Here is a 72,089-nt window from a genome sequence, read left to right as displayed (position 1 = left end):
GAGAAACAAGTTTCTTCATTCCGTCATTGAAAAACTCTTCCGACTTTTCTCGAATCCAGGACTTGACGGCTGCCTTTACCTCATCGTCCGAGGTGTAATGATTGCCCTTGAGGTGTCCCTTGAGTTGAGGAAAAAAATTGGAGTAATATGGAGGGTGTGGAATCGGTTCAAATTTCAGGTTTCGCAGAGCCTCTTCAGTTGCGCGCGAGGCGTGTGGACGAGCGTTGTCATGTTGCAAGATTATTGGCGCCAGGCTGCTTTTAACTTGACAAACGTCTTCCTTGGATATTCCAATATGGTTTGCGAAACGCTTTTAAGTGATTCACCGGTCATTCCGAATCAAATCTTCGACGAGTTTCCGATGTTTATCGTTTATGGCAGTGGTCGGACGTCCGCTGCGTGTTTCATCAACAATTATGGCTTTCCAGGCTCGCAACCACGAAATTTTACTACCCATCGATTTATAGTAGACCTAACAGCAGCATCGCCACCATAAACAGCCTTTAAACGACAATCAATCTTAGGTGAAGTTACTTTTTCAGCAGTTAAAAATTCGATAACAGCACGCTGTTTAACTCGCGTTGACATAGCACTAGAACACGTCTCCATACTTCCGCTTCTCGAAATACACTGGATGAATAAAACGACCTCAAACCTCCGGATTCATGTTAAGGGGGAATGTTTATTCCACATGCCACCAGGTGTACTTCTGAGGGTCATTTTGTTTGTGGTCTACAAGCATGTGTGCATCAGTTATCAGCCTACCCTCTTATCATGGAAAATATGGAATGCGGGTAAAAGGAAAGGAACTGACCCCTATCCAGGCATCATGTGAACTTCATGTACCTAGCACGAAGTTTGGCTTGGGCTCTATCCTAACCAATTCCGTTCTTCATCGACTACTGTCCCGTGGCAATAAATACATTTGAAAAACTTACTTGAAATATATGGAGACAGATGTGATTTAACGAAACTTAGTTGCAAACGCAGAGTATACTGAAGGCCGACGCAGTTAAGAAATGTGACCTTGGGCGTTTGATCATTCATTTCAACTCATGAAAAAATCCTCCTCTATCCAAAAAGAGAAAAAGTAATTCTTCACAGCCTTCATATAGAAATGCAGTCTTCCTAATTTCCTTTTTTCCATAATTTCAACGGGAGCGATGTTTTATAGAAATTTTAAACGAAGCTACAGTGCGCCACAAAACTAACTGAAGGTCTTTTGTAATATTTTAATTAGCCTGTGAAAATACGCAGATTGAACCATATATGAGTTAATCTGAGTTTTCATAATTATCGATTGTAATAATTTTTTTTATATGTCATATTTACTGTTAATGGGTGCATTTTAATTGGCACCAGTATGTTATTTGAGTAAATCAATAATAAATAAAGGACTTCATTTGCCAATCCAAGGGTCGCGGGTTCGATTTCCGCCTCGGTGGGTTTCTTCGACCTAGGGCTTTGGTCTTTGTAATCATCTCCATTGTTGTCACTGTTAATAGTCCGATGTAATGGCCAAAAAGTGCTGTTTTCGGACTAAGGCTAATTAAATAAGCGAAAGTTGAACAATAGACTACAGTCAACGGGAAAGTCGTCGTGCCGTCCGATCAACCAAGGCAATATTGCAGTAAAAATTTTGATAAAATCACTGTTCTTAACTGTGAGACCAAATGAGAGAATTCTCGCCACCGCTGAAAGCAATGTTTTCCTAAGGTCATTGAAATTCTATGTGTTTCAAAAGAAAAATCGTTTTTATCAAGTTTTTCACTGCATCGTGATGAAGTTTGTTTAGTTAGTTTCCCATAAAAAGCCTCACCACAAGTGAAAACAAATGAAAGACCTTATTGATCACGTTCTTGACTTAGTTTTTCTGCGTCGAACATCATTACATTAAAAGTGAATATCTTTCCAATGATTGGCACAGACTGAATGTAATGTTTTCTCTTCTCTGGTGGTTGGCACTCGGATAGTGCTGGTTGCATTGGTTTGATAGCCCAGGAGGTTGAAGTTCCGAAGGCGTTGACGTATTGGTTTTACTCTCAGTTTTGTAAAACCTAGAGTAATCAGTATTATGACTCAGTGTATAATTTATCAATCTTAAAGTCGAGTTCCGTTGTATGCATTTATATGAAACCTATGTGAAAATTGAAACTTTGAATTGAAGACAGTCTTTGGTGTTCACACCGTTCATCAACTTGATAACTGCTATTGCAAACTTACAACGGCGAGAAATAAGAAACACTTAAACAATTCGTCCGCATCACGAAAAATAAGGTAAAATCAATGTTGGAGTGGATAGTGGAAAAATAATGACGCTGGTCGATGACCAAGTGGTGTGTTTTGACAAAAACGACCTTCAAGAAATCAGTAGATGTGATGTTTATGTTCTGAACAACTAAATAGTTTGTTATTTGTGCTAAGGTACACAGTCATTTAGAAACTATTAGGAAAATCGAAAAAATACTGCCTGAGGGTTTTTTAATTCCTATGAAATTAATTTTTTTACACCCAGAAGTGGTGATAGTGAGTGATTGGTCCATCAAATAGTAATAGTATGTTTAGCGAATCCTGTTACTGGCATGAATGTTCGGCGTTATCTGGTTGGAGATTACTTTTCAAATGTAATTTTAGAAATATTGAACCACAATCATTCGCCCAAAGCAGTACTATTTTAATCGATCAGTTCAAAGATGATATACCACCAATTGATCGGAGGTTTTGCGGGATAATTTCGTATTCTTTGTCCTGTCAACTCCATCTGTACTTAAAGGAAAGTTACTAGGGCTATGGATTCGAAATTACGAATTTTACTTTGCTCACAAATAATATATATATATATATATATATATATATATATATATATATATAATATATATATATATATATATATATATATATATATATATATATATATATATATAAAATAAGTATAAAATATTATTCGTATAAAAGTGAAACTATTACTATCCTGTTATTTACCTTGCTTTTTAGTGTTGTATGAAACAAAAGAAATAAATAATAATTAAAATTAGATTTTCAAAATATGGAAACGTTTTGAAGGATGTATGAAGTTTTCTTCGGATGAAAAAATTTCTTGTCCTGCTGCTACTCCTGAATTCCACGAAGGGAGGAGAAACTTAGCAGTAAGAAACTCTTTCTTCGTCATATAATTCTGCAGATTTGCAGCACGTTGCATGCCACGATGATAAGAAGGAAAGCAATGCCAATCTGTTAGGCAAGAGGTGTCTCCGTGAGAGAGCAAGAACTGCCTCCGCGTGCAAGGTTAGCTGCCTGTAACTCTGAAAAGTAATTGAATTACTCGGTGTCCTTGAAGATTGCCTTGCCAAAAGCTTGCACGAAGCAATCCTTTTTTATAAAGACGACGAAGTTGAAGAGATGAAAAAACATTATTCTGGGAAGAACGGCGATATCAAGCCTCCCTCGTTACCTCCAATTCCAGAATCCCTGCGTTGCCCAAATTATCTTTTGGAGCAACGCCTTTCGGTATGAATCCTAAGATGAATGCAAAATAACAGTTATTCTCACACAAAAGTGACAATTCAATACGGATTGAGGGAGAAATATATTAACAAAATAATGGAATATAGCATCGGCCGTATTTGAATATAATTGAATTACCGTAATCAGTCGGCCCCGTTGGCGGCGGGGTAACGTCCTCGCTTGCCAACCCCGAGGTCGCGGGTTTGATTCCTACCTAGGTGAGTTTTTCTCCATCTAGGTCTTCGGTGTTTCTAATTGTTTCTATTGTTATATCATTGTTACAAGTGACATGTAAAGACCAAAGTGTTGTTTTAGGATTAATGTGAAATAAATGAATTTCACATGCCGCTGGGCTAAGTACTAGGTGAGCTGTATTCTCACCCGTCAAACCAATCTTACGGTTGATTATCGCACGTGTGGCGGTATTGCATTAAAATTACCATTGAGGAAGATAGATTGAGGAAGATGTTTTTACTGTTTGTCGAAAATGGATATTGGCGAAATCACGGAGCAACGAATCGTCATCACGTTTTTTGGTGAAGTGCGGTAAAATTTATCAAGAAATTACTGAAATTTTGACAGCAGTTGACGGTGATAATTCTCTGAAGAAAGCATCCGTTTTCAAGTAGATTGGGCGTTTAAAAGACGGTCGACAAAACGCCACGGATGATGCAAGGCCGGAACGACCTTCAAGCACCTGTGTTGGCGATAACATTGATCGTGTGTGGTCCCTTGTCCTTAACGATAGTCGAAAAACAGTCAGAATGATAGCTGATGAACTAAATTTAAAGAAATCAAAAGTGCACACTATTTTAATGGAACATGATGGATGGATCCTTCACCATAACAATGCACCTGCACATTCAGCATTCATTGTTTGCCAGTTTATGGCAAAAAATTCAATCACCATCCATCTTCCTCATTTGCCAGATCTCGCCCCCTGCGACTTTTTCCTATTCTCAAAATGCAAAAATGTGATGAGGGGACATCACTGGGAAGATGTGGACACAATAAAGCAAGAAACGACAAGACAACTAAAAAGCCTAACAGCCGAGGACTTCCAAGGGCGCTTTAAACAGAGGAAAAGAAGATAGAATAAGTGCATAGCAACAAATGGAGAGTACTTTGAAGGGGACAACATTGATGTAGACTAAATTTTGTAAAATAAAGTTTTTATGGCGTCAGTTCGCGTATTTATAGGAGAGAGTAGTATAACCGTCCAAACATACATTTATTTGCTTATTCTAACAAAACACACCGAGACATCGTGCACTATAATAAACCTTTCCTCAATTTCCTGTACTCCCATCCTCCCTTCATTCCGATCAAGCATGCCTATCCAATTCCTGCCCTTCCTCGTTTGCCTAGCCTTCCCCCTTCTATCACATTTTTCTACATCCCATTAACAATTTAAAAATGCATCCATATTTATCACATCAAATTCTTCCAAAAACCCCTCCCCTCCCCACCATGACTAGGCTTCCTCGTTTGTTTTCCTCCGCGTCCACTTAACCTTTTCCCAACTCCTCCGCACGCACATTTCTCAAAGCCTCCAAATCCACGCTTATCATCTTGCTACAATGAGCATTTTTCCTCCTCGTGAAAACACCACGCTCCCGACGAAAGTTCTGACGAGCCTTTTCCTACAATTCTTGCTCAGCTTACTCCCTGCTATCAATTCCCTCCTCCTTGTAAAGTTTCTTTGCCTTATCTTCATCTTATGGCCCTACTACTTTGACCGTTTCGGTCCAGAACACGTCCACGATAGGTCAAGTACAGAATTGTATTTAGGTTTTTGATATTTTATTTTTCTAAAAATCTGGTAATTCTTGTTTTTTGTGATTTCCTATTGTTATCATCATTTATTGTTGCGTGCGTGATAAATTGTTCCAAATGATCCGGTTTATAAACTCTTATTTTCGTGTTTGATTTAATTTTTCTCTTCCTCGAGCCTTTGTTTTGCTAACATTAATTCTCATCCCATGGATATTACTTTTTCTAATACGCTCGGTAATGTCTGCAAGCCTTTGGTTGACAGGCAAACTAAATCTTGAGAGCCTAACTAATTTTAGGGATTCTCTCCACCGACCTCAAACCCTATCTCCAGCACTTTCCATGCCTCTTTAACCATTTCCTCCACACGGACGTTGACAAGTACGGTGTGTAATGGGCACACCTGCCTCATCCCTCTTCGTTACACTGCCCATCCGTCTGTCTCATACTCCTGTTTTCTACAATAAATTCATTAGCTATATTAAATTTATTCTAATGAACGCATTACCGAAATCTACAGATTGAACAAAAGTATCCTGATTGTATTATATATTCCGCTCTAATTGTGACCTGATCACTGCTCTGGCATCACGCCTTCTGCGTGCGTCTTCTATTCTGAGCCCAAATCGATTATCCCAACATCTCATTGGCCGTCTTCTCAATCCTCTCTCATTGATGATTCTGAGCAACACTTAAGCTGCGTGCGAAACCGAGCTTTTTGTCTTCAGTCTTTTCATATGGCGCCTTTTCCATTTTTGGGATGGGAACACTGACACTGACTGACTTGAAGAAATCTTTCAGCCAAGTGCCTCCCTCATAAATACTACGAATTAGTCCATACAAACTCACCATTCCATGTCTTCCTGAGCCCTAAATTGTCAATCTACCCACACGGACTAAAATATCTTAGTTTGCTGACTTAATGCCTTAACCACTTATTATTTCCTCTTTATCTAGTTCTTCCATCTCGCTTGAATCTTCGCTGCTCCAGATGCTAATTTTTCTATCTTACGTTAGATGGCCCTCCTCGGACTACAACCTTGACGTGGTGGAAGGGCTTGTGCGTTCCGATGACCACTAGAGCTGTGCTGGCGGAAGTAATAATAATTGCTCCCGTTAGGGTCGCCCATGCCAGATAGGTCGAAGGTTAGGAGCTAGACGAAAGGTACTCCACGCAGCGCCTGTTCCTCAGTGAGGTGGCTGGAATGGCGTCTGACCCCAGTGGGGCGGCCAGTAAGTGATGGTGTCACGTTAAAAACACTATTGAGGAAGGCAACGGGAGACCACCTCAATTATCATTCCCAAAATTAACATGATGGACTATACAGATATTTTGAGTCCTGGCAACTACGGGGCTCGGCCCAATCGGCCGTGTGTCGTGCCCGGCAGTGGGGGAGGCAAGGCTTCCGCGGTCGTCATCCCACGAAACCCTTGCAAGGGAAAACCAGCAGCAGCAGGACAAAACACGCAGGAGAAGAAGACCAAATTAGTTAGAATAGGAACGAGGAATGTTAGGACAATGACGAGGACAGGGAAATTGGAGAATGTTAAGCGAGAGATGCAAATGGGAAATAGAGATATTTTAGGTCTATGCGAGGTGAGATGGAAGGATAGCGAGGATTACTGGAGTGATAATTATAGAATAATATACAGCGGCGGGGACGAGAGCCAATGAGGGGTTGCCATAGTATTAAATGAAGAGGTAGGGAGAAGCGTAGTCAACATAGAGCAGGTAACGGATATGATACTACTAGCAGAGATAAAAGCAGAACCGAGGAACTTGGTTATTATTCAGGTATACATGCCACCGAGCAACCATAAGGAAGAAGAGGTCGATAGGATATACGATCAGTTAGTGGACATAATCGCGTGTGCTCCTGCAGGGAAACATTTGATAATGATGGGGGATTGGAATGCGACGGTAGGCGAAGGAAGAGATGGTGACGAGGTCGGGGACTATGGTTTAGGCAAGAGGAATGACCGCGGAGAGAAAGCAGTTGAGTTCTGCAGGAGACAGGGGTTAGTAATCATCAACACTTGGTTTAGAAACCACAAAAGACGCAGGTATACATGAAAAATGCCAGGTGACTCAGAAAGGTATCAGCTAGTTTATATCCTGGTTAGACACAGGTTAAGGAACATTGTGATAAATTCGCACAGCTTCCCGGGAGCGGATGCGGACTCTGACCACAACTTAGTGGTTATGAAATTTAGCGTCCGTTTCAAAAAGATAAGGCAGGGGTGGCGAGTCAGAAAATGGAATGTAGAAGCATTGAATGGCTTGAAAAGGAAGGAATACAAACAGGAGGTAGAAGAAATCATGGAGGATGGTAATGAGCTAAGTACTATCGAAGAAAAATGGGAAAGAGCCGAGAAAGGGTTGTCTAAAACCGCAAAAGACACTATTGGAACCGTTAACACTAAAAGGACTAGGAAACCATTGATCACGGATGAGATGATTACAAAGATGGATGAGCGGCGAAAATGGAAGAATGTAAATACAGAATTAGGGAAAACGAAGTACAAAGAATTAAACAATAAATTGAGGCGGGCTACAAATAAAGCAAAAGAAGCATGGTGGAAGACGCAGTGCGAGGATATAGAAAGTCTGTAGAGGAAGGTTGAAATTGGTGCGCTGTACAGCAAAGTTAAATCTTTATCGGGAAGTAAGAAAGGGAGATCAACGATAGCAGTTAGAGATAAGGCGGGTAAGGTAATAGTTGACGCAGGGAAGATCCAAGAGAGATGGAAGGAATATATAGAAGAACTGTATAGTAAAGAGCTTAGACCAACAAAGTTAGACATAGAAAAGGAGCATGACGTAGAGGAAGATAGCTTAGGTCCAGGCATACTAGACAATGACATAGAAAAGGCATTAACGGAGATGAAACTAAATAAGGCCGTGGGGGTGGATAACATTCCCGCGGAACTTTTAAAAGGCTTAGGAAAATGTGGGAGGAAGAGGCTGTATGGGCTGATCCGTAGTATTTATGAGGAAGGAATTTGGCCGGTAGACTTTGTGAGATCAGTTTTAGTTCCTATTCCACAAAAGGTAAAGGCTACATCATGTGAGGATTACAGGACGATAAGTTTGATATCCCATGCAGCTAAAATTGTTCTCAGGATCATAAACAAAAGGATAGAGAGTAGGGCAAATGAATACTTAGGAGATGATCAGTTTGGGTTTAGGAAGGGGAGAGGTACGCGTGTTGCCATTGCAGTAATGAGATTATTAATCGAGAGGAATATAGAATACAACCAGGAGGTATTTGCCTGTTTCGTAGATTTCGAAAAAGCGTTTGATAGAGTAAATTGGGAAAAACCAATGAGTATTCTGCAGAAAATAGGAATAGATTGGAGGGAAAGGAGGCTAATCCGAAACCTGTACATGTCTCAGACTGCTCAGGTGCGAGTGGGGAACGGGGAGTCCGGATGGGCAGTGTTAGGAAGAGGTGTAAGGAGGGGTTACCCATTATCACCGCTGTTGTTCAACCTGTATGCAGAGGAAACGATTAAATTGGCATGGGAAGAACTGGAGGTAGGAATGAAGGTAGGCGGGGAATTCGTAAAATCAGTTAGGTTTACTGATGACCAAGCTTTAGTTTCCCAGTCAGCCAAGGGGCTGCAAGCATTGCTTAGTGAATTGGAAGTTCAGTGCGACAGGTATGGGATGAGAATCAATATTAATAAAACAAAGGTTATGCGATTTTTTAGAAAGAAAAAGGCTAAGCTGCGCATTAAAATAGGAGGGCAAAAACTAGAGCAGGTAGAACAGTTTACGTATCTCGGTAGTGTTTTGGACCAACACGGTCAAAGTAGTAGGGACGTATGCAGAAGAATTGCGCTAGGCAAAGAGGCTTTCACAAGGAGAAGGGAGTTGATGACGGGGACGTTGAGTAAGGATGTTAAGAAAAGACTCGTAAAAACTTTGATATGCAGCGTAGCTATGTACGGCGCGGAAACGTGGTCATTGAAGCAGGAGGATAGACGTAGATTGGAGGCTTTTGAAATGTGGGTGTGGAGAAGAATAGAGAAGGTGAAATGGACAGAGAAGAAAACAAATGAGGAAGTACTTGGTATGGTGGGCGAAGAGAGGGGTTTGCTGGGAGCAATCCTATTGAGGCAGGAAAAGTGGCTGAAGGGGGTATTGACCGGCAGCGGGATGTTGAAGACTGTAATTGAGGGGAGGAAGTTAGGCAAACGAAGAAGGGGAAGGAACAGGATGGGGATATTGGACGGGATGAAGGGAGGAAGAAAGTGCTCTGAGCTGAAGAGGGACCTGATGTAGAGTAGGATGTTTTGTTTTGCTAGGGACCACAAATTATTTAATTAGTAATTACGTCCATCCAAAAACCTACCTTAACCGGTAGATTACCTAATAATAATAATACGTTAGATGGCTTGCGCGGTTTTCCCTTCTTATTTCCTGATAGTGCTTTCACCTTAATGCTCGGCGCACCGATTTCATGCTTCCTTTGTAAACACCCTTATCCTCGAACTGCATCTTCCACCGTGCTACGTTCCCTGCATCAGTTTCCCACCTCAGTGTATTGCCCAGTTTTTCCTACTTTCTTCTACATAACTCTGTGCTTACATTCATCCATTACCTTCTCTCCCACAAATATATCTGTGCATCTTCCTAATCATCTTTTCTGTGATAAATTGTTTTCTTGTCTTTTCCCTTTTTACTTTGTCATAGTTTCGTTTGTGTCTTTCGATGTCCATCTTTTGATACGTTCCAATTTTTCATTTTTGTACCCAGTTCCATTTCCTCAGCCATGATTTCCTCTTTGGCCTACTCCTTTCTTATCGTTGCAGCCAACGCGTCTCGATTCCAATTTCTCAACCGCCCACCCAGTTTAAAACTTTTTAATTTGACGCTGCGCTTCATTCGCACTGAATTAAGATCTGATTCGCCCTAGTCTTCATTCAATTTGGAAGCTGTCAAATACCCCGCGGGTCTTCCTTAGGAATCCCTACAATCACAATCCCAATCATCAATATCTTCTGACACTATTGCGCTTTACCTAGAGTCTAAAAAATTAAAAAGTGCCTCTCAATTTCTCCCAGAACTTATCTTCATTCAGTCTCCCCATCCTGTCTTGCCAAAACAATCTGGAAAAAAACCCCTAAGGTATAACTTCCACGTGAACTTCGAGCGATTCGGAAGATATAAATTGACGTTTCTTCCCGTGCAACTTAGCCCACCAATCCGGAAACACGCCCAGACCCTGGCACCCATACACAGTATACTTAACTCCCGGATCTAAAGCATAAATAATTAACATAATCTTTAAAAATTCCAAACCCTTGCTATTTTCCCACAAACACACTCACATACATAGTACAACCATTCATCAAGCCATTATTTCATTCATCAACTCATCTTACTTTGTAATATGGATTCATTTACCCACCTTTGGCTCATCATGGCTGCAGCGTTCAATATCTTTCCTTAACCTTGTAAGCCGCATTTACGCGACGCCAGTTGGGAGGGAGGTGGCTGTTGGTTGGTCACCCGGAGCAAATTGCTAGCCTCGGGTGAAAACAGTCCATGCGTTGGCTACACTTTGCCAAACAAGGCAGCTCCACTGATCTGAGTAGTGGGTCTGATTAGTGAAGCAGGTAGGTATCCTCCTTCCACTCCACTATCACAACTGTCTTACGAGCCTGCTTCATTCAGACGGCTTCGGCAGGCTGTCGCGACTGAATGCAGTCCCTCAGGCAGAGAGGAGTTGCACTCGCGGTCACACATTGTGTGGATTTCATCAGGTTGGTTTCTCAGCCGAGTGCAAGTTACTTTTCTCGCGATGGCATCCTGATGGGACCTCGAACCCTCTTGTGTTGTCTTATCATGTTCTTCCAACCCGATACTTCCGAAACCTATGAATGCAATATTTATGAGTAAATCTGTCTACAGCTCGTACCACTTTACTGCGTTCGTCGAGATTTTCAGGTAATCGAACAGGAACAGACCGATGGGTATCTTTGGGCGTTTGTCCTCGACTGGAATCTTTTGAAGAGGGCCCATCTCTCTGGTAGCCTGTCTCGAGGGCCACCTGGAGTGCGATACCCCCCTCTCAACTGGCTTAGTGTGAATGGGTAATGGCTAACCTCACCAAGTCACACCTGTGACAGGTTAACTACGGCCGTTAACCGGTGCCACCCTTAGAATACATGGGGAGAACAGTGCATTAGTGTGAGCCCAAATCGTCGCAATTATTCTGTACATAGGTTACGTTTATTTTTAAGATTCTACTACCCCATAACCCGACAAAAGTAATTAGTGGAAATGTTTTCAAAGATACTAATGGTAGGATTTTCAAAAGAGCATGTTTATCTGCAGCAGCCTCTTAATTGGCAATAAATATGACCAACTCGCGAGTAACATTCGTCCGCCTTTATCGAGGTCTGCCTATGGGGTCATTTCTCTCTTCGCATGGCCAAAGGTCGAATATTTGAATCCCATTCGGGGCTGAACTTCTCATGGCTCTTTTTGATAATTAATGTGGAGTGAGAAGTGGCCGACTCCTTATCGTTATGTAACACATTATGTATGCGACTCTTCGCAGGCATTACAGTAACTCCACTGAGTTTATATGAGTGATTAAAACTCCTCCAGAGGTAGTTTATCGATCTTCTAGAGCAGCGGGCGTGTATCATGTCAAACTTTAAAAAAAGTGCGCATCACAAGACATTTTATTATGTGCGTATAGATGTAAGGTTATGACAATTGCAACAATTTCGGTTTTCATATTGACTACGAGAAAGCATCCATATATACTCTATGATAATTAATCTATAAATCTTCGATAATTAATTGTATCTTTCGAAACATATCAACTGATAGTTCTCATTATCATCGCTTTTCATCCGTTAACACTGCTCGGTTCCCCGAGCCACTGATCGTCAGGTACGAATTTAGCGATTACTTTTTCAGCTGCAAGGCATTCAAGGGAAAGTTAATAACCTCTCTGAAGCTTCTCGATCGTTAAGTATCCCGTGAAATGCTAGTCATAATATAGCTGAATTTTTCCGTAAACAATGATATGCTTCTTGTTTCAATCGCGATATGGTTCGAATTTCACAACAATCCCTCCTCCCTACGCGAAGCACACTTAAAAAGTACAGAAACAGGCACCCCGGGCCGTGCAGGGTCATACGACGAATCCGTGGCGCGATTCCGTCTTGTCGGCCAAACCGGTTTCCGGCCCTTCATCCGCCACCCTCTCCGTGGCCCCCACACCCAAAACCGCGCGCCTCAGCAAAGGCTCCTGGGCCACGGACGTCGGCGCCCGTGCCCTCCCGAAGAGCTTTCACGGCTTCCCCTCCCTCGCCTTCCCGAGGATTCTCTCGTCAGCCCACTTCGCCCCACTCTCCCCCTCTAAAGTAAGCCCGCCGGAGCCGTCACCGCTCAAACGGACACGACCCGGCAGTCGACGCTGTACTACCCGGGGCGTGAGGAGAGAGTTCTTCGGTGGAAGAGGAGTGTCCCATATAACCGTTAGTACGAAAACTCGCGCGGCGCCGGGCGGAGACTTGAGCGCACTTCCCTCGCCGTGCAGCACGTCGTTCATTGGGAGCAGGAAGACCGACGCCGAGGATGGAGCAACTATTCCGGTCGACGGAGGAGCAGTCGGAGCCCGTGGAAGCGATCGTCAAAGGTGGGTGCCATCCGTGTACGACTGTGAAAGCGGTATCACAGTGAGTCGCTCGCCGCGGCAGAGGTCGCGACTTGCGTGGCCTTCGCTCGCTCAGCTACCTGCGAGAGGTTTGGGGAAATGTGGCTCCCGCTATCAGGCCATAAGAAGAACGAGTATCAGGTACCATTTTCCCTGGGACTGCTGTACTTAAGGCAGCTCTCGGGGCTTTTTCGTGGCAACGCAAGGCCCAGTAGGGCGTCTGTAACAGCAAAGTATTATGATAAAGGTGATTAAGTACAATGTGCAAGCCTCATTTCAATTATTCAGAACTGTGAAATGATAAGCGGAGTTAAATCTATTATCACACCCACTTCTCTAGATGCGTGGAATAAAAATTCACGGTCCTGAACGGCTGAGGTCGAAATTCTCAGAGAGTGTTTTGCAGTCTTAAGGAGCCCACAGGAAAACGCTCTTCGCCTCTAGGAGTAACACCCAAATTCGATGACCAGAAAACATCAATTAACTTCCATCCCAAATTGGTTACGCGGCGAAAGATTTCAAAGCAAACATTTGAAGTAATTCTCAGGGCCTTGTCGATTCTCGAAGATTGCCTGATGACAGTAATCACAACACTAAGAGTCGTCGACCTAGGTACGAAGTACCTGCAGAAATATTTTTTTTATTCAAAACTCCTGTTGAATAACACACGCACGTACGTACCTTTACGTCCAACGGATGACCTTGCGTGGACCAGAGTTTCGGAAATAATATGGGGACGTTGCATGTATTACACAAAAGGTTAAACAAATTTGCGCATTTCAGAAGTTAAATCAACTCATAATAACGACGCAGAACATGATGAAAAACTAAAATCACGAATATTCACCAACTATTCGCCGGTTATCCAAGTCTCAGCCATAGCTTTCCAATACTCTAGTTGGGGCAAGAATTTCGAAACAAACCTGAATTTGGAACTGTTTCCATGGAATTGAAATAAGTTGTTCTTTGGTACTGAAATTACTGTCCAATTTTGTCATTTGTCATTTTTTTCACTTAAATTGAGACATTCAAAGTCCTAGTTAGCCAATGAGTAGCGAGTTACCTGGGAGTAGCGAAATTTATTTTTATAACGGGAATTTAATTGAAAGGTTACTATTAAAATGATTTTTTAGGGTCATTGCGATGAATCTTTTTTGCGATAAATTATTTGCGATGCATTAGAAAATAATAGGGTCTTATCTAAAACCATTCCTACATTTGCACGCATGCATGCCCGTACGCATAATATGATAATTGGCTTAATCATATTTTAATCTAATCTTTGGGTACTTCGGTTCGATTTTATTATGATTGCGTACCGTGCGAAGGAAGGACGATTCTTTGACTTTGTCTGTTACAGTGTATATCTCTCTTCTTTTATCTCGGTGGTTGAAATTGCCGAATTAATTTTGTACTCGAATAATTTTCTCGGCGTCGCAATAAAACTATGTGAGCTTGTACCTTCCTAAAAGTCCAAGCCTTGCCTGCACCCTTCGTGAATCATGAGGCTTCCACACTAATTCCTCCAATTGCAATTGTTGCAATTTTTAGCAAATTTAGCATAATAGTATCTGCCAACACTTTCGAAATCATGAGCTCATGTTTTCTGTCATGCTCTCGCCTCTGATTACAAATCTGGCCAAACTAAAGCGAAGTAACCACTCTTTGCTACCTTTTCATTACATTTTCCAACAACCTTTCTGCCGTATTTCTTCACACTGACACCTTATTCCGAATTTCACTGTTTAAACTGTTGTTCATAGTTTATAGGGAATTTTGTTGCCGAGTACAAGCATCGTTTGCTGGCTTTACTGAGCGTAACATGGTCAATTGGATGCCTTCAATTCTTCCACAATACATACCGTCAAGCATCCATTTATAGATACCAAGTGGGAATTGATACAGTAGATTAATGAAGAAAAAATTGGTAATGGTATCCATTTTTATAAAAAAAAAGCCTGGCGACTGACATGGACTCGATGATCAACGTGGGGGCGTGGTCTCTAGTCACTCGGCGATGAGCGTCAGGGTCTGATTCACGGATTGCCACGAGATTCAAGGGTCCATTCCTTTGTTTGCTACAGTTTTTTCATCAGTTTCTTCTCGGCGTTACTTCATTTCTCGTCCCCATCAGGGTTCAACTGACGTTTTGGGGATTTCTCAATGGGAGGGCCATGTGAAAGAACAAATAAATAATATGGAGTTCATCGAAAATTTTTGTTTGTAAATTTTAACCTTTTATATGTATATCTATCTAGCAATGAAGTGTATAATATGGTGAAAAGGATTTTAATCCTTCTTTCGTTTCAAAGTTCGATAACAATCTAAAAAGGTGACTTCCGATTAAAGCGAAAGACCATTAATCTTGATGAGCGGCGAGTGATCTGTAGTCAGATTTAATATACCACATTTCTGAGAAAGTTTTTCACGAAAACATGTTTCGCGGAGCGCAGGCCTTGATCGAGGCACGCATCCGTGATCGAACGATTTGGGACAACTGAATCTACTCCGCGCGGAGCCGTTGATAAAAATCAGTCAGCAACTTTCTTCCATGGAATTCATCATTTCAAGTGTTGAAAACAATTATCTTTAGTTGTAAACAATTTTTTCAATGGAAATCCTTAGTAATACAGTCTGAAAAATTGACGGAAATATTTAATCCTTTAATTGCAAGTCTAGATCGTGAAAATATTGTTGTAACTCCGGTTTCAGTACACTTCAAGTGTTTTCAGCGAATTGTACTGTAGTAGGAGGACATACTTCTTTCTTCTAATTTTTTTAAATACAAGAATGACTGAAACTGTTCCATGTCAGTTACCTTTGGGACAAATTCCCCTTTTTGGGAAAAGATTTTGCTAAGGATTACGGATTGCATTTAAGTGAAGTTTCAAACTGCAATTTGAGGTTGAATTATACAATAATACATGTCGTTAAACCTGCTGGAAACCTGGAATTCCTAGTATTATGTCAATCGGGTATTCCTAGTTGTGCGAGTTTCATCTCAGTCCACGAGGTTCCAGCCAAATTTAAACACCAAGGTGTTTTACCTTTGACATATTGTAAGAAACTTTGGAGGATGTCGCAAAGATAACTTTTAACGGAGTCACCTGGTAATACGCATTACAATGCAACAACTTTCAGAGTGTAAACAATTATTATCCCTACATTATAGTCAAGTCGAATAACATTTCACAAGTGGTAAATGTGTGCAAGTAGGTACTCATTTAATCGCCAGGTTCGGTATGATTATGATTGGGCACCGTGCGAATGAAATAACTGCAGCTATTAAAAAGTCTAAGGAATATTTCCTGAAAATGATGAACGCAATATTTTAGTCTTTGGCGTTGTATGGTCCAACTAGACATTTTTTCACGCAGTCCCTTCATTTTTCGGTTGTCATGGATTTCAAATGCTGCCAGATCGTACCGTAGTGCTTCACTAAGCACTCTCAACTTCTTTGAAAATGTATTTTCGTATAGTTGCCCCCCGCATGTTGTTTGAGGCTGCCAATTCGTCGGGAAATTCAAAATAACCACTGATTCTGAATCAGTACAAGTCTCACACAGTCACATCTACATCATATTCACAAGTTCCACACAGTATCATCTCCGAACAACAAAATTCCATTTATACGAGCATGCATAAGTACTACTTGAAATAACAAAAAAAAGATATTATCTCTTGCGATTTTGGTTCTATTCTCTCTTAATTATAGAAAGACATAAGGTTGAATAAAGCTGAATTATAAGGGTGAAATCCTACAGTAGGAGCAATTTTGCAAGATTTAATGAAATTACCCTTGTAAGTTTTCGTTATTTCGAATGCAAAAATTTTTTATGTAAGCTTGGTGGTCATTTTTTTCAGGTCGTGGGTATTTTTTCACAGCACATTTCCTGGCGAAAAGGGATTGCTACCACGCAGCAATCTGGGCAAGTCAATCAAGGCATCATGCCTCTAGAATCGATGTTTCATTGTGAACAATGAAAACTTATCTTAACTCATCATAGTGTAATGACCGTATAGGCTCATTAGGCGTAATTCTCTTCCTCATGTGTGCACACAAAATAGTCCAGCTTCCAGGTATCGTCCTATAAAATATTTATTGATAAAAATGGTTTACTTCCTTGCTCGTTACTTGAATTAAAAGAATTGGATTTAGGAAATGTTTGATTCAACTTAGAATACTGGTTTAACATAGTGGGCTGGATGCATTGGCACTAATCGATAATTTTAAAAGCAGATGATAAAAGAGAGTAGCTTAATGTTGAAAGTTACCTGAGAAGTTCGAGTGGCACAGGATGGGGTGTCTTATCCTAGAAGACCTCATAGACTCGGAAGGAAATAGTGAGAGTTAAATTCAAAGAAAGGAACCCCCAGGGGAATCTAGAGAAAATGTTGACTAACTTATGATTTTCTTGCATTTTTTTCGGTACTTACAACTATGCACATTTTGTCGTCCCTCAGTGCTCCCCGAGTCATTCTTACTGTCTAGTTTGACAGGATCCCAATCATCTGTCCGCGCGAATGTGCTCGCGAGTCAGGTTTAGCCCGCGAGTTGTAAGTAGTTTCCTGACCCTCGCCTCAGTTCATCCGTCTGCGTAATGCACCGCAAGCCGCTGCAAGGGGTCGGGGGCACCGGAATTTGGTAACCAGACACACATGCAGATACCTATACATTAGTACGTTAGTGTATTTAAAAAAAATGGTATAGCTAATTTACATAAACAAATGATCACATACGCACATGTATTCCTATAAACATCATGTAATATACATGTATGCATTAGACTCTAAGCTAATATACGGGTTTCCATAAAGGATATCGGGAAAAGTTTCGGAAAATTAGGTTAATATCAGATATTGCTAAAAATTACTACAACCTTGTCGTGGTGGAAGGGCGTTCCGATGACCCCTAGAGCTGTGCTGGCGGGAGTAATAATTATTGCTCCTGGTAGGGTCACCCATGCCAGATAGGTCGAAGGTTAGGAGCCAGACGAAAGGTAGTCCATGCGGCTGCAATGGCGTCTGCAAAGGCAGCTGCAATGGCGTCTGACCCCAGTGGGGCGGCCAGTAAGTGATAGTGTCACGTTAAAAACACTATTGAGGAAGGCAACGGGAAACCACCCCAATTATCATTCCCAAGATTTAAATGAAGGAAAAAACAGAGATTTTGAGGCCTGGCAACTACGGGGCTCGGCCCAATCGGCCGTGTGTCGTGCACGGCAGCGGGGGAGGCAAGGCTTCCGCGGTCGTCATCCCACGAAACCCTTGCAAGTGACAGCCAGCAGCAGCAGGACAGAAGACGCAGGAGAAGAAGACCAAATTAGTTAGAATAGGAACGAGGAATATTAGGAAAATGATGAAGACAGGGAAATTGGAGAATGTTAAGCGAGAGATGCAAAGGGGAAATAGAGATATTTTAAGTCTATGCGAGGTGAGATGGAATGATAGCGGGGATTACTGGAGTGATCAGTATAGAATAATATACAGCGGCGGGGACGAGAGCCAACGAGGGGTTGCCATAGTATTTAATGAAGAGGTAGGAAGAAGTGTAGTCAACATAGAGCAGGTAACGGATAGAATACTTCTAGTAGAGATAAAAGCAGAACCGACGAACTTGGTTATTATTAAGGTATACATGCCACTGAGCAACCATAAGGAAGAAGAGGTCGATAGGATATACGATCAGTTAGAGGACATAATCGCGTGTGCTCCTGCAGGGAAACATTTGATAATGATGGGGGATTGGAATGCGACGGTAGGCGAAGGAAGAGATGGTGACGAGGTCGGGGACTACGGTTTGGGCACGAGGAATCACCGCGGGGAGAAAGCAGTTGAGTTCTGCAGGAGACAGGGGCTAGTCATCACCAATACTTGGTTTAGACACCACAAAAGACGCAGGTATACATGGAAAATGCCAGGTGATTCAGAAAGGTAATAGTTAGATTATACCCTGGTTAGACACAGGTTAAGGAACATTGTGATAAATTCGCACAGCTTCCCGGGAGCGGATGCGGACTCTGACCACACCTTAGTGGTTATGAAATGTAGAGTCCGTTTCAAAAAGATAAGGCAGGGGCGGCGAGTTAGAAAATGGAATGTAGAAGTATTGAATGGCTTGAAAAGGAAGGAATACAAACAGGAGGTAGAAGAAATCATGGAGGATGGTAATGAGCTAAGTACTATCGAAGAAAAATGGGAAAGAGTCGAGAAAGGGTTGTCTAAAGCCGCAAAAGAGACTATTGGAACTGTTAACACTAAAAGGACAAGGAAACCATTGATCACGGATAAGATGATTACAAAGATGGATGTGCGGAGAAAATGGAAGAATGTAAATACAGAGTTAGGCAAAACGAAGTACAAAGAATTAAACAATAAATTGAGGCGGGCAACAAATAAAGCAAAAGAAGCATGGTGGAAGACGCAGGGCGAAGATATGGAAAGTCTGCAGAGGAAGGGGGAAATTAGTGCGCTGTACAGCAAAGTTAAATCTTTATCGGGAAATAATACAGGGAAATCTATGCTAACAGTTAGAGATAAGGCGGGTAAGGCAATAGTTGACACAGGAAAGATACAAGAGAGATGGAAGGAGTATAAAAAAGAACCGTATAGTAAAGAACTTAGACCAACAAAGTTAGACATTGAAAAAGAATATGATGTAGAGGAAGATAGCTTAGGTCCAGGTATACTAGACGATGAGATAGAAAGGGCATTAAGGGACATGAGGCTAAATAAGGCCGTGGGGGTAGATAACATTCCCGCGGAACTATTGAAATGTTTAGGAAAACGAGGGAGGAGGAGGCTATGATCAGTTTGGGTTTAGGAAGGGGAGAGGTACGCGTGTTGCCATTGCAGTAATGAGATTATTAATCGAGAGGAATATAGAATACAACCAGGAGGTATTTGCCTGTTTCGTAGATTTCGAAAAAGCGTTTGATAGAGTAAATTGGGAAAAACTAATGGGTATGTTGCGGAAAATAGGAATAGATTGGAGGGAAAGGTGCAGTTGGGGAACGGGGAGTCCGGATGGGCAGTAATAGGAAGAGGTGTAAGGCAGGGTTGCCCATAATCACCGTTACTGTTCAACCTGAATGCAGAGGAAATGATTAAAGAGGCATGGGAAGAACTGGAGGTAAGAATGAAAGTGGGCGGGGAATTCGTAAAATCAGTTAGGTTTGCTGATGATCAAGCTTTAGTTTGTCGGTCAGCCAAGGGGTTGCAAGCATTGCTTAGTGCATTGAAAGTTCTGTGCGACCGGTATGGGATGAGAATCAATATTAATAAAACAAAGGTTATGCGATTTTCTAGAAAGAAAAAGGCTAACCTAAACATTAAAATAGGAGGACAAAAACTAGAGCAAGTAGAACAGTTTACGTATCTCGGTAATGTTTCGGACCAACACGGTCAAAGTAGTAGGGACGTAAGTAGAAGAATTGCGCTAGACAAAGAGGCTTTTACAAGGAGGAGGGAGTTGATGACGGGGACGTTGAGGAAGGATGTTAAGAAAAGACTCGTAAAAACGTTGATATGGAGCGTAGCTATGTACGGCGCGAAAACGTGGTCATTGAAGCAGGAGGATAGACGTAGACTGGAGGCTTTTGAAATGTGGGGGTGGAGAAGAATGAAGATGAAAACAAATGAGGAAGTACTTGGTATGGTGGGCGAAGAGAGGGGTTTGTTGGGAGCAATCCTACGGAGGCAGGAAAAGTGGCTGAAGGGGGTATTGACCGGCAGCGGGATGTTGAAGACTGTAATTGAGGGGAGAAAGTTAGGCAAACGAGGAAAGGGAAGGACGGGATAGGGATGTTGGACGGGATGAATGGAGGAAGAAAGTACTCAGAGCTGAAGAGGGACCTGATGTAGAGTAGGATGTTGTGTTTTGCTAGGGGTCACAAATTATTTAATTAGTAATTATGTCCATCCAAAAACCTACCTTAACCGGTAGATTACCTAATAATAATTGCTAAAATGCCTCAAAATTCTTCAAAGTACATCCCTTAACCGTTGATACACTTTTACCAGTGGCTTTTCCACGACTCAAAGGCTCCCTAGTCTGCGGATTCCGGAAGATCCTTAAAAGAAATGGATACGAGCTTCTTTTACGGCACTTAGCATCACAGAGAATTTCACTTTTGGGAATGGGAAATAGTCTGCTGGTGACAATTCCGAACTGTAAGGGGATTGGGGAATCGGTGCGATGCCGTTGCAGAAGGTCTTTGCAAGCAGACACTCGACTCTGCTCTTGGTCGCCCGTCAAGACCTTCGAGACGAGTTTAGCGCAGATCTTTCGCATCGCCAAATTTTCAGTGATAATGGCGTGCACTGTCATCTTGTCGATGCCAATAAGATCTGCGACCATGCACACACTTAACAGACGGTGTAAATTCAGCACTTCAAGCATAGGGCAGGAAAAAAATTGTTATCGATGCGTTTTATATAAACCTTGTATTCAGATGCTTGGGCTCGATTATGTTATGACTGTGTGTCGTGTGAGGGAAGAATGAGTACTTATATCTGCCCTTTAAGGTTTCATTCATCATTTTATTATCTCGGTGGTTGAATCAACCAATATAAATTGTCCTACATTCTCCCCTCTATGACAGTAATCAACATACAGTATTGTACACATCATCACCTATCCAAATGCTCTGTATCCATTTTTCCTGTCGTCTTTGGGTTTCTTTCAACAATCCCCTCTCCTCCCGCACCTCTTCCTTTGTTTTCGGATCTTTCCACTTCACCGTATCCATCCTCCTCTACGCCCACATTCCATTTCAAAACCGCCCACGCATATCGTTTGGCTTCGGCGATCTTCTTTCCGCCCCGTACAAAACCACGCTTCATATCAAAGTTTTGACGAGCCCTTCTCTAATTCCTTGCTTATAATAATTGTCTCTGTGCTGCAAGAGAATTCTGTGGTCCTGAACCTTTTAAAGAGAGTAAATCTCGCTTGCGACCTTCATGAATCAAGAGGCTACCGACCAAATTCCTCCAGCGTATCCGTTTCTCGTAGCAATTTTTAAATACTTGGGTCGTACAATGAGCCCTTAGGAAAAAGTAGAAAAATAATTTATTTTGAGTAGATTTCTGTTATTTTCCAACATAACCTTCTCTTACAACGATGCGATTCGGTCAACTCTTCTAAAAAGGTAGGATTTCGAAGGCCCTCAAAATTGGTATCCGTGTTGGAGATGACCACCTCTTTCGGTGTGAATCGTTTTCCGTCGAGCCATTTTTTCAAATTTGGAAATGAAAAAAGTCACTGGGGCCGAAATATGGTGAATATGGTGGGTGTCGTATTAATTTGAACTCGATTTCCACAATTTTCGCCACATAAACTACTCAGTTGTGCATCCGTGCATTGTCTTCATAGAAGAGAATATTTTTATCTGGCAAATGAGAATATTTTCCTTGATTTCTTCGCAAAACCGTTGCAGTACGACGCAAAACTCTACATTTATCGTTTGTCCTCATTGCAAGTAACCGATGTAGATGATTTCACGTGCATTCCAAAAAACCGTGGTCATCACCTTATTGGCCGATTTCACCGTCTTCGCCTTCTTCGGAGCCGAAACGCCTTCAAAAGCCACGCTTTCAATTGTTCCTTTGTCTATGGGGAGTAGCAGTGTACCTGGTCTCGTCCACAGTCTATGCTCATCAGGATTACGAGGGAAAAGTCCCAAAGCCAGCCTCTCAATTGACCACACGATTGTGTTTAGTCTCCACTGATAGCAAACGCAGTACCCTTCTTGCCGAGATTTTTTCACACCCAATGTTTTATGCAAAACTAATAATATTTTACCTTGTGATATGCCTGTGGCCTCACCCGTTTTCGCGAACTTTGGTTTGTCGACCACTCAAAACCGTATTGAACCTCCTTCTATAGACTTGGGTAGAACGGTTTTCAAATAAGTTAAAAAGTAGAAAGGATAAATTGAGCTTCTTACGGCCTCTGTTCAGACTGATTATATTAAATAATATTTCTTTAAGCCGTAAAAGGCTTCCTTTTACGGTTTAAGGTACAATGTATTCCCCAAGTTCTTTCAGTATTTTTAATATTGAGGATTCCTTCCGAGCCTTGGACTTTTTTTGATTTTACATTTTGGAGCTATTTATCAATTCCTTCCTGTGACAATAATAATGTATGTCGCTCATGACATGTTCCGTTGTAGATTAAGGTGCCTGTTCTTCAAACCCTCGTCGAACCGAACCGAAATATCGCAGCCTCTTACGGTTCGTTAGCTGCTGTCTCCAGCTATCAGCTGTTTGCAGCGCATTTCTGTTTTTTTCGTATCTAAAAATAATTAATCGTTTTGGCGTAGCCAGTTTCGGACATCGAAGGTCGATAGGGTATTTCTTGGGGTTGAGGAATACGGAAAGGGAGAAGTGCTGCTTGTGAGCCGCGGTGTGATATTTCGATAGTTTTATCGTAGGACCTAATGTCTTAGAGTCGGTCGTATCCAGTCTTTTGCATATTTTCTTTCGTCATTTCCGTTAGATGCCGAAAGAATTTTAGGTACGTCGGTGCAGCAATAAGCCAAACTAGTGCGGCATAACTGGGGACAGGTCTTACCATGATTTGATAGAGTAATATTTTCGTCCTCAGAGACATTAATGCTGAGGGAGGCAGTATCTATGTTTCGCCCACCGGAATCCGGTGTCTAAAATAACGCCTAGGAATTTGGTTACTTCATTCCATAGGGTTTGTTCGGGATGAAATGAATGGGCGGTACTTTTCCGGTTTTTGGCCTACGTGAAAAGGTTACGTGTTCACATTTCCTCGACTTAGGTTCCAGTTTCCTATCTTCCATCCAGTCGGAGAGTTGGTCCAACCTGCACTGTAACCTCATTGCACAAGCGGTGAAGCCCAAATGGGCCGCCGTGCGTGCGCCTTGGTGCGATTGTGTCGCCCGCATGCAAATATAGTTTCGTCTCATCCGTTTTCGGTACGTCGTTGACAAAAATTGTGAACAGGACTGGTGAGAGAATTGAGCCCTATGGCACTCCTAGTGTTATTGGTCGGAGGTCCGAGGAAATGCTCTTCCAGCTAACCTGAAATATGAGGAAGGATTGGAGGATTTTGAGCCTGTATGATGGAAAAGGCAGTTTGGATAATTGAAGCAGGAGTTCCTCAGTCCATACTTTAGCAAAGGCAGCTCGTGTTACGTAGCCCGCGTATTTCCGATATGCTCCGATTATCTTGAGTATTTGGCTCGCGATCCGGTTTTCTCTGAGTTTGTGCTGTTTTCGCTGGTCAATTTTTTTAGGCGGGACTTGATTACCACTTTAAAATATATTTCCGGTTTCCTACAGTTGGCTAATTGACTTGTTGGTTCATGGATCGTATGGCAGCTTTAGAGGCTTTAGAAGCATCATTATTTTTGCTAGTTTCCATTTCGAAGGAAGAAAGCCGATAGTTAGGCTATCGTCAAGTAATTTACACAGAAAAGTGCTCGCGAAGATCGGAAGGTTTTTCGTGGTCTTACTCGAGACCATCGGGTCCAGCGGCAACTTTTAACTTCATGGACCTGATTACTGTCGTAATTTCGTCAGTATTGAGGTTTGCTGACTGGCACTTGAAGTGTACTCAGCCGGCAGATATTCAGCCTCTTCATCATGCTGTCAATTCCCAGGGTTATCGAAACTTATTTGTGACATGCCTGCAAAAATCTGGCATTTGTAGTGCTTATGCTGTCTGGTTCCCTACAGTGAGAGACGGGCTTTTTCCGTTTTTTAAGGCTCGTGCCATACTTAGCCATCCTTCGTGGATAACTCAGAGATTGTTTTCCGCCAAGACTTATTTCGCCAGCCGCGGATCAGGGCGTTTAGGCAGATTCTCCGAGCTGCAAAACGTTGGCGGCTTCCACTTGATCACGGGCGCTGCCAGTGGCGACTGGCTGTGCCTCTTTCAGTGATTGCTCAGAGTATTTCTTCCGCGAGTGTATCCGAGGACTAGTAAGCCTGCCTGTACCAGCGGAAATCTCTGCGTTTGCGACTCTCTCCCACTGGTAAGCAGGCCGCGTCTATTTGATGTTGATTGCCTGATGGGAGCGAGGACATTTGTTGCTCCAGTCCTTCTCGAAATTTCTTCCAGTTCACCAGGGCATGCTCTCTCGCGAGAGACACGATGGGTGATGAGTGAATCTGGTACAGGAGAGGTAGGTGACCCGAGAGTGAATTCTCAAGTGTGACTGTTTGCAGGACGGTTTAAAATCCCTTTTGCAATGACAACGTCAAGGACATCATTCTGTACGTAGTTGATGTCGAGAAGTAGGCGTGATTCTCCGGCGCTGAGATTTCCAGGTGGCATTTCTCCTGTAGTTCTAGAAGCCTTCTGCCCACCGTATTAGTGACTCGAATCCGCATGTGGAATTTGCTGCTCAAGTCCCCGCCCAGGACGTATCGACCTTTGGTCATTCTCTCGATTTCAGCTGAACCTCTAGCCTTGACTTTCCCGGGAAAAGGACCATATGTTAATGTTCCCGATGGCCGTGCATAAGGCCGTCCTACTTTTTCTATTCTGTCTCCGGATGGCCGGTCAACTTCTATTATTTTGGGAGATTTTTTTGTCAGAATCAGTACTCCACCTTCAGGTCTGTCCATCCGCTCTCGTCCCATCTGACGAGAACTGAGTGCGTAATTTGTTTTCCTGGTGTCAAGGCATGTCTCTTTCAAGAGTGTAATGCCTGCTTGCGTGGATTTTAAACAAGTCCAAGAGCTATTCCATCTTGTTGTGGAGGCTATAAATATTACATTGGAGGATTTTTATCGTATCGGGAGCGAAATTACTTTTGGTGAAGGGACAGGAGGGCTCCGCGAGTCACTTCTTCAATGGGAATACCTGTTTTGTATTTCCCCAGCGCAAGGGCCACGAGCTTCTCCGCGAGTGAAAGCAGCAATGTGGAGAAGTGCGTTTTGAAGGCGTCTAGTTTCTTATCGCCTGTTGTCTGAACGGTTGATGCTGCCGACTGGGCAGGCACCGGAGTGTTTCTAATTACTCCTGGGAAATCACCTGGGGTGATGGTGGTTGGATTATTATGAGTACTGGGCGCCGTTTCGGCGTGCGTTCGATCCCCTCTCAAACCTTTCAGCATATGCTTTTATATTCTAAGCATCCTCCAAGCAGGTGTGCATGGTGTGTGCAGGGTGTGCTCCTTTACAGTTAGCACATTTTACAGGTTCTGCGTTAGGAATATTGCATGCCCGATGCCCGTGACTGCCTCCGCATCAAACAATACGCTCTGCTAGACCGCATGATTTGTTTGTGCCCCTCCTCACTTGTAACCCAAGAACACATATCAACAGATATATTTTTGTCTTCTGACCCGAAAGCGCTCCCGCTCATTTGGTGGGGAAACAATTCTATCGAATGAACTTATACGGATGCACAGTAACGCTGTTCCAAGAAAGTTAATGACATATGTTCGGATTTAATCATTTTTCACGTAAGTTTAATTATTAGCAAGTGGTAATTAATTCAATTGGAATGAGTCGACTGTGAGACACTGTCCTCGGGTTTTGACAAAACCACGCTATAAATGGCAAAAGGTGGTAGATGAACGGTAAAATAAGTCATGAAATGTCAAACCCACTGGATGTAGCATATCCTTAATTCTTTTCGCGCCCTAATTTCGCATATGATCGGTATTAGGTTTTCTATTGCGTTCAACAGATTCAGGCGAGATGTAGTGGAAGCTCGTCATTCTGAGATAAACCAATTTGCACTTTTCCACGGATTTTGAAATCTGTGGAAAAGTGCAAATTTATTATTCTCGTAAGGTTTGCTATTATCATAGCTATTAGTTTTGAGGAGAGAGCGTAGTCCCTGCTCCCTTTTTTGTATGAGTATTTGGCTCAGCACAAAATTACTCGGTTAACTGTCTCTGCACTGGCTTCCGCGGATGAAATGAAGGAGACTAAGGCGTGGTCGTAATGACGAGATTCGTAGATATCAAATAAAATCCACGGCAACCTGGGAAACAAGCGCAAAAAGGGCGATGAATGAATTTCAAGTTTTGGCATGCTCAGGTTAAGTGACCGATAAATATACACCGCTATGTATGTAAACAGCTTCATTAAAATGGGATGGCAAATGGTTTTTATATTTATTTCATGCTATTGTATCACATTTCATTTGTCAGTCTCGCGTTGGGAGTGAAAACAAAGTCCCTGGTTTAGACCGCACATCCGCGGAAGTCACGTGAGGGATTGGGTTCAAAGCTATTGTGAAAGGTAATACTGATTAGCCGGAGGCAGCACTCCCTCAACTGGATTTTATAATCGCTGAACCTTACAGGAATGCACGAGCTAACGCAAGTCCAAGGGCTTCTCGAATGAAGCGGATAACTTCTGTGAACTGCACAGTCGGTGATAGCGTTTTAGACTAAGTGTTTGCCATTTTATTTCCTATCGCATTAGCCAGTCAACAATAATTTCGGTTCTTGTGATGCAAACATTTCATTAGCCAATACTTAATTATTTCAAACATTGAAAAAGGAAACTATATGGACTATTTTAATATTAAAGTGCATCGATATAATTTTTTTATCTTAGGGTTTATAAATTTTCTGTTAACATGACGGTTGCAACTCACCGCATTAGTCTTGAAGTAAGACGTACCTACGGTGAGCTCAGTCATGATATAAAGGAGCGGCATGCATATCATTACTCCCGCGTTTAAGCGGTCATTGTTTTTCTCGGGCACCATTTCAGGATAGATAGGGAAAATGTCATAGTCAGTCGTCTCCTGAGTGATTCAGACCATATCCAGGAAGCGAGCTAGCGAAAGCAACTCCGTGAGCCCGTGCGATAAACACCATTATGCCAGTGCTGATATTATGCTCTTCGCGTTAGGTTTCAGTAGGCTCGCAGGATGTTGAATGATAACCATTTGCATTCGCGTCACAAGAATGTATTTCTAAGCGTGTTAAATTATGAGAGATGGGAAGGTAAATAATTTATATTTACTTTTGATGATTTGTGAGAAAGTGGTGGAGAGTGGAAAGAATTGGGGGTGAATGTGTTTGAAGGAACGTCGAAGACAAAGCATATTTGTTGTGTCAGGAATAGAAGAGTACGCGTGAAAAATGTGCGAATCACGTAACAAAAAGAAAGAGCAACATATAAGTAATGAGTTAAATAAAATAAGTTTTCTGTGATTAACTAAAGAGCGATTTATTTGTTGGGCGTGTCAACCAGGGAGGACGGTCGTATGTGCAATCATTTCCAGAAGTCTGTGGTCAACGTTGGGCATAGAATCGGGAAAATGCAAGCAACGTTCTTTATACGAGGGGAAATCGTAAACTTTTAACTATTACTAAAAATAATCGAGATAGAAATTTAATTTCAATTTTGTTATTCTTAAGACTTCTCTTGATCGTCACCATCCAGAGCAATAACATTTCTCCCAGCGTTTCTTGACCTTTCGAAGGCCGTAACTGTAATGGTAGAACTCAGTAGATTGCGTCGAAAATAATTTTTCAACCTCTTGAATTACCTCATTTTTGTTGTCAAATCTCCGACTCCGCAATAGTTTTTTGAATTCCGAGAGTGAGAATAAGCCACATGGGGCGAGGTCGTGAGAGTAGGGCGCATGTGGCAAAATGTCAAAGCCACATAGGTTTGACTTGCCGGTCGGGCCGTGGTCGTGGTCAGGATGTGACCGCGTGGTCAGCACGTGTTTACTTCTGAGGGGTCGTGGAACCCAGCGTGCGGACACACACCTGTGACATGTGCTTTGCAGTTCTTCGTGGATATTTTTCCACTCCCTGCCGAAGCTAAGAATTGTCTCATTCATGATCATTTGGATGGTTGCTCTTCGGTTTAATAGGATGAAGTCCTCCACTTCATTCACGCCGGCAGCATCTTCCGTGAGTGATGGTCTTCCACTTCTTGGATGGTCAGTAAGGGACGTGTAGCGATTTTGAACATTCCTTTTCCACCTCACAACTCTGTCAAATGACGGGCTATAGTTCCCATAAACAGCCATCATTTCATCATGTACTCGCCGGGCACTGTAAACTTACAAATAAAAGAACATAACCACACTACGAGCCTCTATCTTCCCCATACTGCGAGTTGCTTCACTCCACGGCTTCCTGTAACAAAACAAATTAATTACTGTAATTAACAGCATTATCTACAAAATTATCATTTAATATTCTAAATAGATTTTATCAAGATACCTCCGCTATTTCTTCGTAATAAATACTACGTACACCCACGTATAAACCATTCCATGCCGGGTAAGCACTTAGGCTGTGATAGTTTTAAGCCTTTCCGAGAGGCCTGAAGGCCTGCCAAGCACGTAATGTCTACATAATCAAAGTTTCCACGTTCCTCAATTCTTGGAGCAGCGAGAACCGCCTGCAGGTGGAAGGGATATGATGTAAACGTAAAAGCAAACGTATTTAAAATCTGAATGCGGGTGCAGTGTGCCGCTATTCCTGAACTTGACGCAAATAAAGTTAACGGCTGCTGTTTTATTTCAATAAAATGGTCGATTATTTGGTTTCATTTCTCGTCCTGGCGCATCAGTGTTCGATTCCCTAGTCGGGCACTGCTGGGTAGCTGGAACGCTGACAGAGCATCCCCGTAAACATAGGGTGCTAGCCAAGGCAATGATAAAATCACTGGAGAAAATGGTGAGGCTTGCATTCGGTTTCCACACTAATCCTCTGGCCGTCTTCCGAAGGGAAGAGGTGAAAGTAAAGAGAGTGCCTACTGTGTAAATACACCAGAGCGTAAGAGAAGGACTGAGGGACTTGCTTTTAACGGAGGGTCGTGGGTGAAGAAATTTCAACTCCTCCGATTACATTGGGATTAATATCTCATCAACCTCGCAGTTCCCATCAAATGAATCACCCAGGAACCTTGCGTTGCAAAATCTAACGCGGAAATTCCAGATACGGATTCCTTTGCGTCGATAATTTGAGGGAGAAACAATGGAGAGGTGATCGAGCGGGATGAATACATTTCGCCGCTTCCAAGGATCTCCGAATTTTATACCGAAGGACACATTTTTGCGTCTCAACGAGTTTCCAGATGGGTGCCCTATGAAAAATAAAACAGATTTTTTCACATATTTCAAGATGCGTAGATGCACGAATTCACTCAACAAGTGAGTATGCTTACCGCGTATGCGGCCTGTACAAAGACGGCGGTTCACGCACCTGAGCGCTATTTCACCGCGTCGGCGGGGGGATGAGTGAATGACCGAATGACGGGGAACAGATCGAAAATAATATTAGGGTTTTGAATTGAGTAGTGCATTATTTTCTGCGGCAATATGTTCAATACAAGAGCGTGAGTACACATGCAAGGCTGTAAAAACGCTGTCGAACGGCAACACAAAATATAAAAACAAGTTACGGCTGTTCAAATACAAAACACAGAAGTATGTCACTCGTGCAGTTATCATACGTTCAGGCGGTCCTACCACCTAAGAAAACTTGCGCTAATTTACTGAGACATCATCGGTGTTGTCCGTGAATTCCGTGATCATTCGGAAACAATGCCCCGCGGCCATATGTCGAGCATGGATCGTCGCTTTAATCCTAAGGAGTTCAAGGTCTCAACGTTAAAAACCAACCCATTTTGTGCCGACCTGGATCCTGGAATGTAAATAAGTCAGGATGAAGTCCATCATCTTTGCCATCTTATATTTCCGGATCGGCCTTTAAATGGGAAGGAAGTGATGTTGTAACAATTCAATACGGAATTTTTATGACTGAGCTCTGGTTAAACCAGTATCGGTTAAGGCGTCAGCCGGTAAACACGATAGTGGAATATGGAGACCTTCCTTAGTAAATGGGTGGAATTTGAGAAAATATGAACCTTTGGACTTGACGTATCATTTACCCAATCCGAAATTAGACTAGCCGCGAACCACTAACCTTGAATTCATTTAGGCACTGAGGTGTGGTGGTTTAAACCTGTCACATGCCTCCTGGGCGGCTTGGAGATGTAGAAATGATGAACCCAAAGCATCGAACAATACATGATGACCAAATTGGCCTCAACGTTGGAGCACGCGTAAACTTCAATACTCTCATGGCTCCTACCAATGTAAAGTGAAATCATTGCAATTATTTATCGTTGTAGACTGTTTTCTCGAGTGGAGGAACGCTATGTACTAACTAAACACACCCCTGCGCTCTACCGAGGTCTCCTAAGGAGCCAAGAATTTCGAAAACTCCTAACAGAATAATTATATTTTTCCGTGCGTCATTTAATAATTCGCTCACCTTCGTGGCGTCCAAACCTTCAGCCCCTCCTTCTCTCCCACGCACGATGCTTTCGTCTCCCGCGACCTCCAGCATCACATTACCCCTCAATATTTTTGCATCCACTGTTTCCGTTTGTTTCCTAATTTCCACCCAATTATCTGTCTTCCCCCATCATATAGCCACCCCCCTCCCTCTCTTCTCAGTTCATTTTCTCCACCCGTGTCCTAAATAGCACTTCAGTCAAGGTTTCTTGTCATTAATACCTCTTGAAAATATAAAAAAAATTAATGTTAGAACATCGAAATTAGTTAAAAATTCCTTTTCCGATAGAAATGGCAATAAATATAAATGCAAAGTTTATGACCAAGGTAAAATAAGGAATGCTTGCTCGGTGATGTACAGATGACATGACATCTAAGGTAAAGTAAATGTGTTGTTGACAATTATGAATTCTTAATTAACCGACCAGTCTCAATAAGCTGGGTAGCGAATGGTGCATTGGAATGCAAAGAGTTTGGCATATGATGAGTGCTCTGGGTTTGTCCGTTACTGCCCATTCTTGATAACTTGACGGACCGACAGAGTGGTAACAGATGTATACGAGAAGATAGACAGCTGGGATTACAATTAAATTGGACAGGAGCTGCTGTGAAATGTCAAAATGCAGAAATATGTGAAAGTTCAAGATTTTGTTTGATGGATATACTGTACATTCACCGCTGATCACATTACACCATTATCTGGAAAGACGTATGAAACGATGATTACCCTAAGGCAAGGAAAGTAGTTTGACAATGATAGAGTACGTGTATAACTAAATTTTAATCGTCAATTGAGTAGTTTTTTTTAAATACTACGGTGAGTCTCCTCCCCGTAGATCAATAGTTTATTCCAGTAGCAACATACATAGTTATACAACACTGCTATATGTTGATTGAGGGGATACCTGCTCACGCTTAAATTCCCCTTTTGTCCACAATCGCCAAAGTTACTCGATGTGAGATTTTTAAACAGTTATTTGCATGAACTCTCAAGTATCCAAAACATACATGCCAATACATTCGGAATTACACACTTAACCATTCACAGAATACACAGAACATTTGAATTTAGGCACTTTGAGTACAATTAGTACATATTTTCACAATAATCAGCACAAGTACAGAAACATACAACATAATATATACAGATAAAAATAATTTGTATCGTGAATGTATGATATATTTTGATTTTTCGCCTAGTTGTAGAGCACGTTAAATAGGAAAATTTACACTGACAATAAAATGCGTTACATTGCTTAATTACCACTCATGTGACGAAATCAAAAAGGAGTTTACAATGTAAGATTTCAGCGGATGTAACATATATTTGGACAGTATAATGGACGAAAATGGACGTAATGGCATGAAGATAGGAATTTTCCTCGCCGAAAGAGCTCTTTCAAAAGATGACATATTTTAGAAGTAGTTAATTAAGAAGACGAAAGATGTAAAGGAAAGGTTTGTGGACTCATAGACGTGGAGCGTAGCGTTCTCTGGTTCAGAAACCTTCTGTTCTTTGAATGAAATGGATGACAGTTCATTGACGGCACGCGAGATGCTGCTTTGAGTTGAGAAAATAGCCTGACACTGACGAAGGCAAACGAAAATATGTGAGGTATAGTAGGGGAGTGTTGTAATTGAGGGAAATTAGAAGATAAAATTAAGTGCAAGAAGGTAATGCTGAGATGTAGTGGAATACTAAAGTTGGTACAATGAGGGAGAATCGCAAATCACTCACTCGGGAGAGAGAGGAAATATGCATATATGAATGAAGGAGGGCTCAAAGTTGTGAGTTGAAAATAAAATTATCCTGAGGCAAAATGTCTTCATGCAGTGGAAGGTCAGTCATAAGTTCACGAATTGATTTCATAAACTTGATGGATCTCCCAGAAGTTACCTTAATCCTAAGACTACCTAAAATAACAGTAATTAATCAAGTATAATATAATCATTATTTTCCGGTCCTTTCCATTTCAGCGTGTTAGAACGTCATTATTACACACAATCTCATCATCACGTACAAAATGGAGGTGATCTCTTGTATCGACTGGAATACTAGAAGAGACCAGATGAAGATTGCAAGGAAATCTAATCTAGATTATATCACTGCCACGACACGTTTATCGATGCCATTTTCTTTGCAAATATTGCGAAACATAACGCAAATCTTCCCCTTGCTCGTTTCCACTTGGTTCTTTTTTTTCTCAACAAAGCTTTCTATGCAATAAAATATTCCTATCAGCTCTAATTTATGTTCTCCTGCTTAAAAAGTACTTGTAGGAGAATATTTATGATCGCTCTTCGTCCCATGCCCCTTACGTTGATTCAGTAACGCGCCCAATTCCAATGCCTGGGACTTCGTCATCAACAGTCATTAGAAATGAATACAAAAATATAATCATATTTGAGCTATCTATGGTAATAAGGCAGTAATTATCGTTTGTTTGACTGTTTAATGAAGATGAATGATGAATTTTTCTTGTTCATATGTATGCATATTTTGGTACTTTGGTGTGTTTCAGTGTTGTGAGATGATTCATGCTAATTTATAAATTTCTGAAGTAAATTATGCCTTCTATTGACGTAGTGGAAGGCCGTGTCCGTTGCGATGACACCTAGAGCCGCGCTAGTGGGTGCAATGATGAAAGGCTCCTGGTGGAGTCACCCCTGCCATTTAGGATGAAAGGTAGTTCACACAACATCTCTTCCCCACTGAGGTGGATGCAAAAGCATCTGATCGAAATGGGGCGGCCATTTGAGTGGCGGTTTCACCATTGAAACAGAAAGGCGGCATCTCAATTAAATATGCAATGATAATGTGATGGGCAAAGATCGGAGAACGAGTCCTGGCAACTACAGGAGTCATCCCACCGGGCCGTGTGCAGAGCCCGGCCACGGGAGAGGGTGGTCATCTGGGGGTGGTGGTCAAATATTAAGAGTAGCTGAACCGAAAATATTGGTCGCTATTCAGGTCTACACGCCAAGTAACCATAAAGAGGAATGAACAGACAGGGTATGGGGTCAATTAGAAGTAATATTTACGCATATCATTTGGAGGAAACATTAGATAATTATGGACAGAGTGCACGCGGCCTTCCGCCATGTCAAGTTTGAAATCTGTGAGGGGAAAATATACGAGAAAGCCCACCCCATGGACATCAACCTAGACATGTGAGAAGGAATTATGGATTCTGATGATCCCTAGAGCTGTGCTGGCAGAACCAATGGTAATTTATCTGGGTAGGGTCACCCATTCATGATAGGTCGATAGGTAGGAACTAAGCGAAAGGAAGTCAGATCGGCGTCTGTTTCTCAGTGAGGTGACTGTAAAGGTGTCTAACGACAGTGGGGCGGCCATTGAGTGATGGTGTCACGTTTTAAGTCACTAAGGAGGAAGGCCATGGGAGAAACCTCCACTAAATATCCAATGCTACTGTGATGGGCACAGACCAGAGTATGAATCCTGGCAACAATGGGATTTGGTCCACCGGACCATATGCCATGTCAGGCAGCGGGAGAGGCGGAGGTCATTTCATAAAATCCTTGACCAGTAAACGCGGAAGTAGACGCACAGAAGAAGACTGGGCCAGTTAGAATAGCGAAATGAAATATTAGGTCAAGATTGAGGACATGAGGTTAAGAAAATAAAAAGCAGGAGACGGAGAGAAAAAAATAGATACGTACTCTAGAGGCACGAGAGGTGAGATGGAAGGGAGGGAAGCAGGGACAATTGGAGCGAAAATTATTAAGTATTATATAGTGAAGGGGAAGAAGCCCAATGAAGGATAGCACTATTATTGATCACGAAGGAAGGATGTGAGCATAGAACAGGTGAGTGATCGAATAGTAATAGCAGAAGTAAAAGCTGAACCAACGAACTTCGTCGTTAATAAGGCCTGCATGCTAATTAGCGACGATAGGGGGGGAAGAAATAAACAGGGTCCATGTGCCGCTGGGCGGTAACATTCGATGGTCACGGGTGATTAGAATGTGGTGGTGGGCGAAGAGAGGGATGGGAGTGAGGTAGGGGACTATGGCTTAGGAACAAGAAACTACCGCATGGAGAAAGCAATGGAGTTCTCCGGGAGGAGTGGTTTAGGCCAAGTTCCAAAATATTTATAACAGTTTCAGGTTTAACTTTGTGGAATTCCTTCATTATGAGGGTAAAAAAAGAGACTTTACACTTCCACAATAAAGATTTAATATTTCACGACCATGGTTTCGATGCTGCGCAACATCCTGATGATGAAGGGCAGCATCGAAATCATGGTCGTGAAATATTAAATCTTTATTGTGGAAGTGTGAAGTTTCTCTTTTTTACCCTCATACCGAAATAGTCGTCGGTATACGTGAAAAACGCCCGAGACTTGAGAAAGATATCGGTCAAACCATATTGTGGCTAGGCCCAGATTTAAGAAATACGTGATTAATGACGCTTTCGCGTTAGACGCGTATGCGGATGCAGATCTAAATTTAGCACTAATGAAGTGGAGCGTCAGATTCAAGAGGAAAGAAACAGGAAGAGAGTTGAGGAAATGGAATGCAGGTGAATTGACCGGAAAGATAAAAATAGAGTATCAGCAGGCCCGGGAGGAAAGTATGAGTGAGGAAAGGGAAATGGATTAAATGGAAGAAAAATGGGAACATATCAAGAAAGTGATATCAAAATCCAATATCAAAGCTATAGAAATTATAAGAAGTAAAAGGCCAATGAAATGATTGAATATGAACGAATTGATTAGGAAGATAGACGAGAGTAGGGATTGTAACAGTATAAATATGGAGAATCAGGCTGAAGGAAGTACCACAAACTAAAGCGGGAAACTAATAGGACGAAAGAATGGTAGTAACCACGCAGTGCGAGGATAAGAAAGTTTACAAAGGGAGGGTGACAGTACCAGTCATTGACCCCCTCGTGTTGAGGGCTTGCTTATACCGTACCGGTGAGTAAGACTCACCCTTACCGCCCAATTGACAAATTGAAATAAAAACAGCATTCATTGAGTGTGACGGTGGTGTGTGTGGTGTTTGCGTGAAAAATAAACTTACAAACTACTCCCGGGGTCATAAGAATGCGGAAAGCGATGCCCGTCTAAAATTTATGATTACCTAATATTACGGGTTTTTAATCCTTTTTTTAATTATTTTTCTGAATGTATTTCTTTTTTTCATTACATTTTCTTAGTTTAGTTTTTTCCCATATATTTTATTTATTCTTTTTATTTATACTTCTTTATTATTTTATCTATTTTTATACCTTCAAATAGAAAATTTAAGTAACATTAATGTACCCCTGATGGAGCACGAGGAAGACGAGCGGAGAGGTTGAAGAGCGACAGCGAGGGGAAATGGGTGCGACATGCATAGAGGTAAAAGCCCTCTGAGGAAGCTGGCGGGAAAAATATGTGCACACCATTAAAGATACAATGGATGCATCTTCACGTTGACTATGAATGATTCAAGAGGGAGACGTAGTAATGGAAATTATGCTAATGACATCAAACCACCAATTTTAGACACAGAAAGAGTATATACGTGGATGTGGTTAGCTTAGTGCCACGCGCACTTCTTTGCGAAATAGAGGACTGCATGGCAATTGAAAAAAAATGAAGCTTTAGGGATAGGTAGGAAGAAGAAAAAGAAGAAGAATTGCGTTATGCTAAGAAGCTTTCACAAGGAGGAGGCAGGGAGGTTTCCTCGCAGTTTTGGATGTAAGGTCGTGTTTTTTCAGGAGGGGTACAGAAAAGTATCATTGTACTTTTGTCTAGGCTGTGTTCATAAAGTCTATCTTAACCGGTATAATACCAATAATAATACGGTAAATGTATTTTCTTCTAAATTACAGTTGTTTGCGTTAAGAAAACTTGTAAATACCCACAGAAAGGTCCGGCAAAGAGTCGTTAGTTTAAGACTGGGAAAAATACGTCTGTCCCAAAATTAGTATAACCTATTTTTCCCAGAAGGACGGGCGGGTGGAGGTTTCTTTGTCTGGGTTCGAGGGAGGGGAGTCTCAGGAAAGGCTGGAGAGCGGTGGCAGTTGGCTCCCAGCCTTTTCGAAGTGCGTGTCGTTCATTTGCGAAACCTCTATAACGTGATCTCGTGACGCTCCGTCATGAGCTGATTGTTGGAACAGCGCTACGTCATTACATTTTTCATGAAACTGGGCAAAATCGGGAAAGAGACTCATGCCATGCTCAAGGGAGCTTATGGTCATAAGCGCCGTGAGTAGATCCGCTGTTTGGAGTGACAGAGGGCAGAGAAGATGTTGAGCACGCCGAATGTTCGGGACGCCCTTGGACATCAAAAATTGACGAGAATCTTGCAAGAGTGAAGGAATTGTCGAACAGAGACTGCAGATTAAGTGTTCGCATTGTTAACGATGAAATTGGCCTCCCTAAAAGTGATGTGCATCGGCTTATGACCGAAAGCATGGGCGTGAGGAAGGTGTGTGCGAATTCGGTGCCGCGAGTGCTCTGGGACGAACAAAAGGAAACTCGTACGCGGATGTGCCAAGAGCTTCTTGACCATGTGAATGAGGATCGACATTTTTTAGAGAAAGCCCCACCAGACTCATTCATCTTCTCCCGTCTCAGATCTGAGCGGAAAGGACGTCACCACGGCACGGTGAAAGCGTTACAACAGGTCGTGACGAGGGAGCTTGGCAGCATTCCGGGCGCCGCCTTCCAGGAAGCGACCGCGGCGTGGAAAACCCCCTGGCAGCGGAGTGTGGACGCACAAGGGTGCTACTCCGAAGAATTTTGCGTGAAAGTAAATAAATAAAGAAAGGCAATAATTTTTTAAATGGACTCAGTCGTACTACTTTTCGTATAGACCTTGTATGGCAGACGGTTGTTGTTGGGGGAAGAGAGGAATCTACTCGTATATGAAAGTTTCATTTTGTATTTCATCCAAACTAGTCGCAGGAAATCCATTATAAAGCTAAAAACCCCAAGCTCATTTACAGTTAATGTGGAAAAATACCTACACATCAGGTATGAGAGTGTAATATAGGAGCCATTATATTTGGCCTATGCGTCACCTAAAGTTTTATCGATTAATTGTAACCCATTAAAAATTAATATTAGCATTTGACTGTATTCTATTTTGTCTTGGTTTCTCCTTAACGAGAATCTGCCATACACAGAAGGTTTACTGAAAGATTCCTCATTATTAAGGTTCCATCGGAGCCTCTCAAATTTTGTCAATAGGTTTTTCATGCGGAAATATGTGCTGAAACTTCTATTGCGGTTGATTCTGGCTTCTGATTTCCAGTGAAGTCTCACATAGTTCCAATCTACTCAATCAGGCACCATATTGTAATTATTTAAGTAACAGAGATTCCTCGCATAAATGCATCCCGCGTCAACGTCTTACATGCTGTCAAATAATACAGATATTAAATAATTCTGTGTGAACAAGGACGTTCTAATCCTCCGCATGAAGAGAAGGGGTAGAAGGGGAAAGAAGGGAGTTCCTCCAACTTCTGGCTGCCATTGCTATCAAAGATCAAACCATTACCAAAGTTGAAAGCAGCATATAGATTCCATTATTTTTGCAAGGAAAAAGGGTCTGAATATAGCGAGACTCTGACAATCTTTCATAGGTCACGCACTTTTGAAATTTCTTTGCGGCGCCGAGAGAAAAGTGAAGTGAAAAGTTAAATATGGCGATAGTTGAATCACTACCATAAAATACTTGATCCTCTGTCAACGGGAAAGTTTCGATGACTTTCTCTACTTCGGCCAAGTAATGGGCAATAAATTCGAGGCCCTGAAGCTGGAAGTGAGGTGGCCGAACCGGGGTTCTACATGTTCGAAGCAAGGCATAATTGTTTCCTACGCATTATTATTTGGTGTGGTAGGCTACCAGGCTACCACGCCAATTCCCACAACCTTTCGTTCGACCAGTGTTTTGCTCTTAGCATATAGGCAGGTTTTAAAAGGACAAAAACTATGCATATCACGCAAATTCCAAGGTCTCTGTTAAGCATTAGAAACGTTTTCATTACAGCAAATCGTCCTTCAGATCTAAGGATGCAAAATGTCTAAACCTCTACTCAGCTGACATTCACTTCTGTCACCACCCCCCCGTGACAAATTTCCCAATATTTCCCCAATTTGCAACCGCCCCCGATGTAAAACCTGTCCTCTTATTATGCCTACTCCCCTCTCCCTACATCCCCTCATTGCCCCCTCACCTCGTTCCCACGCTAATTGCCTCTCAAAAAACATTATTTATCTTTTATCATGCAAACATTGCACTTCCTTTTACATAGGCGAATGCATTACCCCCTTATCCATCCAAATGAATAATCACTGGTACTCCTGCAATTCTGCCTCACTCTCTTCTCTTCCGATCCCTTCACACGCCAATTCCCACAACCTTTCGTTCGACCAGTGTTTTGCTCTTAGCATCCTAGAATCCCCACCCGATTCAGCCATCAATATAGGGGTGAGAACTCGAGAATCCGTGTATGTATTAGCTTTCCGATCTTTCAAAATTCCCACCCTTAACCGCCATATTTAATTTCCCTCCCAGCATTCCCTGCACCTCCCCTCCCCGCCCAGACCCCTTACCCCTCTCCAGCATATTTTCAGTCTTACTTGAAGAAGGCCTCGGAGAAGGCCGAAAGCTTAAACAATTTACCGTGTGAGTGTCCTTTTAAGTGTTACTATTTTATTTGTGTTCTATTGTGCCGTACATATATATATATATATATATATATATATATATATATGTGTATATAAAATATCTTCGAAATGGAACGCTCTTCGGCGACACACAAATATACGAGGGTCATCCGGAAAGTAGTACCCGTTCGTGAAATAAAGACACAAAAGTAAATATTAACAAACATAAAAAATTTTATTTGAAAGAGGATACTTTAAACTACTTCTCAACATAATCTCCAAGCAAATTAAGGCATTTGTCATAACGTGTGACAAGTTTCTGTATTCCTGCTGCATAGTCCTTCGCCGCCAGCTCATTGAGATACGCGAGGGACCCATCTTGCACAAATTTTTGCATAATGCAGATGGTGTTTAACAATTTCATGAACAATTGTTCGAGAAACATTGGGAAAATGCTCACAGATGTCATCAATTGTGACGCGCCGATCGTTCCTCACGAATTCGTCAACTGAGCTCACCAGTTGGTCTGTAATGACAGACGGTCTCTCCGAACGCTCATCGTCGTGTGTGTTCCCCCTCCCCATGTTGAAGTTGCGACACCACCGCCGAACAGACGACTCGTCCATTACATTGTCTCCATACACCTCCTTTAATTGGCGATGAATATCACATGGGCGAACGTTTCTTGCATTGAGGAATTTAATCACTGCCCTCACTTCACAACTGGCGGCGTTCTCAATTTTTTTTAAACATTGTAAACAATCACAGAAACAACACAGGCAATGCTAGCGTCACGCAACTTGGCTCAGAGAAGGCAGACAAGCCACTGAAGCTATCTGACCTCGTCCAGCGGCTACTCGCGTCGTCAGCACTTCATGCGGCACGAACGGGTACTACTTTCCGGATGACCCTCGTATAAAAAACACAGATGTAGATTTTTAGAATATAGAGACACAAAGAAAGGACACTCACAATTTGTTATTTTACGTTTCGACAGCACGGCTGTCGTCTTCAAATATATATATATATAAATATATATATGTATATTTCTATATGTATATATATGTATGTATATGTATATAAATATATATGTATATATATATATGTATATGTATGTATTTATATATACTATATATATGTACATTTATATGTGGGTCGCGGTAGTCCAGGGATAGAGCGTTGGACTACTGACCGGAGGGGCCCGGGTTCGAATCCCGGGTAAGGCACTCTGGGCACTTGCAGCTCCACCCAAGCTATGTGATTTTTCGGGCACCAAATCCGTAAACATAACCGGCCAATGGAGAGGCACTGGCAGGGGCACTGGCCCCCCCACCCTGATGTTTGATTTTCACACGCCGTCGGGCTTAGTACTAGGTGAACTCTTCCAACACCTACCAAAATGACCTTAGGGTTGATTACTGTGTTAATGGTTTTTGCATTCTTTACATCTTTACTGCTTTAGCTAGGGGAATTTTCAGGTACCACATCCTCCTGGTACCCTGGTAACTATAACCGGCACAGTGAAAGGAACTGCCCCCCCTATCCTGATACGTTAATTTCACACGCCGCTGGGCTTAATACTGGGTGAACTCTACCATCACCTACCAAACCGACCTTTGGATTGATTACTGTGTTTATGGTTTTACATGATGTGTACGTAACCATCGGATTTTACCGGCATATACCTAACCACTGGTTTCGGTTCACGATCATAACTAAGAATTTTGCCAGATCTGGAGACGGGATGGTTCTTAGTTTATAGTAATGGAATTCCTACTTCTACACAAACAAAAACATAGCTGTGGAGAGCTAGGAATTGGCGAGCATTTCCGCAAGGAAATATAGAAGGTAAAAGATGAGATTTTAAAGGCATTTGAAGGCCAATTTAAGAGTCTATAAGTGGAGGACCATAAATTTGAGCAGTTTCAACCCCACAATTATTTGAAAATTATTTTTAGACAAAAATGGGCAAATTGATGGAGACCTTAGGAGAAGATTAGTGTTGCGTGAAGCAGCGATAACAAAGGGAAGGGAGCAGGACCTTGGGTATAAAACGAAAAGAAAATCTCAATGAAAACCTTGAAGAGGGGTATGGTTTTTGTAGGATGCGGAAGAATATTTTTTTAAATAATTGACGGCAGAGAAAATAATGGATCATATTTTCGCATAATAGAGATGGCTCTTGGTAGAAATCCGAAGAAGATAGATAAAATGAACGAAGGAAATATTGGACAGAAGGGAGAATTGTTGATAAGGGAAGTGGAGCGAGGAAAGGGATGGGCGTTCTCGATAACATGAAGATATGCATTTGAATATACGAGCTGGAATGACCTGAGCAGAGCTCGTATATGAACCTGAAAATTGGTTTACTTAAATGCAAGCTTAAAAGTACATATTTCGGTTAGCAGGGCTTTTCTCCAACGTGAACTTAGAATTTTGCAATTCATTTGCTATGCCCATGCAACACCTATGTTTATCCGATTGGAAGATTACTGATTATATTATAGAATAGATAGCGTTAATTTGCGCTCCTACTAAGCAAAAATATACTCACAAAACGAAATAAATATGTGAAAATATCCTTGTAGGATGTGGAGTTCTGGGGTTTAAAAAGCAAGAATCATTGCGAAAGAAGAGTAGAATTCTTCAAAAGCTAGGGGTGCTAGGGGTGGATCAAATGGGCAGATGAAGTGAGAGCGTGTTAAAGGAATCATTGAAAGGGAGATCTTAGGAGAAACTCCAAAGCATACATATGATGAGGAGAGAGATATAATTAGAATGTAGGAGATATAAAATTGGAATTTAGGAATGCAAGAGAATGGAGTTCAAACCACGCCGATTTGTTCTAACACCTAGATGGCGTTAGAAAGAGAAGAATAGAGGGCTGCCTTCGGACTGGAATAACAAAGTAAAATTGCCTGGGCAAAGTAAGGTTAATACTAGAGTTTTTATGTTGAGTCTAATGGGTGATAATGCTCAAAACACACTTGTCGACGATTCACCCGCCATCGCCCTAATTGGAAGCGTAGGCGGTGCAATAGACGTTGATTCAGTGTCACTAGTCAGCATTTACTGTCTCCTGTCAGTGATTATTGAAAGGTGAATGCAAGTCATTCTACTGCCTAAGGCACCAACTTGGCGTGGTTGCAGATAAGCGGACACCTATGCATTATTACATTTTAAAAATATTCGAAATCCACGATTTGAAGAAAGACACACACTCGAGTGCCATTGCGTCTTTTGAGCGACCGCTGCTTGATAAAGGAGGAGCGCCCAGAGTCTCGTTCAGCGAAACAAAACTGTGCGACTTATGTAGAAGTTTTCACCGAAAGCAAATAAAAGAGTAAGAGAGAGATAAATACAGAAAGAGATGACGACAAACGTAAGGTATTCTAACTAATAGTTCTATCACATCCACGCGTTTAGGTATGCGAGCCGATAAAGATGAATTCTATTGGACCGATTGCTAATCGTATGGATTTAAATGAAAGGGACATGGAGGGACTACTTCTAACCTCACATTGAATGAATAGCCAAACCACAATGGTAATTTGATTAGAAAAGGCTGGCGGCCTTAACGATTAAATGAATTATTCCACTCGAGAACAACACATAATCTTATTCTGTTCTCAATTTCACGATCAAATGTTAAGTTCGCTGGTGGCATTTCCCTTCCCCATTGGGCGGCTTTGCAAGGTGATACGCAGATTTTAATGTTCAGTTTGTGTGTGTGGTAGAAAGACCTCATTTTCAAGTCAGTGAAATTCGTCGTGTTCTGGGAGCCGTTCGCAGTCCAACGTCGTCCAAGACGCGGCGAAAGGGGGAAGGAAAAAGAGAAACAGGCTTGAGGAAATTCGGGAGGGGTCAGATAGGAATGGAACAAAAAATACGTCCATCAAGCATTTTTTGCTTGAAACGGGCGTACAAGTTTGCGTTTTATGCGTGCGTCCAAGCGGGTTTGCTTGCGCAAAAATGTAATGAATCTTTTGTGTCGCATCTCAGCTGCTGCGAAGCGTCAAACAGGAACCAATATATTGTTGGACGAAAAGGATCACCTGTCCCTTCCTGCTCCGTAATATTGTTTACTTGAGTACAGTAGAAAAACTACGACAAAGATTGTGGGAGGAAGAAAACGGAACGCGGTAAGGGAATGGCTCGTGAGAATAATGAGTGAAGTGTTAATGAGATGCTTTCGACTGTTTTAATTCTTAAGTGAATGCCAACTCGAATACTTGCGTACTCATTGCACCCAACTTCCCAAAACTTCCTCTGGGGAATGTTTCTGATGATAAGCACCAAGTTTTCTTCTTATTCTGTCCGGAAAAATTACTATCAACGCGAAACAAAGGTGAGTTCTCAATACTGACTCCATGACAAGGGAAACAATCACTGATTTCGCATTTCACTTGGGTTCACACTTTGTCCTTGGTAGTTCCGTCGAAGCTTCGGCCTCAGAGTGCTTCATTAAGTGGGAAAAGCTGGGCACTATCACGGATCAGATTTTCCTGGGCCTATCGCCTTCGATATCTCTAACGCAATTTACCTCTACATCATGAATAAAATTCAAATTTTGACTCTAATTTACTGACAGTGAGCCAATCGGTAACGATCACGAGTTTGCGACACCTTAACAATTATTACTGGTAGCGCAAGGAGTCGCGTCATGTTTTGTTTCTAGATACGATATTTGACGAGCAATGCCAATGTTGATTTGAATATTCGTCTTCCATCGCGGGACTAAAGTAAAAGATAAAGTGCGCAAGTCTTGAAGATTCATGACTGCGCGTCCCGGGCCACGTTGTCAGCGTCCACGCTGGAACTGTTCGTACGACAGGCATCAATTCAATATCAGATGTCCCTAGCTGTATTTACACAGTATATTCTCGTCCATTTGAAGGCCTTAAACTGCGTGGTCGGCGAGAAACACTCAATTCAATTTGGATTCGTGAAGACGAGCGGGAGATTAGGAGGAAATTGAAAGATTGAGTACTCCGAGCCAAGTGAATTTCGTGCGAGTACTGATATACGAATGAGATAGTACATAATATTTTAGTTTGCGAGCGCGCACACCGAACCGTGGACCTTCACACTTGCTTGTAATACGTACCATTCTCAGCGTGTCTTTTGAGAATCTGTAGGTTTCAATGCCTGCAGAGTGTAACTTATGTCTTCAGATATGAGAGGAATGGAAAAAACTGAATATTTAAGTTGGCCAAAATGCTTCTTTGCCAAACAATTTAAATGGTAAGCTGAAAGTTTCATGAACATATAGCCTCCCTGTGGTCTACGCACTATTCCAAAGTCATCGGTCATCAAAAGTCTTTAGAAATACGTAGGTCGTTCATTAATTCCTTAGAAAATCGGAAAGATGACGCTCGCACTATCCTAAAATATTTTCTGTCAATAAGCCTCATCAATCTCTAGACTGATATTTATGTTCCAGTTATATTCATCGCGTGGTTTCATATTCATAGTCGATTAAAGCATGAAACGGTTGCTTATTTTGAAAAATGGAAAAAAATGAGTATCGTGCGGTCATTTAACGATTCTTTCTAAAAGGCTTAACCTCGAATTTGTCAAAGCCAAATGGATGAAGTTCGTGGCATATGTGCTCCCGTGTTAGTGACTGCTTAGAATTGGGTAAATGAGTTTAAAGGGGGATCGAGATGGTGCGGTGGCTAACGTACTTGCTTCCCACCCCAGAGGGCCCAGGTTTGAATCCCGGTGGTGGCATATATTTTTCAGTGGGATCCCGATCCCTACTTGATTGGCTTCCTTCAAAATAATTGACAAATCCACGTTTTGAGTGATAGACGAATCATAGTTCGCAAAATAGTTGAGGCCACATGCATGTCACAAGGTTGTACAATGTTTTCAATTTTGTAGGCAAAAATTAGGTGAGGAAAGAAATCTCGGCAAGATAGGTGCTGTGCTTGCTCTCAGGGGAGAATTAACGCATTGGTGGTCAACTCGGAGGCTGGTCTCGCGCTTTTCCGTCGCTATCTTGACGAGTTTCTGACGAAAGCTCATTATATATTGGACCAAAATTAGCTGAATATTAAAATAGGCGTTCCAGAGCAAGTGGAGCGGTTAAGCTATCTCTGAAACGTTTTGGACCAAAATGGTCAAAATTGTAGCGACATAAGAAGAATAATTAATTGCATTATGCAAAAAAGCTTTCACAAGATGGAGGGAGTTTATGATAGGGAGGTTGAATTTATTATTATCAGTAACCTAATGGTTAAGGTAGGTTTTGATTGGTATGGCAATAATTCCCTGGCCTCTCCTAACAAAATACAACCCGGCATCCAACAATTATGTAAGCCCCTCTTCAATTCTACATACTTCCTTCTTCCCTTCATTACATCAAACATCCCTATCCTATTCCTACCCCTTCTTCATTTGCCTAACACTCCCAATTGTAGCTGTCTTCAACATCCCAATGCCTATCCAAAAGCTCTGCATCCATGATTCTTGCCTCCTTTTGACTTCTCGGAACAATCCTTTCTCCTCACCACCATGCCTTACATTTCCTCGTCTGCTTTCTTATCTGTCCAGTTCTCCCCTTCCATTCTTCTCCATATCCACATCTCAAAAGCCTCATATCTATGCCTATCATCCTGCTTCAGCTACCATGTGTCTGTGCAGTATGAAATCACACTCCATATCAAAGTTTTGATGAGCCTTTTCTTAACATCTTTACTCAACATCCCTGTCACCAGTTCCCTCCTCCGTGTAAAAGCTTCTTTGCCTAACACAATTCTTCATTGAATGCAGCAACTTCACAGTGTATAAATCATTCCCCTAGACCGATTTTTACACTCTGAAATTGTTGCGTTTCCATGCATATCAGTGGATGACTCTGTCTAAAGTTACTGCTGCGGCATCTCCCGCAGTTACTTGGAATAATTCTTTGTATTATGACTCAACTACTTTGATCATTTTGGTCCAGAAAACTTTTTAGATTCTGTTCCAGGTGCTCCGGTTTATGTACTCCAATTTTAAGAGTAAAATTAGCCTTCTTCTTTATCAAAAAACACACCCTTTGTTTTGTTTACATTTATTATCCTCCCATGCCTATGGCACTGGCTTTCCAACGCACTCAGCAATGCTCAAAAACTCTTGGTTGACAGACACAAACTACGACCTTATCATCTGCAAACATAACTGATTTTTTTAATTCCCCGCCAACTTTCATTCCTATATCCAGTGCTTCCCATGCCTCTTCAGCCATTTTGTCCAAATATATGTTGCAAAGCACCAGTGATAATGAACAACCCCGTCTTATCCCTCTTTGCAACACTGCCTAATCCCTAATGTCCATCCACAACTTGAACCTGAGCAATCTGTGACATGTACAAGGTGCAGATATGTCTCATTTACCTTCAATCTTTTGCAATTTTCTGCAATTCATTAATTGATTCCACCCAATTACCCTTATCAATTTGCTCTCTTGACATCTACCAATTAAACTTACACATCTCGATTGCATTCTATGTTCCTCTCTATTGCTGACCTCACTACTGCAATGGCATCACATGTGTCTCTCCCCCTTCTGATCCCAAACTGATTATCCCTTAAGTAATAATCTGCCTTGCTCTTTATCCCCTTGTAAAGAACCACTTTAGCTGTGTGCAAAATCAATCTTTTTGTTCTGCATATATAGTTATAACATATGGCTGCCTTTCCCTTTTTTGGAAGAGGAACTAACACGAATCAGGAAAAGTCTTTTTCACTGAAACAGCACACATGTCATTTGGAAGTGCTCAGTCTAAGCCTTGAGAAGATTGTCATTTGAAATTCCTCCACAAATGGAGCCGTGAAGAGGGCGAAGGAGTGATATTATTGAAAACTTGTAAATTGGCTGAATGTCATATTCAGCAGACTAGTAAGTGAAAAACCAAAATTACATCATATCACATAATTATTTGCATTTGGTAAACATTAATCATTTCCATGAAAAGCTGTGTGATTTAATAAAACGGCTGTCTGATGTAATAATTTGCCAAAAATAATATTGATTTGTCTTTTTTTTTCAGACAAAAAATGTCTGGGGTAAAACGGCATTTGATTATTTCATAAATATTTACCAGCACAAAAACGTAAATAGATAAAATTAATTAATTAAATAAATCCACCTTTTGTTCATGTAAGGACTACAGGTATTTAAAAAGTATGTGATGAGTATCCTGTGAGTAGACAATATCACCATTTTGTAGAAATTCTCAAGAATGTGAAAAGATGGAGAGAGAGTTTAACATTTTTTCCGGTAAACCAAGAGAATCAAAAAGCTTGAAGATAGAGTAAATGTCATTTCATTATTTCATAACCATTAAGATTTTGATTTTAAGCTAAAAAATTAACTCGGTACATTAAAAGCCATTTTTTATCAAATACAAAAGTAATTCAAAGTAATTTTAATTTTAGCTTTGTAAAATGAGGATTAATTAAATAATAGAGGGAGTTTTTATGTTCATGCCGAAGCAATTATTCTTGATAAAATGGCGAGAATTAAAAAATGACCTTGATTGTCTATGCACAGCATTTCTCCTTGATAGGAAAAGGCACAAAATTGGAAAAAGATATTTTCTCAAATCTGTAATGCCCATTCACCAGGGTCTGTAAGTCAACATATTTGGTTTCTTTTTCCATCTGTGTATATGAATGTTAACTAGTGGCACAAATGTAAGATGAAGCACTATGGTCATTCAGCAAACAGAATGGATTCCAAGAAAAAACAAGTGAAATTAAGAAATATCCAGTTGCAGTTATGCACATGCACCAAAGTGAATATGATATCCATTTTGCAGAGATATCAACAACAACTGAAGTATCATTTCAAACTCCAGTTTGATAGGTGAGGTCAGTACAAAGCAGCTCAGCATATAAAACTCACAGAGCGAAGCATGTCCCCTGTATTGAGGTTTCCTGGGAACGCCTGCTATTTGAAATGTCATACAGCTTGGGTGATGCTGTGAGGTGTCACCTGGGTATGGACCTGGGTCCCCCGCTGAAAGTGGTTGCCATATACCTACCCACCTATTACCCACTTGGCTACCACAGCATTGCTACATTTTTCTCCAAATTCCGAGATTTGGAATGTTTAATGAGAATATCTTCTTTCAGCTACATGTATATTTAATAACGGTGTGATTAAATTAGCAAGTAGCGTATATGACTGTTTGTTTATGAAAATCATAATTTCTTAGGTAGGGTATTATAAGTCATTGATTATGTAACTTGTAAAATTGTATTAAATTAACCTAACCTGGATTTATTCATCCTCTATTTACAGGGGAGATACCGATTTGGTTAAAAGGATCCTTTGTCCGGCTGGGCCCAGGCAAGTTTGAGCTTGGAAAAGCAAATGACTTTGTGATGAACCACTGGTTTGATGGATATGCAATCCTATACAAATTTGACATCAAGAATGGAAAGGTAAGATGTACATTGAGATAAGAAACTCCAGTTACAGCTGCTTCCCCGAAAAACCCTGATATTCATTATGAAACACCTGTATATGATTCAATGTTAATGCAAGGAATTATATATTTGCAATATTTATGCAATTGACTTATATAAATATAGTTCTGGTAATTTAGAGCTACTAGAAATATTATGGAGCAACAAAATTGGGCCGTATCCACACCTGTTCTAACCTTTAGATCAGTTGTTATTGGTATGGACCCATACTTTACCAAAGTAAGTTCTTGAAATGGAGTGGCAAAGAATTTTTCTCAAAAAGCATTGCTTGAAAAATGTCTTCACGATGTTAATAATGGAGAATTGGTGGAATTACTGAAGTTTTTTTCTTAATGCTTCACATAGCTAACTACCAACTCTACTTACTTCACTACTAACTTCACAACACTAACATCAACCATGAGCGAGTGATGCAAACTTTATTGCCCTGACTGTTGGCCTGATAGAACGTAATTTATATCTTTTTGTTTTGCATCTGCCATATCTTCCATCCATTATCCAATAACTCTATGAACTCTTTTAGGTGATGTTCAGTAAGAAATTTCTGCAATCAGATGCTTACAAGAGAGCTGTGTGCGTTGGCCGACCTGTGTTTACAGAATATGGGACAAAGTCATATCCAGATCCTTGCAAGAATATATTTTCCAGAATGATGTCATCATTAGTAAGTGTATATATTGTCCCTCATGTAAATATAGTTTAAGGTAAATTAAAGTATTACCCTTTGGAAATACTTAAATTTTCCTCTGGTGCCAGTGAGAGTGGAAAGAAACTATTTAAAGAAAGCAATGCATATGTAGGTACCACCATGATTGCCAAATATCTCCAGGTAGAGACCATTGATTCAATTAAATGTCCAGGCTTTCTGACAAACATTCATTGACTCTGGCACTCATTTAGGAAAAACTATGTGACTCATAATAGCATTTATACCTCAGCTTGATCAATCTATGCACACATAGACTTAAGAAAAGGTACGGACTGCCAACAATCAACAATTTGTTGGCTATCTGGAAATTCTTCCATTGACTTAAAATTATCTATGCTTGATGAAGTATTAATAGTTAATAATAATAATAATAATAATAAATTTATTGGTCCTGTTGATATGTTAGTACATATATAGGCCTTGTCAAATATACATTAAAATAGTAGTACATATTACAAGATTTAAACATCATACAGCAATATTAACAGTCATTTAAACAAGAATTCTTTTACATTGTAAAAACAATTGTCAAGTAAATATTTTTTTAATTTAATTTTAAAATACACCAGTCTTTGCTCATTTTTTATTTCTATTGGCAAATTGTTAAATAATTTACAACCCATATACGTAGGCCCATTGCTGAACATAGAAAGTTTATGAGAACTTGTTACATAATTGGATTTTTTTCTGGTATCATAGTTATGCACATTTTTATTTGTTTTTAAGTTAAATTTACCTTCAAAAGTTTTTACAAATAATATGGATTCATACATATAAATGCAGGATAGAGGCATAATCCTCAGCTTTTTAAATAGGCCTCTACAGCTCTCTTTTTGACTAGCATTACAAATTGTTCTTATTGCCCACTTTTGGAGTTTAAAAATTCTTTCAGATGGAGGGGAATTTCCCCATGCCACTATGCCATATTTCAATCTGCTATAGACATGTGCATAATATAGACTTATGGCTGTGTCAGTATTCATAAGTTTTTTCATCCTTCTGATTAAATAACAACCAGAGGCAATTTGAGATGCAAGATTATCAATGTGACTATCCCAACTAAGACATTCATTTAAGAACAAACCAAGGAATTTAATACCTGTTGTACGTCCTAGACTGTTGTCTGTAAACTTAATATATGGACTACAGTCAATTTTCTTCTGTGGCGTATGAAACAGCATATAGGATGATTTACTCTTATTTATTAGAACCTTATTATTAGAACACCAACTCTCTATGTTTGTGACAGCTTCCTGAGCTGGTAGAACCACATTTCCTGCCTGCTTTAACAGATGATTGGTATCGTCTGCATACATGAATACTTCACCATTTAATGAGTTTGGCAGATTATTAATGTATAACAGAAATAGCAGTGGCCCCAGAATGGATCCTTGGGGAACCCCTCTAATAACCTCCTGGTAGGAGGATGACCATTTTTTCATATTTGCACTGGAAATAGTTACACATTGCATTCTCTTTGTCAAGAAGGACCTTATTAATTTGGTTGCAATACCTCTTAGTCCATAGCAATGGAGTTTATGCAGAAGAATTACATGGTCAACAGAGTCAAAAGCCTTTCTAAGATCATAAAATATACAAAGTGTCTTGGCGTTATTATCTATGCCATCAAGAACAGAGTCAATAAACTTGTATAAAGCAGCGAGCTCAGCAGAAAGTCCTTTAATAAAGCCAAATTGGGACTTTGATAAAATACTGTTTTTTATTAGGAATTCCATTATTCTGTTTGCAATGACAGATTCAAGTATTTTTGAGAACACAGAAACTTTTGTTATCGGGCGGTAATTGTCCATTACCTCCTGATTCCCACTTTTGTATAGCGGAATGACTACTGAGAATTTCAGTTTGTCAGGAAATACACCTGATGATAGAGAAGCATTTACTAAGTGAGTAATGGGAGCTAAAAGATAATTGCTACATTTCCCCTTAAGAAGTGAGCAGGGAACCTCATCCCATCCAGCTGAGTCTTGCTTCACTTCTTCCATGCACTGGATAATTATGTCTCTTAGTGCTACATGTCCTAGTTCATTGTGTTATGATACATTAAATTAGCAAATTTTTAACACATACATTGGAACAGGTACTGAGACAGTGATGCTTCTGGCAACCTCATAAGGCTATGGTAAATCCCACCACTACAGTTATCAACCTGAAGGCTGGTTTGATAGTTAAGAGTAGAGCTCACCTTGTACTAAACTAAGCTCAACAACGAGTGTATTTCACACATCAGGGCAGGAAGGGCAAGATCCTTTCCTGTACTGCCGTGTGATATCTCAGGAAGATCGGGTACCTCAAATGTCACAGAGCTTGGGTCCAGTTAAGGCATCCCTAGGGGGCATCTAATGCTCTACCCTGTCAGACTACCATGTCCCCCAAATCCAGAAGATCTCATAATAATTAAGTATGTATACGGAGTAATTAAATTGTATGGAACAAATTTTCTATCTGTTCAATTTTATTCCACAAGGGCTCTTGAATAGAGAGTTGATCATAAATTTTCATTTGCATAATTAGTTTGAACTTATAATTTTATGCCATATAGTGAAGTGTGATGTATATGTGGTATAAGTTTCATTGATTAAACTCCAGTTTTAAGTATGTAAGTGGCAGATGATGCAAGTTGCTCAGCTCTCCTTAGGCAAAGGAGTTAACACTTAAGTTTTGCTGTTGCCTGAACCAATTGTCAGGTGAGACCTATGCTGTGCAGCAGGAGAGAACAGGATGATGGCACTCTTATATCCTAAATATAATGCCTTCTAGACTACCATTACCAATCACTTCTTGCTGTGAATTTGTCTAGATTCAAGTATTTGGCAAGTTTTTCATGCTGAATTTTGGTATGTCAGCACCACACATTCCTACCCCATGAGGTCATTGATGTATGAATGACCTTTACATTGTCTCTTCCTATCCTTCATCTTCCAATAACCTTACAACTGTCAAAAAATGATCTTCCTTGTAAACTGAATTCAAATCTAAGAGCAAAGAGCTGAGCCTCCTTTATCACATCAGTATGTTAGGCAATACCAAACTCATAAAAGAAAACACTGCATCCACTACCTCGAGAAACCTCTCTGTGCATAATGCTCCATGTTACATGTTTTCTTTTAATGTTGTGTATCTTCAGTGCTATAGTCAATATTTGGTTCAGTTTTACTGCCAAACAATCCCATAATCATCAAGTATAATTTTGGAGAGTCACAAAATTACAAGGAAATTTTGACCTTCTGAGCTGACTCTCTCAGTGTTTTCTGAACTATCTTTAACAGATAATGTTGTACAACAGTAATGCACTTGTACTACAGAATGATTTAAGTACAGCCCATTCTCGTGCACAGATGTAATACTATTCCTCATTCTGCCCTAATCCTGTTTTTATTGCCAAGTTGTACCCTCATGTAACAGCTTTAAATAAAGGGATGGTAGAGTAAGTATGTCTGGCTCCATAGAATGCTTTGACTGCACATTGCTGAGGAGTCAGTTGAGTAGGTACATATCAGAGTCATCTAATTCTATGTACTTGTGTCTGCAAAATATATAGTGTTTAGTTGAGCGTAAGAATTATGTTCCATGTAGTATGCAGTTTATGCATAGTTTCAAATGTACAACTTGAATACTGATGCATTGTTGAAGTATTTAAATTATTTTCAACCAAATTCATAACAGCTTGGAGGAAAAATGTTCAAAGAAAACTTTTAAAGAGTTTTGGTACAGCACACAGCAGGAGCCTCTACCAAACCTGCCACCTGGATGGCTTGGCCTGACTTGGTCCAGATTATGTGGAAGATGATTAGTGGGAAGATGCTACAGGAGTCAATTAATTAGCATAGGTTTATTGAAATTAAATGTAATAGTCTTTCCATTAGAACTGAAATTTCCATTTACGGGATTCATTTGACTGAATTTTAAACTATCAAATAGTAAGATGATAAAAAGTGATCTGTTTGATTTTTGTCATAGTCTGCTCAGGTTAAAAAGCAATGTGAGTACTGCCTACAACTAAGTATAGATGACACTACATGACTCCATTAGAGAGAATGATATTATTGAGTGTGACTTAGAAGTAAATCTGTTCCAAAACAGACTACAAATTATTATGCTTTCCATGCAAAATACTTCATTCCTTAACTGAATGGCTCAACATGACAAAATAGAATGCCAAATGCCTGAAAACTTATTCCATAACTCAAATTTTGATTTAGATACAAAATAATACACTTTAAGCGAAAATAATTAGTATTTTAGTTTTACATTCCTGGGGAAAAGGATTGCAAACCAAAAGGTGATATGCTCTTTTTTTGTCGGCATGAAATTTGCAAAGAGGACAAGTAAAATTTAAAAATAGTGCTAATATCCATCACATTATGTCTATTACAATAATCACAAGTCTCAACTTTGCCTCTTTTACCAGAAAACTGTCATGGAATTTTTATGTATTTTGTTTCTATTCTTTCAATAAAAATATGGAAAACTAATTTTTTATATAGATATAAATGAATGAAATCTTTATATGATGTATGATTGATTTGGAGAAATTCCTTTTATTGCAAAACCAAAGCATAAGAATAACTTTGTTTTCATGATATGATTATTTGATAACGTTACTCTCTGGATTTTCCTCACAATCAGAAATTTTCTGTTGAGAGTGCCTGTTAGATGTTATATATAATTTTCAAATTCTAACATCATCTTAAACATGTGCCTATCGTTTATCTAACATCAACTTATTTCTATCTCCAAAGATACCAGATGTGACAGACAATAACCTTATTGGTCTCTATACTTTGGAAGACAGCCTTTACGTAGCCTCAGAAACAAGTGTTTTGATCCGGGTTAATCCCAAGGATTTGGGAACTTGTGAAAAGGTAAATCCCTTCAAAAATATTAAACTCATAAGGAATATTCTTAAATTTATCCTGTAAAAACTTGCTTCCACAATTCCTTTGCTTATAATAATCATAGTACTAATTATTCAGAAGGAAATACACAATTCTGAGCTGACTCTCTAAGTGTTTTCTGAACTATCATTAACAGATAGTGTAGTAATGCTTTTGCACAACAGAATGATTTAAGTACAGCCCATTCTCATGCACAGATGCAACACTATTCCTCATTCTGCCCTAATCCTGTTTTTATTTCCAAGTTGTGCCCTCATCTGCCCTTTAAATAAAACGGGTGGTATAATATGAATGTCTGGCACTGTAGAAAGCTTTGACTGCACATTGCCAAGAAGGCAGTTGAGTGTCAAAACATATCAGTATTAAAACAATGGGTTAGTAATTGAGTTCAGTTGAGGAAAATCAATTTAATACAGTTTATGAGTTCAATATTGAGGTTGTTACACATAGGTACATGTACCTCACAAGGTCAGTGAATTGAATTTCTTCCCTTAGAAAAAGTGAGATCTCCGAAAAAGCATGTGTTTGTTAAAAATGTTTATGGTCATATACCATCATGAGCATACATTTTAAAATAGATAATGTTATTGCCTGTTTCCAATGTGCAAGAAAAGATTCATAAGATATCCTTCTATCGGCAAATATGTCGATAGCATTTTGAGCCAAGAATATTTAGCCTTCTTAATTGTCTTTCTGGAGAAAATCCCTATGATTAATTAAGCTTGATGCATAGAAGCAGTGACAATTTTTTAAATATATGTATTTGAATATATTATCTTGTGTAAAAATTTAAATGACATACAGATTTTACGTGACAATGAGCATTCAGAGAATGATCTCCATATGAGGGAGCAAATTGCAAAATGGAATGAACCATTTTTCCTTTGCCCACTAATAGCTAAGGTTTTCTGATAGCCATAGATGCTCATAGATTGAAATTATACCCACCTAACCCCAACCCATAAGATGGAGACTGATTTAAGAGCACATTTTGGAGCAAAAAATTGCATTTTATGGGCTGGGAAATATGATAGTAATAAATTTTGTCTTTTGTTTTTTAATTCTTAGACAGATCTTGTCAAGTTTGTTGGCTTGCATATTGCAAGTTCTCATGTAGTGAAAGATGAAAAGGATATCAGCTATTGCCTTGGATCCTCAATAATATCTGGAATTAAGCACCACATTGTAAGAATACCACAATCAACAGGTGGTAAGGCCAATGATGGTGAGTGGATTTTGCTCTTAAATCTTTGATGCTTTCATCTAACCATACCAAGTATTATAGCTGATAAATTCATTGCGCACTTGGTTGTAAAATTTTCATTTGATTACGCTGTATAATAGTTTATCATTTAAAATCACCAATTCAAGGTAAGGTTAGGGCATTTTAGGTTTTACTGCTGCTTATCTAAGACAATTTTGAAAGATATCATATAAAGGTAGATACATGGTATACGGAGTATGATGGAGAGATGAGCCCTAAAAGTAATTGGAATTAACTTCAAGGCCAAGAGACTGATAACATGCTGTATGTTGAGAGCAGGTGGCCGCGTATTAGATGTGATGCAAGAAAAGCTAAAATCAAAAGAGGAGTAAGGCAAGGTTGCTGCTTATTATCAGTGTTGATATTTAATGCAAGTATTGAAAAGGCAATCACTGAGATCCAGAAAAATATCAGAGAGCACACAGTATGATTATAAGGAGAAAGGGTAAATATCCTACAAGTATGATATGCAGACGGCATATCATACTTGCAATAGGAATTTGGAAAGACTCGTTTGAAAAAGAGGAAATATTCCGCCCTTTAAGTAGTAAGGATAAGGTAATGATGGTAAGAGCAAGAGGGCCATAGCAACCAAAATAAGAATGGCTAGAAAATCTTTCTTTCAGAGAAGGCATACTACCAAAGGCAAATAGTATGATCATTGGCATGCGTAATCTATTCATTCAAACATATGTGAAGCCGCAGTCACTGAGAAAAGACAATTGGAGGTGATGGAAATGTGATGCTAACAAATAATGATGAAAATAAATTGAACAGGCATAGTAGGAAATAAAGTCTTTCAAAGACTGGGTAAAGAGAAAATATGGAGGGCAGTTACAAGGAGAAGAGGAAAACTAATTGAAAAATTCCTGAAGACCATAATTAATGGAAATATAATAATAATAATATTTTATTGTCCACTGACCATACATATCATGTAGAGGGGGAGAATTACAGCAGAATGCTGAGGATGATTGAACAATGGGAAGCAGGTGATGGAAAATTTCAGTGCAGGGAGCAATGAAAAAATTGGGGGGGTTAGCAGAGTTGTTTGGAAAAGTGCTGCAAACCAATCCTAGAAATATTTTTCAAGTGATCATAGGATAAATAATTATTTTCATGCCACTATGTCATTAGATGCCACAGACAAATTCATTCATGTACAATATGCTTCAAGAGCATATGATCAGCATTAGAAACTTACTGTTAATATCACTTTTGAAAAATAATTTAATGGATTAATTTGCAATCATGTTTTCAGCATCAAAATACTTATTTTTGATATTGCTTATGTTAAATCTTGTAATTGTAATTCTCATTAATATATAGGTTAACATTCTAAAAAGCTATTTTTCTTGAACTGATGGCAAACCTAAATCTTTTCACAGCATGGAAAAAATCCAAAATAGTGGCAAGTATTTCTTCACCATATAAAGTGAGTTACAACTATTACCACAGTTTTGGGATGTCTCCAAATTATTTTATTCTCATTGAGCAGCCCATGTTGGTCAATGCAATGAAGCTGCTAACTCTTCCAGTTAAAGGAAAAGCACTTAAGGAATGCATGGAATGGCACCCTAATGAAATTGTAAGGACATTAGCATGCATGCCTGATTCTTCATTTAATACTTGTTCTGTGCATTGATTCATAAAATAATCATTTGTAGTGGTTCATAGTCTTTGATGCCTTCTTGGTGTAAGTGTACTTCTTTCCTCATTTACAGAACAGATTTGTTGTTATTGAGAAGTCAACTGGTAAAATAATTCCAATGAAATATAAATCATCAAAACCTTTCTTTGTTTTCCATCATATCAACACCTATGAAGAAGATGGTCATGTGAGTAAATATTTTTTTCTCAAGACTTTATCCTTACTCCAAGTGCTTACAAAGCATAAATGGTTTACTTGCTTTGTGTATACATCATAAATTGAGCCCTGACATAGGGATGTAACAAATAGGGTTTAACTCTTTCTCTGCATTTCTCTCTCTCTCTTGGGATTGACCATCCACATGCAGTGGAATAGTGATAGTTACTTTGTCTGCATAGCTGTTCTAGTGTAAAAAAACAATCAATAAAAAAAATGATTTTAGATCTTCAAATCATTTTTGCAATCATTTCACTATGGAATATTTTGCAAGGATTAACAGGCTTGTTGGTGGGTAGTTGGAGTTGCTCACAGTATCCTATTGGGTGAACATAAAAGTGCATTCACTGCAGTGAAAAGGCTAATTATTATTATTGGTAATCTCCTGGTTAAGGTAGGTTTTTGATGTAAACAAGCTACCAAGATACGAAAGGGTACCGTAACAATTTCCTTACCTTTTTCCTAAAAAATGCAATCCAGCATCCAACACTAAAGTAGAGCCTCTTCTATTTCACAAACTGCCTTCTTCCCTTCATTCCATCCAACATCCTTAACTTATTCCTGCCCCTTTCTCATTTGCCTTTATCGTCTTCAACATTTTATTGCCAATCAAAATAAATTCTATTCAGAAACTAGCGGGCCATGGAATGGCCCCATGTGCATGCAAAAATTTTAATTGTCTGGTATTTTTCTGACTGGAATTTCCTGAAAAATGACCCTTCTCCTCTGTACAATGGTAAACTGCAGCTAATTATAATCATAATTTATATAGATGTAACCAATAAAGATGGAAGGAATTTACAGAAGAACTGCATGGTACAGAACTTAGGCTAGCAAGGTTAGAAATAGAAAGAGAATATGATATAAATGAATATTGGTTAGGTCCAGCCATACTCACAATGACATAGAAAGGGTATTAAGGAAATGAAATCAAATAAGCACATGGGGTTAGACAATATTCCTGCGGAACTACTTGAAGGTTTGGGAAAATGTGGGAGAAAGTTTTTATGGATTAATTCATAGCATTTATGAGAAAGGACTCTGGCCAGAAGACTGTGAGATCAGTGTTAGTTCCTATTCCAAAAAAGGTAAAGCCTACTTCATGTGAGGACTACAGCACAATAATTTGATTCTGCTCATAGCCGAAGTGGTTCTCAGTATCATCAACAAAAGGATGGGGAGAAAGGCAAATAGTTTCTTAGGAAATGATCAGTTAGGTACAGGAAGGGGAGAGGCATGCATGATGCCATACAGTAATGAGATCTCTTGGGAAAAACTAATGAGTATATTGTAGAAAATAGGAATAGATTGGAGGGATGGGAGGCTAATCCGCAACCTGCATGTCTCATATTGCTCAGGTGAGAGTGGGGACATAGAGTCTGGATGGGCAGTGTTAAGGAGAGGTGTAAGGCAGGGTTGCCCATTATCACCTGTGCTCTCTAACATATATTTGGAGGAAATAATTGAAGCGGCATGGGAAGAACTGATGGTAGGAATGAACGTTGGCAGGGAATTCATAAAATCAGTTAGGTGCATTGATGAATCCAACTGTTGACTGGCTTTGTCAGTCAGCCGAGGGGTTGCAAGCATTGCTAAATGAATTGGAAATTTATTGCAATAGATATGGGATGATTATCAATATTAATAAAATCAGGATTATTTTCCCAGAATGAGAAAGGCTAAGTCAATGTTTAGGCAAAAACTAGAGCAGGTAGAACAGTTTACGTATCTCAGAATGGTTTGGATCAAAATGATCGAAGTGTTAGGGACATAAGGAGGTGAATTGCATTAGGCCAAGAAGCTTTCACAAGGAGGGAATCAATGACAGAGAGGTTGAGTAAGGATGTTAAGACAATGCTCGACAAAACTTTTATGTATGGTGTGGAAACATGGTCATTAAAGCTGGATGATAGTCTTAGATTGAAAGCTTTTGAAATGTGTGTGGAGATGGATGGAGTAGAAAGGGAAACAAATGAGGGAAATGAAACAAATGAGGGAAACAAATGGACAGAAAGGGAAACAAATGAGGAGGCACTAGGTATGGTGGGGAAGGAGAGGGGTTTGTTGGGAGAAATCCTAAAGAGACAGAAAAAATGGATGCAAAGCATATTGGTTGGCAATGGGATGTTGAAGAGTGTGATGAGGGGAGAATATTAGGAAAATGAGGAAGGAGCAGGTAGGGATGTTGGATGGACTGAAGGGAGGAAGGAAGTATACAGAGATGAAGAGTGTCTTGTTTTAGAGTAGGATATTGGGTTGTCTCTCCTTAGGAGAGACATGCAAAATATTTAGTTTTTGTCCATCCAAAACCTACCTTAACCAGTAGAATACCTCTAAATAAATAAAAAAATAGATATAAATATTTCAAAATAGGCCAATATAGAAATAGTAAATAATAAATGCATGTTAATTTTTCAGTTAATTGTTGATGTTATTGCATACGACAGCCCAGAGCTGCTGGAGAAGCTATATTTAGAAATACTACGATCTTCCGAATTCTCTTATTCCGATCTGGGAGGAGGTAGAAGGTTTGTCCTTCCACTACCAAAGCAAAATGAAACTGTAAATGTAAGTATGATATGTAACTCATATTTGTAAGGCCTATCCCAAAAGAAATAGGACTGAGTTGATTAAAAAAATGTATTGCTAGAATTGATACATTCACTCAAAAGTCTTTGAAGTAGCACCCTTGTGCTTCTACACAGTGGGTTTTTTACACCTTGTGTGCCTTCTGGAAAGCCATGCCCAGAATTCTGTTCAGCTCCCTCTTCACGACCTGTTGCATTCTGCCACCAAGCCATGGCAACGACCTTTCAGCCCAGATTTGAGGTGAGGGAAGAGGAAGAAGTCTGGCGGGGCATTATTTAAAATATTTGGATCCTCATTGACATGGGCAAGAAGCTCTTGGTGGATCCATGTGAAAGTTTCCCTTCATTTGCCTAAGAGAACTCACGGCATCAACTTTGCACACACCTTTCTCATACCCATATTTTTGGTCCCAAGTCAATGCACATCACTTTTAAGGATTCCAAGTTCATCATAAACCATGTAAACACTTAATCTGCAATCCCTGTTCAACAAAGCCTTTGCTCTTGCAAGATTTTTGTCACTTTTTGAGGTCCAAGGGTGTCCTGAACGTTTGGTGTTTTCAACATCTTCTCTACCCTTCTGAAGCAACTTGTGCCACTCAAAACACAGGAATTACCCATGGCGTTATGACCATATGCTGACTTGAGTATGACATGAGTCTCTTTCTCGATTTATCCCAGTTTCATGAAAAATTTGATGGCATATCGCTGTCACGGCAACCGGCTTATGATGGGGCGTAAGGAGGTCACGTTATAGAGGTTTTGCAAACAAACGATACACACTCTGCAAAGGCTGGGAGCCAACTGCCACCAGTCTCCAGCCTTTCCTGAGACTCGTCTCCCTTGAACCCAGCCAGAGAATCTGCCGCCTGCCTGTCCCTTCCATCCGGGAAATAATTAGTCCAACTTCTTTTGGAACAAACCTTGTATGTTTTTACAGTAGCAGGATGAGGAAACTTTTTTTTAAGGAAGTCTTGATAAAATATTACTTAGTTGAGAAGCTGTTGTGTTTCATTTATATAAACCATTAGTTACATAATTAGGATGGCTTGTTCTTGATGATGCCATTGTATGGAATGGACTTCAATGCAGGATCAAATTAGGCCCTTTGAGAGGACTTCCATTGAGTTTTCTTTTCATTTCATTATCAGAGAAAATGTATTCATATATATTTCCTTTGCTTCTCTAAACTCTGTTGTGATAGAAGTACATACAGTGGAACCTTGCTTAATGAGCACCTGGCACAGCAAGTAATTCGCATAATTGGCAAAAATATTGGTCCTGAAAACGACTCTCTTAACAAGTTCCTTTTCGCATAATGAGTGATGAGGAGAGGTGGATTCCTGGATTCATTGTCAACCTGCTGCTGGGATTTGTCTCTAGCACTCATTACACTAGCATCTTAGCATTACTAGTGATCACACATTTTTTCAAACTTGTTTCGAAACATATTATAAGTGATTTTTTGTGCAAAGTTTAATAATATTTTATGTATGGTTTTAACATTAAACTTGAAGAAAAGTCCATGGGAAAAAAGCCATGAGAGAACAAAAATAACATTATAAATGAAATGTAAAATCATTGAAAATAGGCAGCAAGGTGTGAGCCTGGCTGATATAGTATGTACATCAACAATCGATTGACATCAACGATTGGCCTTCTTCAAGAATACGGACAAGACTAAAGAGATAGATGTTTCAAATAGAGTGAAAAGAGTATAAACTTATACACTTATGTATTCTCACCATTGATGAAAGGTTGCTTCTCATATGCATGAGTGGAAACCAATTACAATGCAATACCATTAAAGAGGATGTAAATTTTGAGAAGGGGAACAAGATTTTTACTGACCTGGTTAACAAGGTGTCAGGATCATCCATAGCCAAACAAGTACTTAAGGGAAGCTGAGAGTGGTTTGAGAAGTTACCAAGAAGAACCGTCATCTACGGTGCTGTGAGGCATGGTGAAGCAGCAAGCTCTGAGTCAAAGGCAGGAGAGAGCCTCATAAATGACTTCAAAAAGCTCTTATATTCCAAAATTACCTGCACAACATGTTTTTAATTTTAAAAAGACAGTTCTCTTCAAGAAGGAAATGCTGAAGAGAGCCTATATTTGTGCACATAACAGTGGAAGAGAATGCATTGCCTAACTACAAGGCAATGAAAGGCCATCTCAGGCTGCTATTTAGCACAAATGCTAGTGACAATTTGAAAATCAAATCTCTGCTTATTTACCATTTAGAAACTCCTTCAGAAGCCTTCAAGAAGTGTCAAGTCGAAAACAGCTGGCTAAATGAGATGTATAGGTCACAGTAAACTTTTGAATAATGCCTTACATACAAGGTATTGCCCTAATAAGACAGGGGCGATGCTTCTGCCTTATTAGGGCAATATAAATTTATTTAACGATCATTCTGAGTAACATTTTTACCAAAGTTTGAAGTGTTGGGGAAAAAAATGTCTCTAGACAGCATCCTAGTAAAAAGAAATTAGGTAGACATCATAAATAATTAACAATTTATTTTGATTTGATCTTGCTTTTACAAATCGGGTTTGAATTCCTGGTTGCTCCATTCCACAATAGAAGGAAAGGTGAACGTGATCTACGATCCTATGTATGCATAATTTTCTTTGAATTAACCTTGTATATAATTTATTTATTTTCAGCATGGCATTATGCTGGTGTTATGAGGTTCTACTCCATGTCAAAATAAATGGGTGATATTAAATTGTTTCATATAAGGAAAATGCCATCGAGTTAAAATTTACTTGTGCAGGGTACAAAAATTTAAAATTTTACTTGCTTAGGGAATTTTATTTTTACAATTACAACTGGAAAAGAAGTAGGGGCAATAGCATTAATCTTCCAGTACCTAATGCAATAATAAAATATTAAATTGCTGCTTGAAATAGGAACACTGCTATTATATTTACATTAGATAAATGATTCATCCAGATAACATTTTTTGCTAGCATGTGGTTTCAAATCCTAAATAAATTTGGAATGATATTAACAGATTAATTCATTTTCCTCAGGATATAAAACAAAATTGCAATCTTGTGACTCTGAAAGGAACAGAAGCAACAGCAATAAAGAATGAAGATGCCATAGTCCTTACATGTGAACAATTATCAGAACCAGGATATGACCTTCCTATAATTAATAAATCATTTTTTGGAAAAAAATATAAATATTTCTATGCAGTTGGTCTCTTTGATGTTGGAGCATTCCAAAACTCGGTGAGTATTAATTTTATGACATTATAAATTAAATGGGAGAGTAATTCATCCCCATGGGAGCTTGTAATAAATATAGATTGATTGATAATATTTGTCTAGATTAAATTTAATGTATAATTTTTTCAGAAGTTCAGTGAGTCAAAAATTGAAAACAGACCACAGATAAACTACTGGATTAATAATGAACTCCATTGGGGTGAAAATTTCAGTCAATAACATTTTCTTCATAATAAGCACTTTTTAATATATGGTGGAGTTTTTAATTCCTGATCAACCAAAAGAAATCAGTGATAATGACCAGCTATGGGTGTAACTCCAATCTTTGACTGGACAGTGGTGTTGTAATTTCATGGATATTTTTAGCCAAATTTATGGTGCAGCAGGGCATGTACTGTAAAAGTATCTCAATTTACAGTTACACCCAATGGGCTTTCTATTATTTCACTTCCATATTCTTCTGTGCAACAAAAAGCAATGATGAGGAGATGTAAAAGTGGTAGCATTCCAGCCTCTAAAAGATATTCGAAAGAAAAATAATTTTGCAGGCCCTGCAGGTTGTACACTCATTCTTCCATAGCTCTTATGAGGGCATTTTGTTGAGAACCAAGCCCCTTTATTAAAAAACTTCCCCTAGGAAACTTGACTGATACTCCCCAACCCTATGAATTAATTTGTATGCATCTTAGTAATCTCAGTAAATAGCTATGAAAATACCAGTTACCATTTTTATAGGTACTTACTGGAGTTTTTCCTGGAAAGACTTTGTGTTAGGGAGATTATTTAATTTACTCCCTTAAACCCATGTAAAATTGTCCTTGAACCAACCAACTACAAAATATTTTCACAGGCCAAATTTTTCTGAGTAGCTAAGAATGGAAAGGTCATTTTGAACCTCTACAATTAAATACATTCCATAAGAAAGATATGAAAATAACCATGTATAAGTACTATCAACTTTTATATAGAATTGGGGAAAATTTTATTCATGCATTTTATCACTTGTTTGTCATAAGAGTCATCGGAGACTTTCCTTTAAAAAAGATATTACTTGGCTAAAGATTTCTGGGCTATTGCCTAGCACAGAAACGAGGTTTCCTTTGATGTTCAGCCCAATGAAGTCTGCTTGATATTTCTTGCATCCTGTCAGTACATGTATGAAACTACAAGTAAAACTGTACTACTCAATTTGTACTATGGGGAAATTTATTCAAATATAACCTACAGTATTATGGGGATCAGCTACTATTTCTCAAACCATCTTTAAAATGCAAAAGAAAGCTATTAGAATCATCACCAGGAAACCTCATAATGCTCCATCAAGGCCTATTTTCCGTGAATTAAATTTGCTACCACTCCCGTGCATCTACATTATGTTTTTAATTCTATATATAAAAAATAACATTGGCAACTATTCTCTTAACTCTGCCTATCATCATCATTACACCAGAGGCAGGAATGGCATCCATTATGGGAATATAAGAACTAAAGCATTGAAATTAGGACCCAATGCAATGGGCATCAGATTATATAACAAACTACCCAAAAGTATCAAGGATACAAAGGGAACTGCTGCATTCAGGCATAAATTAAAAAGATATCTACAGCACAGTATGTTCTACTCGGTAGATGAATATCTCAACAATATTCCCAATCAGTAAGTTCATAATTTTAGTTTCTAGCAATGGTCGTGGTCTGATTCATGTTGGTGATCAATAATTTTTCTGAATTTGATATTGCATGTGCATGTTACAGTCAATGTTCATGGGTTTGTACCAAACATTTATGTAACTATGAGCACAATTTCTTTTATGTATCTTAATTGAGCCTGTGTCTTTGCTCCTCTTTGACGTGCCTTATATCATGTACATACACCACCCACCTGGTATTTTTGTATTGTGATCTCTGGGAAAATAGAAAGTAATAATAATAATGACAGATGGCCATTGAGGCATTAGAATCTTCACAGCGAGGTGGATTTTTATCTTCAATGAAGACGTAGGAGTGTGCCAGAGCACAGTGCCCTATTTTCAATCACATGATGGGACCTCTTCCCATGTATGCCTTTCCTATTTAAAAAAGGTGGCTATGACCTATTGCCACACAAGAGAGGCTTCCTGGATGTAGTTATCTTTGTGGACCAAATGATCAATTGTTGATGTACTGCACCAAAAACCTCATTAAACAAGAGACAGAAGGTCTTGCCTCTCTAGGCACCATCTAGTTGCCCAATTAGTCAGCAGTTCACCATTCTCTTCATGAGTTTCCAGAGGCAACTACTCTACTAAGATATGGGATATTAGCTTCTGAGTTCCCTCTTCTCCTCCCCAGGCTTTGCAATTGATAACATGATTGATTCCCATCACTTGTCCGGAAATTTTCCTTCCAAAAGTTGGTTGAAGGCAGCTAAAATATCATGGATTGAAGGCTCGGATATATTTTTCAAGAAAACATCATACACACAATCGGTACCACCCTGCTATGGTAGCATCTGCCATAGCAGGGCTGCCATGACATAAATGGTTCATTGTAAAAATGTGCAGAGCACCCTTTTTGAAAATCAAAGCTTCTCCCTCTCAGGATTCCTCTTAGCTATCAAGAAGAGTTGGTGGTAATTGAAGCTGCTTCAGATGGTGGAAAAAAATGGTCCTGTTTTGCTTATATCCAAGGGAGACATTATATTGAGGGGCTTGACATACACACCAGAGATGCAGGATAATGGTCTCATATAGACTCCTTATTTAATAATTTTAGCCCAGAGATGACATGTGGTCAGGGGCTACAGCATAGTAACGACACCACTGCTTTTTTCCTTCCCTTATCTAAATAACCCCAACCCCTGCCTTCAATTTCCCATCCTACCTCACCCTCCTACATAGCCACCCCATCTCCTCTGTCCGAAGCATTTACATTCAACTGCTGCATGTGAACGAAATTTGTACCTGATGTGCCGCTAGTTGGTGAAATGCATTGTATCTTAAAATAATGCCAGTGGGCAAGTACAAAATCTTTTAATATCGATACTCCCTAACATGTCAAGGTGTACTCACTGTTACAATGCACGAGTGTTGACAAGCAGAGCATATGACTAAGCCTATGGAAGGAGAACCTTCCATTATTAGTGTTGAAATGTGTCTTCTTCCTATTATTATTCAACAAAATAAAATTAAATTCATTAATAAAGTTTTCTAAAATCCACCCCCTTTGATCCATGATGGACATAACTCCTCTCCAAAGGGGGTTGTGAGCATTAAAATCAATAGGAAAACCAAATGTTATCACAAGTTGTCTGTTGAGATTCTCAAGATTTCTTGGACTACATGGTGCTCACTCTGGGAGATATACATTACAAATCACTTTGGGGGTCTCCACTGTGAGTTTTTGTTCATTTTGTTGTTTAGTGAGCTAATGAGAGTTAAAAACTTCCTCAGTTGTCTTTTTGTTCCCAACCATAGGCACAATACACCCGTCTAAGTCGTGGAGCCAGTAGTGCACATTTTTCAAGAGTAATTCCATTTCTAAGCTGTTTGAGAATATTTCGGACAACAGGGGTGATAGGGGAGGATCTCATGGCCAAGCCGTCAATTTCTTAAAAAAATAAAACAGTTCCCTCACTCCTCTTCTCCTCCTTCCAGAGATATATACAGTGTCCTCACTCTGTCCAATTCGTGTCGGTTCTTGCCGTCGACGGCCGTCCGAAGTGATGGCCGTCTTGAACGAGCTCCCTACCCTCTTGTGCCACTCAAATACTGAGGAACGGCTTAAGGCAGTGTCCCCATAAGCCTGCTTGATCATATCGAGGGTCTCAGTTTCCGTCTTCCCGAGTTTCGCACAAAACTTCACGGAATAACGTTGCTCTAAATTCAGATTCATTTTGTTTTTCGACGCGGACAAAAAACTTGCTTCACTAAAAACGGTGTCCTCACTCAACGACAGCCCGCAGGCGACTGAGGTTAGTTTTGGTCTGTTGCTAAGAGCCCCCTCCACCTTACCCTGCCAGGCAGACCCCCCTCCACCGCTCCGTTCGCGCCAGAGAAAATCAGTCCTACCACTTTTGGGTGCGACCCTGTATACTGTTTGACTTGTATTTTTACCTGATGATGTTATACTTTAATGAAACCTAGGTAGTAAATAAAAAATTTTTCTATGTGGAAAAGACAAGAGGTTTAATTTCAATTTCAATTGTTAAGAAAAGTTGCCAATGAACACTAAATAATTATGTTTATTGCATAGTTTAATTAGGGGTGTTAGTTCATCACTGATTTTTTCAGTGTCTTGGCATTGTGTAATACATCACCTGCTCATTGCACTGATTCCTCTTCGGGGATAATTGTGAAAATATTCTCGATGTCAAATTGCACTAAAAAGGCCTTTTTGTGGCACTTAACCTATTGTTCCATCAATTTACGCTTGACCATCATGGCTAGTGAATGTGTGGGGGAGCCGATGCCAGAAACCACAGGACATATGGCAGGATAGTTTGTGGATTTTGGGTATGCAGTAACACCTGAGAGCTATAGGATACATCTCTCTGACTTTCCACCTCTTTCTGCTTTTCTTAATTCACTGTTCCTTTGTGCCTGGCAAGACACACTTCTGTTTCCGAAGGGACTCATCCATTTCCTTCACTCAGGAAGAAGTCCCACGTGAAGGGCTAGCAGAGGGCATGATTTCCTGCCCTTTGTAAATATTTTTAGTCAGTGACTCAGCTTTAGGTTACTTTATTCCTGTCTTAGGTAAATTATTATTTTCTGTTGTTTCCTTGGAGGCTTTCAGCTTTTGTTGATTCGGCATATTTTTAGATAGTATATTCTCAGTAGACTTCTTCATTTCAGTGCATAGATCATTCAACTGAATTGGTAATGTAGCCTTCTTTTTGAGCTGAAAAGTATCAGTAGCAAAAGAGTGCGATGACAAATTGTCAGATGCAAATATTCATCTTAACAACTGGATAAATAAGGTTTTCACTTGTGTGATTTTATGGCAATGATTTTGGTTCATTATTCAATGTATGATAATATTTAGAAATTGCGGAAAAAATGATTCAGAGTTTGCACAAGGGACTTATCTATGTCATGCCAGAAAGCTTGCCTTCTTAGATTACAGCAGAATTCAACCGTCTCCTGCCCCTTTAAACTGGTTGACCTTTAGATTTGGGGAAAAGTTGAGCCTTTGCTTGGTTCATCATGGCTTTTTAGTTCGGTGGTGGATAACTTGAGGATGTCGGATTGCTGTGCTGATGTGGGTGATGTATGGATGACAGGGGATGCGATAGGGCAATATCAGGGGGCCCTTGAGTGATCGAGGGGAGATTAAACTATTCAGACATTTTGTTCTCATATATTCTTGTTAGGATGTATTGGTGAGGGAGGCTGGGGTGCATATCAATATTTGCAAAAATACTGTTCCAAATCAAAGCCCAATAAAGGACATAGAATCCCATAACCATAAATTTAACATCCTTTTGTGAACTGGGTATACTATAATAGCACTGTATGGGCTGATTAACTGCAGTGATTTATATGGAAAGGCCAGGGGCCCGGAATTAGCTCACATTGAAAACAAACATTCAAGAAATTCATACGGGAAAAAACAAACTCCTGGTGTTTGTTCATGGGGAAACTACTTCCATGCCAGTGATAACTGAAGGTCACAATCACTCTACCTATTAGTGGTCCCTTTTAGGGATGCTCTGGATAGCCTCCAGTTAAGTAAAGCCACTGCTATATTACAAGCACACAAGTTGGTTTAGAGAGAAATTTAATCACTCGCTAGAGATCAAATTACCATATTCACACTGACTCCCTAGAAGTGGTCTGAAAGTGTTCTACATTCAATCACCACGAGTTCAAACACACCAAAGAAAGAACACACACTCGCTCTGGTATAGGAACTGTTTTCTTTGAAGCGGTATACAGGGAAGTGATGTATGGGGGCATTCATTTATGACCCTCTTGAGAAGAATTGATTTGCTATTTTTATTTCCAGATCGTTAAGGTTAATGTGCATACTCGAGAGATCCTGGTTTGGAAGGAAAGTCCCTACACGTACGCTGGAGAAGTGCAGTTCATACCACATTCTACACCCACTGACGAAGACGACGGGATCCTTTTGTCCTGTATTACAGATGTTAGAAAAGAAAAACCTGACTACCTCTTAGTGCTCAATGCAAAAGACCTCTCAGAAATTGCGAGAGCAGAAGTCTCAGCACATATTCCAATTGCTGTCCATGGTGTATTTATATGAAGGATGTTGGAATGATTAATTTAATATAATACAAAGAAATTTTATTAATGTTGACTGTGTGTTTAATCTTGTTTGGTTTTAATGAGATTAGCTTTAGTTAAGGGAAAAAAATGAATTTGTGTAATAAGTATTTGTTATTTTCCCATTGGGCACACTCGGAATTGAATAAAAATCTTTGTACTCTATGATGAAATATAGTATAGTGCCGAGAATGTATATAAAAGACATTTTTTTTGCAAAAATTACCTCATCCCTCTCTACCCCATTTTGTATGTTCCCCTGAGCGCCAGGATACAATTTTACCAAATAAATATACTTAAAGGTCTGGTAGCATTGCAACATATTTGACCGGCTCAGTAGCTTAGCGACAAATTTCAATTTGGTTGGTGAATTATTCATTATCTTTACATGTTCACTCAAATGATAACATGGATCCAAAAACCTGATGTGTCACTACAGACTCATGGTAGCCCATGAACTAGCTAAACCTTAACCTTTTCACTGCTGTGACCATACCAAGTATGTTCACATGGTAGGCTTCTGTGAACCAGATAAAGATGAGTTCCCTATGGGTTTTCTTTGAGAGAATTCCAGAAGACACTGGTCTGTATAGGACAAGGCAGTACAGGAAAAGTATGAACTTGTTTTTTAGCCCAATTTCCACAGTGAGGTAGTGAACCTTCTCAGTAGAGATCTATCATACTTTGAAATGTTATAAAAATTATGTTCTTCAAAATAAATTAATATATTTTTCCTTAAATAAACAGTGAAATGAGATTACTCCTGTTATTTTCATGTTTTTATTATTTAGATTTTAATATTATTTCGGGAGTAATAAAGGTTACGGAGACAAAATTTCCGCCACATGAGAGAAGTAGGATTCCAGAGAGCCAACAGCAGCAAAAGGGTTAGGTATGACATACTATCTGCTACACCTCTCCCATTAATAGTGATCGATAACATGATACTCATTATTTCCAACCTCTTAACAGATGTCTATTGCATGATATATAAGGTCATTTACCAGGTCAGGGCTTTCTGGTCCTCCCGAAAATCTGTTCTCCAGGAAAAAATGCCATATCTCCCAGTCTATTTTGTGCAGAGAAGGTTGTACACATTCTCATCACAGAACTTTTCCTCCTCTGAATCAAGAGCATTTCTGGTGAGGCCCAATTACCCAAAAGCCCACGTCATTAGGAAATGTGCGTGCTTTATGCCTCTTACCTCATGGCAGTCTTGAATTCCTCCCATTAGTTTTGTCAGGGTGATCCCAAAAGAATCAAAATGGGGAGAAAAACAAAATAAAAATTAAGCCTGTTCTGCTAACTGCCAGAGGGAATCCTTGAAACCTGGTTAATACCTAAGTGATTCATGTCCAAGTAGGATGATTGGGAGAACGAGCACAGAGAAGTTAGGTGAAGTATAATAATATCAAATTTTAATTCCATAACAAAAAGATAGCTGTGCCATATGATGACTTTTGAGCAACGTAAAATCTGAGAAAAATTCCATCATGGGAAGGGAAGATATTTAAAGCACCATATAACAAAATACATTTAGCCAATTCTCCATTTGGGACTCTGTCATGATAAGAGTGGCTAGTTGCAGTACAAAGCCTTCAAGTGGATGCTGGTTCTGATTTAACTTTGAGGCTTTTGTTGCATACTCTCACTTGACTCCAGTGATACGCTGGTACAAACCACTCTGTTCCTGTCATATATTCCCTCAATAGTTTTTGCTAAGCACAATATTTGGAAAATACTTGCCTTCTATAATGGAGATAAAGATCTGATAATATGTTTTATTCTTGCTTTGGGGTGAAAATACAGGCAAGGTAATATTTAAATGTTTTGTGAACCAATACACAAGAGGTGCATAATAATATGGATCCATTAACAGTTCAGTTCCTTGTTCCAAGATTTT

The 72,089-nt window shown here is 39.9% G+C and overlaps 1 protein-coding gene across 1 annotated transcript; it reads left to right on the top strand.

The window, feature by feature from the left end:
- The first annotated feature begins 12,748 nt into the window (after nucleotides 1–12,748).
- On the top strand, nucleotides 12,749–70,363 carry LOC139687033 (beta,beta-carotene 15,15'-dioxygenase-like). Its single transcript, XM_071584134.1, has 10 exons — nucleotides 12,749–12,941; nucleotides 49,153–49,295; nucleotides 49,864–50,004; nucleotides 54,810–54,932; nucleotides 56,034–56,190; nucleotides 57,618–57,817; nucleotides 57,954–58,067; nucleotides 60,515–60,664; nucleotides 63,720–63,923; nucleotides 69,909–70,363. Exons 1-10 carry the CDS (start codon nucleotides 12,881–12,883, stop codon nucleotides 70,164–70,166), a joined length of 1,551 nt encoding a protein of 516 aa, XP_071440235.1. The 5' UTR covers nucleotides 12,749–12,880; the 3' UTR covers nucleotides 70,167–70,363.
- The last annotated feature ends 1,726 nt before the right edge of the window (nucleotides 70,364–72,089 follow it).

Source organism: Hetaerina americana, unplaced genomic scaffold (genome assembly GCF_022747635.1).
Source record: "Hetaerina americana unplaced genomic scaffold, ioHetAmer1.1.p SCAF_16, whole genome shotgun sequence".
Lineage (NCBI taxonomy): Eukaryota > Metazoa > Arthropoda > Insecta > Odonata > Calopterygidae > Hetaerina > Hetaerina americana.
This window is presented reverse-complemented; position numbering and strand designations above follow the sequence as displayed.

Coding starts and splice junctions, on each gene's coding strand:
- LOC139687033 (XM_071584134.1), top strand. CDS start 12,881: ATGGAGCAACTATTCCGGTCGACGGAGGAGCAGTCGGAGCCCGTGGAA. Junction 57,818..57,953: donor AATGGCACCCTAATGAAATT/GTAAGGACATTA, acceptor CCTCATTTACAG/AACAGATTTGTTGTTATTGA. Junction 58,068..60,514: donor CCTATGAAGAAGATGGTCAT/GTGAGTAAATAT, acceptor TTAATTTTTCAG/TTAATTGTTGATGTTATTGC.